Raw genomic sequence first — 61,924 nt, 5'->3', positions numbered from 1 at the left:
GCCATGGAGGATCACAAAACCATCATAGCTTTCATAGTTTTTCTAAACAAGAAAAAAAAAAAAAAAAAAAAAAGACCACATAGTGTGAATAATTTAAATGGCAGCTTAAATACAGTTTTCTACCATACGTTGTATTTTATGAGCAATATGAATATTATAGGATTGATTGATTAAATTATGAGGGGTTTGTTTAGAAACAGAGTCAATCAAAAACCTAACAATTGAAAACAGATCCAGCAGCAGGTACCTCGATGTCCTTTCCGATTTTAGCCCAGTCTTCTGTGGTCATATTAGAGGAGTCCAGCAAAGGGTCGTACTCTAAAATAGTGTAGACTATCCTCTTGTTTTTACTCAGCCTGGAAGAGAGAGAGAGTGGTTTATCTATGAGTTCATGTCGTTATATACAAGCACATTACATTTTTTTTTTTATTATTATTATTATTTATTTATTTATTTTATTTTATTTATTTATTTTTTTTTAAATAGGACAAACCAGCGGTTTAGTTTTTGCAAGCGAAGACATTCACTATAAACACATAAAGGACAAGTGGTTAAATGAATGATTATTATCTTCACTGTGATGAATGATTATTTGTCTTCCTTGTGTTCGTTTAACAAAGTTGGATCAAGTTCTGGTTAAATTTGAGAAGTGAGTTTAAAGAAGGAAAGGGGAACGCTAAAAACCAAACTGACTTTGCGAAGCGAGACAAAGTCTATTTAGCCGAGCCTTCTGTCTCAGCAGTGGGGTGCCAAAACACAGAGGGAGAATTTTGGAAGGGTAAAAGGGAGGGGCATGGTTGGTACTGTTAAAGAGAGCAGCACTTTAAATTGTGCCATTTTTCACTTTCCATAGTAAAGCCTTAATGTTCTGTGGAGCTTTACCACTCTGTATTGTGAATAAAGGCAAAGCTGAGGGACATTATGTGGCTGATGCAATATATCTTGAGGGTTCTTTAGTAAGTCATTCAGGTTTCTTTTTCATTCCGATAACAAGGAAGAGAGCTTTCCATGTATACATATTTATGTCGCCTCTAAGTTGAGTTTAACCCAGGCGTCCCACGGCCCCACCTGCGACACTCTGTATAAAGCAGAACATGGAAGGATTTTTTTTTAATCTCCCTTTTAAAAAAAAAAAAAAAAAGTGGCACATTCCCCTTATAACATGAAGATCGGAGCTGAATGGAACAGCAGGGGGACGACCAAGCGAGCCCCAGTTCACCCAACCAGGGGTCCTACAGACACTCTTCTAATTAGCCTTAAGTCCACACACGACCCAAGAACATATGTTGGTGATAATCTTGAAGCCAAAGTGCCACAAGAAAACACTATTCAAATCACCAATTATTCATCTATCTGGCAGGGTACCCTAAGGTGTTGCAAAGCTACACATTAGCATACCCGTGCTAAGATGCCTCATAGCTTAAGAATAATGAATGTCTGTGTGTATGTGTATGTGTGTCTTAAGAAGTGGAACAAGAGGGTTGAAGGTGGGGTGTGCGAACAGCCTTGTAGCATTGCCTCTCAACATCACATGAATAAAGCTTTTGAATAAATCAATAAACTAATTCCCTCCTTCAACATAGGCTGGAACTGCATACTATCAACATGTATTATACTTGCAATAAGCCTACAGTGAATTCAGTTGATATTAACACTATGCCAACTTAAGGATGAGCAAATATTAAAAAGTAAATCATGCTTACAAATGACAAGAAATTTAATAAAAACATGCTCATGGATTCATGTTAAACATAAATATTATTACTATGTTAGCAAAGGTTTAATATTAGTCAAAGTAAACTGATTGCTAACATTTCAGACATCTACGAAGCAGCTAAGTAGAAGCGAGTAAGGGTACGTTTCTGGTAGAGGCGCCCCCACTATCACTGACAATTAAGAGGCCGTTGATCGGCTGGGGAGGCCTGTCACAAGGGGCTCCACTCTCACTGCTCCACAGCATAAGCACCAGACATCAAGACAACATGGATTAAACAAACAGCAATAGAGTAGATTAGCCTGGCTTTTCTCAGCATGCCAACAGCAGCTTTTCACAAATGAAACCTCGAAGAAACATGAGTCTATCTCAGCTGGGCTACTCTTCTGCCACACGTTAAAGCAGCTGGCTTGTTGGTGACAGAGGTGATATTAGCAAGTGTAGAGTAAGAGACACAAAAATACTTTTACATTACATTACATGTCATTTAGCGGACGCTTTTATCCAAAGCGACTTACAAATAAGTGCTTTCAACCCTGAACAAGTAGTAAGTTCAAGTACATAAGCTTTAAATAAGTAAAACTACAAAGAGCCATATGAAAGTGCAGCTTCAAGAAATATATATAAATTATTATTTTTTTTTAGGTTTATCCAAGGTGTAGTCGGAAGAGATTTGTTTTTAGCCTTTGGCAGAAGATGCGTAGGCTTTCGGGTATCTTGATGTCAATAGGGAGGTCATTCCACCATATAGGAGCCAGGACAGCAAACACAGCTCAGTGCTCCGTTTCCTTCCTGGTATTTGCTCCTATTGCCAAAGGCCACGTTGGCATGCATTTCCCGTCAGGCAAGCGCACCCAAACATTTGGTCTTAAGGACTGCAGAGACATCAAACCACTCTCAAGTACAGTGCAGGCACACACAATGCTACCAGTACTTCAGTACCCATGAAATAGATTGTCAGCATGGGGCGTTGGCCTCCTGTTAAAGCACCAAAAGCAGTTTAGAGTCATTAAAACCACTGAGGACAGTGAGTTACTTACATTCAGTCTCTGCTTTTTCTGTAATGAAATGTATCTTGCACTGTATGAAGACCATAAAACCAACTGTACTCTAGGGTATAGATAAACAGTCATGATAATAAGGTGCAGTGTTTATCGATTCTAACATGATTTTGCCTATACTACATATTATTAACTTCTCTTCACAGTGGTCTGCAACTACTGTATAACAATATGATTTAGGTCTGGTTTAGCGCTCTAGGATGAAAAATGAAGAACACACTGCATGACAATCTCTAAGTTCATTACAGGTGACAAATATTCTGAATTAGCAAATGACAATTACCTTTGTTGTTACTGTACACTGATTTACATGCAAGTAAAGCAAAAGACACTTGCTGCCTCTGTGATCACCACTGACCCTGCATGATGCTCACAATCTTCCAGGTTTGTTTGTTTATATACGATCCTCATTAGCTCCTGCATTGTAGATGCTATTCTTCCTGAGGTCCTTACAACTCACTAGAAAATATGGTAATGCAATAATAAATACACATAACATCATAAACAATAAAAAATAAAAATTGTAAGTCAAAAACTAAATGTACACTATCATTTCATGACACAACTCATATAAAATAACAAAATACACACATAAGACAAGGACAGACACACCAGTGCAGTCATAGGGCATTCCTTACATTTAGGTTAAACACATTTTTAAGACAGGCATATCCATATACTATCGTCACATAACATCTTTCATCCTCTCTGGACACATCTCACAAGTGAACATACATACATACATATATTGTTAAACCTCAACCAATGTTGTTTCTTTGTCTACTCAACTTCTCTAATCAATAGATATGTTTTAACTAAACTTTTAAATCTCCTTTTACTGCTTTCTTGTGTTATTTGTTCAGGTAACACATTCCATTCTTGCATTGCGCTATACATGACCATTCGTTTAACAGTATTTGTCTTTGCTTTGGTAAAGTAAAGTTACCTCTTGTGGCATGTCTCGTCGCATAGTCATGTATATCTAAACTGAAAGGTAAATTATTATACAAAATAGATGGTTTCTTTGTAACAATAATATTCCTAATAAAAAAATTAAAAAAAATCTACATTCGCTGTGACACGGGTTAAAAAAAAGAAAAGAAAAAAAGTTAAATTGTATGCATTTGTGAAACTGACTTTAAACAAAACTGTTTTTTTGCATCTATAAGATGGCCATTATATAAAAAGTCTTAAAGTAATAGATATTACACATACAATGACAACATGAATCATCACACTTCGTAGACAAGGGCATAGGAGTGGGAAGAGCAGAGCGTAGACTATTGTAATTCTGAATAAAGTTATAGCTATGTGCTGACTGAGCAGGGAGGAATTCTGCAGGGTGCACTTACGGCAAGACCAGTGTCTCATCTCCATAGTACTCAAACAGGCCGGTCTCCTGGGCATACTTCTCATCGTGGAAGAAGGGCAACTTGCGTAGGTTCTTCACAAATGCATTGGCTTGTGGGGCAAGCCCTGTGGATTACAGAAATAGAAAAAAAGGGGGTATTGTAACATTTCATAGCTTGCTCTCTGTGGGATTACTGTTAATCAGTAACAGTTAAAGAGAATAGTACAGGGGATTTAAAATCATCTCAACACCAAACAGTCTCATACTGAACCCTAGTGGTACATGGAAGAAATGACACTTGCAGGGACTGAAAGAATTTCTAAGAATCATAACTAAAAGGGGATTACCTTTATTTATTATTCTTATAAACCTTAGAGCACACAGTCTATCAATGGTTCAAAGTAGACTCAGCTCATGTTTCAGGAACAGGGACATAGCCTTGGATTGGTCGTGTGGCAGATTAAAAGACCCTGGCTAGAAACAAACAAATGTGGAGAGACAGCGAGTGTTTTTATTACTGACATCGGCAGTCGAGTGGCACCTCAGTTGAAAGCGTGTGGGAGGTTTTAGAGAGAACACGTCAAGAAGCTGCCGAGCGGCACTATAGTGGCCATCTGTCTGCATTTGAGGAATGCTGCCTCGATTTGCTAATTTACAGGGAAAATTCACAGGAGTGTGGGCATCATGCACACACTCAGCTGACCTGTTGTGACAACAAACCATGCATGGTTTGTTGTCACAACAGTTGTATTCAGGTTAGTCCATTTTAGGAGTTGTGTTGAGCTTACATTTTTTAGGTTTTCATTAATTTTATTTACTTACTTTTATTTATTTACTTCTGCCAAGGAGGTAATGATTTCACCCGTTTTGAAATAAAAAGTAGTGATAGACCGATTTTATTGGCCGGACAATATATTGGGCCGATATTTGTGTTTTTACGTGTATCGGCATCGCTGCTTCGTTCACCGGCATTATTTACAGACCGGCGTCCACAGGCAGCTCTGTGTTGCTGGGGACGCTGCAGTTCACGTGCAAACCATGCACTGGTAGTCTTAAATTACAAATCAAGCACTTTATTTCAAGGGCTACTTTTCAGGTTTAACGTTTTCTTAAATTATTTAAATGTGTTGATAAAGGACATTTTGTGATGACCCGATTATATCTGTCTTATAATATGTCAGCAAGCAATACATCATCAAGGCTGTGTTGTAGATGTTGATGAAAGCCTTTTACCCTTGCACAGTTAACCATATGCAGTGCATCCATCCATATGATGCACATTGCACACATAATTTAGGTGATATGAATGTAAGATGATTGCAGAAGTGACACTGATGTGTGTTTTTGTTTATTATTTTTTTTTAAATGGCAGAGCAGATTCCGAAAACAAATCCAGTGTGGCAGGGTTTACATTTTTATGATGTAAACTGAGGGAGCAAAAGCAGTACCGGCTCCAAATATCAGCTCAAGAAAATCGGCAGCCCGTATCGGCTAAGGCTGATGAAAAAAAAAAAAAAAAAAAGGTATCGGCACTAAAAAAATCCATATCGGTCGATCCCTAATGAAAATTAATCAAAATACACTCTTTACTAACACTTATGTTTATAGTCATTATTTAAAAAAAAAAAACAACTATATAAAATAAAAAAAAACCTATGGGCTGTGGGCTATAATAATAATAATAATCCTGTTTACACATTTTTTGTTACAAACTTGTTTGTTTTACACTTTTTCATGACATCTGAGCAGCAGCGGAGTAGTCTGGCTTGTGTAAAGTGCTGCTATAAAGCCTGACATCTCTCACAGCTACACCAAGCCCTCACCTCCTAGTACTATTAAGAGTGAAAGCCAGGAGATCACTGTGGATGAATGGGTCATAGATAGGACTGTCACTCAGGAGATTGAGATTTGTATCCCGTGAGAAACCTATTTTTAAACTTAGCTGACTTATTATTTTCACAGTTTGGTTAGGTTTAGGCAACAAAACTGGGTGCTAATGGCATTGTCGACTAATGCATCAAATTAATCTAACTAATCAAAGCTACTGCTGACATCTATGCAACAGCAGCTATATGGACTCTTGACACTGTCAACTGTGGCACTCCTGTAGCAGCTTGGGGCATCTAGTGATGGGCGAAATCATAACCACCTTGGTGGAAATATAAATAAAATGAATGAAAAACAAAAAGTAGAGCTTTATAAAAAATCATAAACCAACTTACGACAGATGACCTGTCATGACAAACAAATCATGCAAACAAAACTCCTGAAATTTGCTACAAATTGCCACCCTATTGCCGCTCAGCGGGTGCCCAACAAGTGCCACTCGCCTGCCACTGTCCAGAAACCTGCCACTCACTTTCCACTGCAGTGCCACTTGCTTGTCAATGTCCTGACACCTGGCTGCCACGGTGGTGCCAGTGCCACTCGGAGGATCTCAATTTTGCTGCAAATGTGAAAGACACTATGATGTGTGGACCTACATATCCACAATTAAGTGGGATTCATCTCCAGGCCAATTTAATTTAGATTTAGAGGCAAACCTTCAACAACAATGCCATTTTATTATAGCATTGTCAAAACAACAAATACCTTTAGGTAATACTACAGAGTGAATAAGACAATGTCCAGATGTTGCCCAATGCCCTTATGTCAACATCTAGCTAGTTATTCATTGAGAGAGATCTGGGATGTCGCTCAAGCTAAAAGGAAAGTTGCATCATGAGGGGCAGCTTGTACAGTAACGTTACTGTCTTTAGCATTGCCTCCCTAAAATATTTACAAACTCAATGCATTTTAGCTGGATGTCTAGGTAGAGTCGAACTTTCTTATCCAAGCTAAATGTGCTGGTTCTGATCATCACTGAACTAACTTAGCTTAAGCTTGTAGTTGGCACGACTATTTTAGGATGCACTCGCTTTGCCTCATGCTCGCAGTAACATGAGAACAACATGCAACGCACCTGCTAACAGCAAGTTATCTGTTGTGCTAGCGAGCTTCCACACTGCAGCTAGTTGCCCCAGAGCACAGGGCAGAGAAAAAAAAAGTTCTGTTTAAGCCATAGCTACCATTATCATGAAGAGTCATCCCGATGGTTCCTCCGGTGTTGATAACCAGGACTCGCGCCTCGATATAAGAAGTCACCGGCTCAATGCACTCGATCGAGGTGCAGCTCGATAACATTCTCCTTCGGCATGGATGCAGCGGAATCGTTCTCGCAGGACTAACATCGTTACATTCGGCCAATTTGAGTGTAGGCTGTGATAAAGCCCGGGACAGGCGTGTAATGTGGTTGCTGGAATCCGCCATGATGACTTACAAGTGAGCCCGGTGCTGCCCCTTTAAAAGCGCGTGTTGCTAGTGTTGAAAAAAACCAGTGGTCTTCAAGCTAGTGCTGCAACGTTGAAAGAAGGTACCGTTTCTTCGGGCTTTTATACAGAACTGCAGCTTCCATCGTTATCATGGGATGTATTAAACAGAGGTCGGTACCATCGTTTTGATTGTACACTTGTAGCCTACAGTACTTAAGTCTTCTCTTATCTAGGACCCCTCCTCTCTATTATTTTGCCCTTGAAACGCCGATGGCCAGCGTCCACTCTGACGTCAGTGCTTTGGGGGTGGTTTCGGGTTTCAAAGTTAACAAAGTTGATGGACGGGACGCGATATGGCCAGGCGTCCATGCTTACATGTACAGGTCCTATCCCCTGACCAATCCCCTAACCCTAACCTTAACCACTCGAGGTGAAATGCCTAAACCCAACCAATCGAGCTGCTTCGTAGGGCGGGTCTTGGCGTGGCCATAGTGGGATTCGTAATTTTGCGGACGGGACAGTGTCAATGGCGTCAACTCTGCACTACTGTATGGTTACAATAAAACTGCAGAATATGTTTTTAAGAATTTGTTCTGAATAATATTATATCTGAATAATATGTACTGCATAAGAATACTGCAAATTTTGCATGAAACAGCTAAAATCCTTAAATAAAGTATAGTGTAACCTCACCATACCTATTATATTTACATTAATCACGTACTTACAGTGGTTAAAAGTAACTAAGTACATTTTTTTAAATACCTACAGTTGAGAAATTTTATTAGAACACACCAAAATCAAACATTATGCATCCCCGAAATGTCTACCATAGAAAAATTAATGAACGTGAATTGTTTAGGGAGGGGTTTAATATCCAAAATCTACAGATGTCTAGTAGATGGAAGTACAGAAACATCTGCAGGACGGCTGGAGGCATGGAGAGAGGATCTACAGGAGGCAATCCCAATAGAAAAGTGGGAGGAGGCATGCTCTAAAGCACAATTGAGAACTACTAGTACTCGCCTGAAATTACTACAATACAACCGGTTGATGCGAACGTATATCACTCCGGAAAAACTTAACAGATATAACAGTGCTATACCTGATGTTTGTACTAAGTGTGAAAAGGAAAATTTTCCATTTTCCATTGTATTTGGCAATGTACAGAAATACATATACAATAAAACAGCAACAATATCATTTTCACCAGATCTGGGACCTCTTCATTTGCTATATATTGAGAACAGATTTGTCACATGTGATGGAAGAGCATGGGGACATGTAAACAGTAGCACTTTATAAAATTACAGAAATATGTTTTATTTTTAATTTTCTTCTATATAATGGACCAAAATGGACTAATTTATTGGCCTGATTCCCAACCAAGATTTACAATCACTTGAAAGGGTGGGGTTGGGGGGTAGACATGTTTGTTCAAGACATGTAACTGTATTTCTTTGTATTTCTCTGTTATGTTGTGAAAACAAATAAAAAGAATGTTGATAAAAAAAAGTAACTAAGTATATAACAATACTCTACTTGAGTTTTTAAGGTACTTGTACTTGACCTGAGTATTTTTATTTTATGCTACTTTATGTTTCTACCTCACTACATTTCAAAGGGAAATATTGTACATGTTAACATGTGTGTAGGCCATATTAAAATGACATTAATGCTTCCACTAATTATAATCCAATAATATCAATAGACATTGTTCTAAAATGGGACAGTCTGAATAATGAGTACTTTTACTTTTGTACTTTAAGTATATTGTATTGCTAATACTTTAGTATTTTTTCTTGAGTAATATTTTGAATGCATGACTTTTACTTGTAACAGAGTATTTTTACACTGTGGTACTGCTATTTTTACTTCAGTGAAATATCTCAGTACTTCTTCCACCACTGCTTACGTTTATCTTACACATTTATGTTGTGTAAACTGTACCATACACCATGATATACATTATTTATTTTGTATTTGTTTTTCATGAGTAAGTCCACAGTGTAATGTCGAGCTGTTGCTGAGTTATATTTTATCATTATTATCACTCATGTAGTTATTTCATCAAGAGAATTATGTTTGACAATTATTCCAAAAGTGGAGAACAAAACAATCCCAGGCTACAGCAATACAAATACTCATTACCTACCAAGAGTCTGGGTCTGCCAAGGGTTTCTTCCTAAAAGGGAGTTTTTCCTCGCCACCTTCGCAACAGCCACTCCTAATGCTTGCTTGTGGGGGAACTACTGGAATTGTTGGGGCTTTGTAAATTATAGAGTGTGGTCTAGACCTACTCTATCTGTAAAGTGTCTTGAGATAACTCTTGTTATGATTTGATACTATAAATAAAATTGAATTGAATTATATTTCTGCATTAAAAATGAACTAAATTAAAAATACAAAACTTTTATCAGCAAAATGTACTTATCAAAAGTACTAATTATGCAGAAGGGCCATTTTCAATAGTGTTATATCATATATATATAATTGAACCTGTAACTGATGCTATGACATTTAAGCAATATTTCAGTGCCATATCTGGCTGAGGTTGATCTAATTTATAAACTTTTTAAAACATTTCATTGACTTTGGGGTATAACTCTATAACAGTGTATCATATTTCATAATCTAAAGATATATTTTCTATGTAAAACAATCTGTAGTAATAATTATCAAATATATGGTTGTAGAGAATAAAGTTTATTTCATCCTCTGATGTGGAGTGGAAGTATTAAGTGGCATAAAATGGTACAAGTAGACTATCCCTCAAAATTGTACTTAAGTATATAATACAGTACTTATGTAAATGTACTTAGCTACTTTTCATCAATAGAAATCAATATTAGGATCCTACTATTTTTTATAGGCTATTAATACCATATGGCTAGTGTGTGCACAATCACAAGTCAAAATTTTAAACAGAAATTCATCTAATCAAACTGCATGTTATTAAATTGCTGCATTATAATAATATGGATAACATGACATGTGGAAGGTAATAGGAATTACTGCTGTATGTCTGTTCATCTCTTACCTCCTACAGTTTTACTTGCATTTAAATAAATAAAATAAAAAGCTGTGGTAGATAAAAATTGTGCATGAGTCAAATGTATCAGATTCAGAAATACAACTTGGCTAGGTTCCATTCTCAAGTCAGACAGTTCAGGGGAACACAGTCATGCAGTTTCAAAAGAGCTTGCCCAACAACACCCATCCGGGTTCAACAAGCAGTCACAGAGCTTCAAGATTATCTTCAACAGAACTGGATCTTGTTTTTGTAACATGCACAAACAACTTCTAGTCCGTCTAAGCACCTGTTTGGAGGGAGTTCACATGAAGCTCCAATTTATTTATTGTATTGCAGATATTTTGACCGCACTTGGTTCTTTTTCGAGGCAAGAACAGCTTTACATGCATACATCACCTTGCAGTAAACTATACAGTGGTACAGCACAACATTCAAGAGTCTGATGCTGACAGAGCATCTGCCCGGAAGGGTAAAAACAATCCATCGCATCAAACTGTGGTTTGGGCCATGCAAAGAGTTCAAAAAAGGTTATTGAGGTGTGGTCTGTATAGAACAGAGGAACGCTAGCCAAGCCAACATATAGACTTCATAATGTTAAACATTTTCTCCTCAAAGACACCCCCCATGATATTTTAGAGTGATTTTGTTTTAGAAAATAGTTTTTTAAGGATAGTTTAACATGTTCTTGTGGATATTTGAATGCCTGTATCCTGGGGGATACATTGTCCTTATAAGGGTATTTAATAGGGCTGATACTCACAGATATACTTATGTTTTGAGGCCTGTTCTCTACAGATATTAAATAGGATAAAGGTGTGCAACATTGATTACTTTTTATTTTACTTTCAAATGTGTATTATTGAAGAATTCACCAGTGTACACATGTTTTCAGGGAATTTCTGTCAGCCGTTTCTACAGTACAAGAAACAGCTTCCATTGCCCATAGAATATGTCTGGTGTGGGCCACCACAGGGAAGATGGTAGAATTAAAAAAACAGCACATGAACAGTTTAAAAAGTTATGAAATATGAAATGTATATCCTACATGGGCAATGCATCTTGGGAGATAAAGTTCTGTTTTTTCTAATGGTTGTATGGATAACATGAAATAATGTAGTTAATTCATTGTTTATGAAATGTTTTAAAAGTTGGCATAAGTAACTATAATAAAAAGAATATAATGCAAAATGTCACCCTAAATGGGCGATGTATCTCGGGAGATACAGAGTGTAACTTAGAAAATAAAGATCATATTTTTGAAAAAGACATGAACTATTAGTTAGTTAGTAAATAGCAATTATTAATTTTTCCATCAAATTTATTTTGCTTGCCCCTTTCAGGGTTAAGAGGGAGATTAAATCAGGAAGAGCACGAGGATAAGACAAAGAAAGCAACTTGGGAACAGTAAGATCTTTTGCTGTATTAATTAGATGTTTTTGGTCAGTATGTACACGAGTGGGTGATGTGGAAAAAAAGCCAAACAAAAACTAACTAGCTAACTAACAGAAAGATCTATTTTTGACCAGTTTTTAACCATTCACTCTACTTCTGCTATGCATGGCAACGGTGTGTTATACTTTTCAATACTCAATACTTTCAATATTGTTTTCAAGAAATAACAGAACGCAGAATTCCTTAGAATTCAACCAAGACTTGTAATAAAATCCAATAATATAAATGAATTCTAAGGCATTCTGCGGTCTGTTATTTTTTATTTAAGTATAACACACCGTTGTCATGTTCACTCTGTACCATAGACCATATATACAGTCTATGCCATAAACTGTAATTATTAATTAGTGGTTTATATAGAACAGAGGAACACTAGCCAAGCCAACATAGACTTCATAATGTTCCCAACATTTTCTCTTCAAAGACCAAAGACCTTGAAGTTTCAGGTGGAACAGGGCAAGTCATAACTGGATGCTGGATAATCACCCTTGTGGGCCGTGCCATATCCTCCCACAACCCTGAAAATTGCCCAACGCATCACCGGTTCCTCACTCCTCTCCATCGAGGCCATCCAGCGCAAGCGATGCTTGTGTAAGGTGCGCAGCATCACCAAGGACTGTTCTCACCCCAACCACAAACTGTTCACCCCCCTCCCCTCCGGGAGGCATCTCAGGTCTCTCTGCACCCGTACCAGCAGGTTCAGAGGAAGCTTCTTTCCTGCGGCTGTCACCCTACTGAACTCTAGCTCTGCATCCCGGTGACAATTAACCTATTAACTCCCCCGGACAATTTGCACTACCCTATCCCACCCATACTGTTCTATTTATTTATTTACAAATGTACATACTGTAATTAAACCTATACATAGCCATATTCTATTGCTCTTCATACTACTCATCCTGCACATACACTTATTCTTACTACTCTTATAATGTTACCACACTGCACATAGCTGTAATACTGTACATATCTGTCTATATGGTTCATAGAATATCCATATTTATTGTTTTTCTTATTATATATTCTGCTAATACACTGCATATATCTATATTATTCTTACTACTATTATAATGTCATTGCTACATTGCACATATCTGTACATGTTCATACATTGTTCATATTACATAGCCATATTTATTCTGCTCTTATTACACTGCAATATATTTATTGTCCTGCCTATGCACCACCTGTCTATACTTGTATATCATATTGCACTTTTCTGCTTTTTTTGCACTTCTGGTTGGACACAAACCGCATTTCGTTGTCTTTGTACTACTCTGCACAATGACAATAAAGTTGAATCTAATCTAATATACTGTATATACATATGACGTGATACGTTATTGTCTTAATTTTTTTCATAATAATTCTTACAGTTTTATATTATGATTGATATTGTTTTAAACATTTCATTGTTTTTTTAAATATATTTTATTCATTTTTTATCTTAATAATTGGTCTCTTAATCCATTTATATATTTTTCTCTTATTACTCCTTTACCTTATCTAATGTTTTTCAATCACTGTTCAGCAATTTGAATTGCATTTTGTCATGTTTGAAAGGTGCTATATAATAACTGATTGATTGATTGATTGATTGATTGATTGATTGATGACAAATGAGGAATTAAATACAATCTACACCTCATGCTGCAAAGCACCCTGAATTTACCTGCAAATGTATTGCCACTGGACAAGTGGTGGGGTCCACACATGGTCTTCAGCTGTTCTGCTAAGGTGTCAAATGGCAATACCTCTGTAGGCACTTTAGCAGAATCCAACAGCTGGAGTCTAAGTGTGAACCGATGTAAAGGAACTGCCACCGTACACACATTTAAAGACAGCTTAGGCTTCAGAATTATTTTTTAAATGCCTTTCTCCACATTTCCTCATTGTTCGATGACAAAGAGATATACATTACAGTCTACTCTTCAAGCTGAATAATGTACCAATTATATATTTATGTGATGATGGGAAATTTCCTTGAGAGTTGGTGGAAACCTGTGTCCACTGTAAGGTATTGACATCGGACACAGATTTGACAGCTTAGACTTGAGGCTTGTTTTTGACCCGTTTCTGATATTTGTTTCAATTTCTACTGATTATTAAATGACAAATGAAGTATCACATTGGTACCTATTACATTAGGATACCCAACTTTGGCACTGTGGAGGAATGCTAGTTATTAGGGTTTGCAGATAAAAAGCACAGACATTGAATGCCAGATGTTGCTATTATACATATAAGCATGTCTGTATGCTGCCAGCAGCAAATTTGACATCCCTCGTCAAAACAGACAAAAGGAAATGCACAAAATGATTGGTACATGGGACTGACTGAATTTAGGTAACCTATAACTGCCACAAGGGGGGGATGTTACCCTTTACATACATAGAGAGTCACTAGACATTAAAACATTAACGTTAGATACTGAAAATATTACTAATTGTACTAATGTATTTCCATCAATATGCAATTAAAATGTTTTCATATTTAATGTGGTAATTCAAAAGACACCTAAAAGAAAATAGTAACAGTTTAGAATAAATCAAAACGCTACATTCTAACAATACTTGTTATGTATATGTATAACGTTAATAACTAGCTAGCTAGATCCACGGTGTACAAATAAATAACGTTACATTTTATTTCCTGTCAGTTTGGGTATTTCATTGTTTATGCTAGGAGTCGTGGATACCCCAGACAGTGAGAGCTGTACTAGTAGGCAGCAGCAGCAGCAGCAGCAGCAGCAGCTGAATGAAGTAGAAGAGAGGAAGTGGCGGTTAATGCAGCTCCACACCTTTCCGGTGTAGCAGCACTGCGACCAGCTCGCCTTAAAGGAGAAAGACGAGAGCTGGGTGTATTAATCGAGACAGGAGGGGGAGATAGGAGGTAAAATACTTATATTTCTTAAGTGTTCAACTTAAAAAGGTGTGAGCCAAACGTTGTGTCACTGCCGCACGTAATTTCTATTCAGATATGATTAGTTTGCAAAAGCTAACTACCGTTATCTAGTTAGCTCAAGGCTAGCTTGCTAGTCAACGAGCTAGCTAATGTTAGCTTGCTATGGCTAGCCCTCTTTAGCAGCCATGAGCGGTAACGTTAGCTAGCTTGCTAATTTGGCATGTCTGACCCTCCTCCTAAATCTCTTTTCAGGGGGATAAGAAGTGGAGTTCCATGAGTGGCTACATGTGTTACTGAGTCACCGAGGATTTTGTTTCGAAGACGTCCCTTACAGCACGTTGAAGTTACCCGGCGCGACGCTTGATGGACTAGCCGCAGAAAGCTGCTTTTCTCCTCCGGCAGCGGTGAAGAGAACAAGGGCGCACCCGATGAGGAGGACCGGACACCAGAAGGAACTCACAAGTACCGCGGCTTTTTCGGGGCCTTATATACACACCGTGTCTGCCCTCTACAGTTTTTAATAGCCACGGCCTGTCTCTGTCACGCAGCTTCATGTTGATTTGGGCAACAAAATGAACGTCCTGCAACAGCTGCTGCCAAGTTCTTAGCTAGTCTAACCGTGCCATGTTGTGTATAGGCCCTGAAAACATTGTGATACTCTGAACATAAATGTCCCATCACTTCATAGGACGCACAGACTTTCATGTAAAACGCCTTTAGGTACTGTGTGTTAGGTTTTAACATGAGTGTGCATTTTTGACTTTTCGCCCCACATATGCTCTTCACTGAGTCATGTTTTCACAAGTTAGCCCATAAACGGAAGCTATAGTCAAAGTGAATAATCATCTGCACGGTATCGGACATTTTTCTCGTTAGGAACAAAGTATTTATGCACAATAGTTCAAAATGGGGAAAGTGCTGTCTAAAATATTTGGCAACAAGGAGATGAGAATATTAATGCTTGGACTTGATGCTGCTGGAAAGACAACAATCCTTTACAAACTGAAACTCGGACAGTCTGTCACCACAATCCCCACAGTCGGCTTCAACGTGGAGACTGTCACCTACAAAAATGTCAAGTTCAACGTCTGGGATGTTGGAGGGCAAGATAAGATTCGTCCTCTGTGGCGACACTACTACACAGGCACCCAAGGGTTAATTTTCGTGGTGGATTGCGCGGACAGGGATCGCATCGACGAGGCTAGGCAGGAACTCCACCGCATCATTAATGACCGGGAGATGAGGGATGCCATCATCTTGATTTTCGCCAATAAGCAAGACCTTCCTGATGCCATGAAGCCACACGAAATCCAAGAGAAGCTCGGATTGACCCGCATCAGAGATAGGAATTGGTATGTTCAGCCCTCCTGTGCGACCACAGGTGATGGACTGTATGAGGGCTTGACATGGCTAACCTCAAATTACAAATCTTAATGATTGAGTGCTGACTGTTTTAGGTCAAAACTATAATAACGTTGCAAGTAACAAATAACTTCTCAAAATGAGTATGGTTAAGAAAAAATTGATTATCTCCCTTTTTATTTTAATACTACGTTTACCCATTGACTAATTTATCTTTAACTGGGGTCGCTGGCTTAAATATGCCTGTTCTCTGTAGCAGGCCTATATCACATTCATTGTCTTGGGGCTTGCTTGATGAATATTAAATGAATTGGTCCTAATGTTAAAGCCACAGAGATCACCACCTTTGCCTATTCTTTTCCCTGTTTTGTATGATTTTTCTAATGAAGCTGAAGTTTTTATCTTCATTCTTGGATTAAAACTTGTTTCAGGGTTCTTCAGTCTCTGGTGCATTGAACTTGGATCTTTCTTTTTTTTTTTTTCTTTCTTCTGAGGTGAGATCTTTAAAGTCATGTAGCATACTAGAAGGACTTTGACATTTGTTTTAACACAGTACTGTGATAAAGTATTTCTTCTCAATGGTATTGACTGCTGCAAGGGGGAGGGCGGTGAGGAAAAAAATCACAACCGCTTATATTTCATAGTCATGTCTTGACATCAGAGAAACCAAATTACTACAGACATGTTTTGTTACACCTCCCAGTCCCTTTATGTGGGTCTTGATTGTGCTGAATATTCAACAAATAGGCCTCCAGTAACTCTTAAACATGCTTGTTGGGATGCATTTTTGATTTTGGGTAACACATAGTCAGTTGACTCAATCTTTCCAAAGGAATGTCATTCAGCTCTGAGCTCTCTCAATCTGATACCGCAGTTGATTAGTCTCGGTCTTGGGACATTATATGATAGCCTATATCTGTAGCATGAGTACGAAAGTACAGTAACCCTACATCAGAATCCATCTGTTGTGCAGTCAGAGGGAGCCGTTTACTGGTGAAATGTTGAAGACACCCTGTGGTGCAGCTCTTACTCTTATTTTGACTGGGGAAACCATGTACAGAGCAATGTCATTGTAATGTCTTATTAAAAAAGTGATTTTAAATCTGTTATGTCTGTTTGTTTGGTTTTTCAAGGATTAATGGCAGTTATTGTGACTAGGCCTGTGTAAGTATCTTACTATATAAACAGTGTTTCAAGAATGCTCATATTTCAAAGTAGAAGTCAGTGGCAGTGTTAACATTTCTTTGGGTTTAGTTATATTGGGCAGATTTTTCACAAAGAGTTTATGTCCACCCTTAGACTAAGTTTCTGGCCTCAATTGCCTTGCCAGTAAATGGGGAAAATGTACAAAACAGGAAGTCCAACCGCTGGTCTTTTTGGAACAACAACAGAGCCACATGATAGTTTGCATGAGAGTTGGAGGGGCAGTGGAGATATACAGCTGAATGTGAATTCTTGTTGAATGTTTCATGTTGGTGGCGAGCCATAGTGGAGTTGAAGCTGAGCTGTCAGCTCTAACTTCCTGATTGTGCTTTTGGTTGGGACTAGCATTAAAAAGCGAGTCGCAGTTCTTTTCACTCAGTGAGAATGATGTCTGTTGATTAATGCAGGGATGGTGTTGAGAAAGGGAAATGTAATAGGATAAAAATGTGAGTTATGAGTTGCCTGTGAAGACATACTGGTTGCTAATGAGACCATTTATTGCACTTCTCAAAAGAACGAGTCACTCACAACTAGGGATGCACCGATCCGAATTTTTCAGTCCCAATATCGACGCCTGGGCTTTGTGTATCTGTCGATACCCGATACCAATCTGGTACCGTTGTTGAATTAATAATACACTGTATACCTTCTTTCCACCATGTGGAAGAGACCAAAGGGACCAGACTTTCCTAACTAAACATTACTTTCCTAACTAAGACATAACATAGATGTAATGTATTGAATTCTTATAACAATTTTTCCGTTCCCCGATCCAGCTATTTTGTTAATACTGGGACAGATATCGGATCGGTGCACCCCTACTCATAACCATGTGTTTCACTTTTTTTTCACATAATCATGGGCATAGTGAGTGTGTAATAATGACAATACTACCGCCATTATGTGTATTTATATGACCTTATAAAAGTTTACGTGATCTTTTCACAATCTATGGAGAGTTTTCAACATTCTAGGAAGATGGTGTCTGTATTATTACCCTTTTCTGCTCTGCTAAAATACAGACCTCATTTAATTATTGCTGCTGCTGAATAATCATTTCTGTAAAATATGACTTTGATAGTTGAATTTGTCAGTTCAACTGTTTACTAGTAGACACAGTGAAAGAATGTTTTGAGTTTTTCATTCAAGCTGATTAACGTGTGTTTGCCCTCCTGGCAAAGACAGGATTAATGGTGACAAATGGTCTGACTACTGTGTTTCGGGCTACAGAAGATTAGTTAGTGTTATTCTGCAGATTTTAGTATTTTTCCACTCAGCATACTGAAGGGCACTGTTTCCTGTGTTACACATCCACATAAAAACCGGCACTATGTAAGCTGTTCAAAAAGCACAGAGTTTCAGCACACTGTCTTCAAGCATACAAGGAAAGTATTTGCAGCATTCACTGACAATCAGACACTGTATCCTACATGTGTCTGCAGCCACAAGTGTTTGACTGTATAATCACGGTGGCACTGGCTGTCTGGAATATCATCTGGTGCTTAGCAAGTTGCTGTAGAGGCCTCAGGATGTTTGCTTTAGCACCACAGAGGTTTCCGTCACACAGGTCAGGTGACGTAGACAGATATGGCTCCACTGCCACAGAAGATCTTCAGCACAACCCACACACCTCTCGCAGCTGTGATTTAAATGCTCGATTACAAAAAAAAAAGGGTCTGTAATTGAAATGATCAGCCACAAACAAAGCAAGTCGAGAACGTATCCAAGCTTCTGAGGGTATTTGTAAATACTTGTTTTCAGTGACGGCTTGGTCAAGGGCCTCCATTAGATGCTGATGGCAGTTTAATTGGGCTGTAATGGCCACTTTGGTTCCCACCAGTTCATTACAACCATATGATCCTCACAGCTTTATTGGTAAGACTGGGGCCCCTGGGGCAAGGACAGAGACTGTAAGCAATGTTTTATGACCTCTCCTCTGTAAAGATGAGACCCCCTGGCCCTTCTGTCAACTCCCTCTGTGCTCGGCTGGAATTCCTTACACTTCCTGAGAGGAAAGGTCATAGAAGAAAGCTCATTAATAGGAGCTCCTTGAAATAGGTCTCATTCTTCATGCTTAAGAAGTCTTAGACTGTTCAGCTTTTGGAAAAGTGGGGTTGAATATGATTGTGTTCACTACAGCACAGCAACATGTTCATTTAGCATCTCACAAACCAAAAGCTTACTTCATATTCATAACTCATTGATGTCATCATTTACAATGCAAAATGGCAAATTACCTAAAATACTTCCACTGGTTTGCACAAGAATGTCTATGACAGATGTGTCTTAGATGGCCAAAATGCCTGTTTGTTGGGGTGGGTACTATGACAACAACGTGATGGGATGTCTGCCAGTGTGGCCTGGTTTTTTTTTTGGTATCACATAGGTGGCTAACTGTGCTGCAAGTTTCCAGTTAGTTCCTCTATTCGACATAGAAAGAGGAAAGGGTGGGAAGAAATCGAAAGAGAGACTCCACTCTCTGTGAGCAAAATTCTGCAATATAGAAACACACCTTATTCCCCTTTGTTACGATGGCAGCTCGTCATACTCACCCTTCATTAGTCAACTTGACAAAGATTTAAAACAGCATCAGGAAAAACTGTGGTGAGTGGTATTACAGCTGGTCATTACATGCCTACAAACCTAGCCTGAGTAATGATTGTGGTTTTAAGGGGTGTGGTGTGTCTTCCTCACTTGTCTTCACTTCCCTTTTAACTACAGCTGCATGGTAACATTTGCGCAGGTAGCACGAATGTAATAGTCCTTTCTGACTGGGGGTTGTGAATATAGTCATCACTGGTTTAATATTGGCCTACAGTTCAACAGCCAGCCACACCCAGCTGGATAATCACTGTAGGGTTTGAAATGCCTGCAGATATAGATATTCTTGTGCACATTGGTGAACACTTTTATTAAAGCGATTTATTTATCTGCCAAATGGTAGGATGGAACACCTACTCCAAGCCATAGCTTACACAGCTTAGTTCAAGGACAGTAAAAAACGCCTTTTTGGTTATTAAACTTATCTCTGTCCTCTGCACCTTCAGTAACCCTTTTCAAATGAGCTGTTGAACAATAAACTCACACAGAGCTCAGTGTAAAACATGTACGGAAGTGGCTGAAAGTTGTTTCAGATTTCCTGCTGAGGTTATTGCTCTTGAATGCCACACTACATGCAAACCCCTATTTCCTTTTTACACAGATGCACTCCTTTCTGTTTATATTGTTGGTGTGACTTAAGTTTGTTTTGACTGCAAGTGTGTCGGTGCAGGATTTACTCATAAACAGTCTAAAAAAATGTGCTATGGTTTTTATAGGGGTTATGCTGTGGTATAGGTCAGCTAAATAAGTTTGAGAATGTGAGACTGTGAAGTCCAAGGTGCACTCTGGGCATTGGTCCAAAATGCATTCCATTCATATCTGCAACTGAAGGTTACTTGCTGTGGTGAAATTACAAATTCAGAGAACCAGAATATTATTATGAAAGGCTGGATGTCCACATGACATAACCAATTTGTTTTTTAATGGATAAAGTGCTCATACAAGCATTAACTACATAATTTGAGCCACTAACCATACAGTTTTGTTGGTACAGTCTCACTGGCCTATAATCATGTTGGTTATTCCACTTTAAAAAACCATCCAATCTAAGTCCCATTACATATTTTTTAAGCCTCAAGGCTTCTATTTATATTCCATTATGTGAAAACCTAAAATGTGTCCACATGGTTCCTCTTGAGAATTGCAGGATGTTTGCCTCAGCTGTGCGAGAGTGTGAACTAGTTTGTCCCTGGACTCATATGCTGTGTTTTTCCAGCTGTAACACAGAGAGTAAAGAGGATCATAGCTGAGTGTTGCCTTTATTAAGATGTAAGCAATGCTACAGGACAAGGGGGGGTGGGGGTGGCATTATAGATGGTGCTGCAGCTTGAGGTGTCTTGTGTCTCTTGGCTGCGAGGAACAAAAAACTTAGTGCATTTGTTTCTAAAGCAAAATGAAACCAATTGGAGGTTTTTGAGATTCAACTTATTCATACAGTATGCAGCAGAGCACTGGCCTATGCCATGTGGCATCTGTAATTTGGCTTTACATAACCTCCTCAACACTCACAGAAACACTGAAGGGTGACTTTAACATCAAAGTATACAGTAAGGTAGACAGGAGTCCTTCACCCAGCAGCAGTATCCACCAGCCACATGTAATCACTCACAGCCTCCACACGCTGACTGACAAAATGATGATCCATGCAAAGCAACCTCAAAGGCCTCCCTCAGCAGCTTGCTACCACACTGTTGCGCTCCATGACTGACTACATTTGTATATCTGACAGGATCACTGTAATTACAGAGGAGACAATGTTTTGAGTGACAGCGTCTCTGGTTTTGACAACACCAGCATTGTGCTTTGGAGAAAATCTCACATCTAAGGCAAGTCAGTCCAGATTCAGACTACTGAGAAGTAATGACTCAGGGAAACGCTACACACACATGCTGCACCCTCTCTTCTGCTATTCTCTCCTCGGTGCTGGGCCACCACACATCCTAATGATGACAAATACATCATTGCACTAGAATGCCGGAGGGACAGCAGCCAGTCACAGGCAGTCAAGCCTCAGCATAACGTAAAGTGGTCTTTCAAGCAAGGGATCAATACACTATTACGGATGCCACATTTGAGCCACACTAAACCTATATTTATAGAACCCAAATATATATATATATATATATATATATATATATATATGTATATATAATATTCTATATATATATATATATATATATATATATGTATACACAATATTCTCACAGTACTGAATTTGTGTCCTCCCTCAACTGCAGCACAGCTGTCGTAATAGCATCCCCGCCCTCCTCATGTTCCTCTGCAGGGGGAGGTTTGAGTCAGCATTGTGTTTCTATAAGCTAGTTGTCCCGTTGGGCTTTGCTTCACTGGCACCTTTCCACCTCTTGCTTTAAAATCCACTGAAAAAAGAGTGCGTTGTTGCATCTCATTATTGGAGATGGGGACAGAGCTGCAAAACAACACTAATCAAATACTCTATTTTAGAATGGAGCTCTAGCCTGTTGTCTGTCTGCGCAGCATAAAGTTCAGTGGGGCCCGTTTGTTATGTGAAAGAGAGAAAGATGATCTGTGTGTGTGGAAAGGGAGATAGTGGAGGTGGAGGGTACCTTTGCAGGATGAGAGGAGTCACACATTTATGCAGCCTTCTTCTATTTTTAATCAGCCCAGATTGATGTCTATTCTTGAGCCACTCCCTAATAGTTAGTGAGAAAATGAGTCTTCCTTTCTGGAACAGTGTCTCTTGGCTCCAGGCAGCGTGAGGATGGTGACACAAAGGATCTTCTGTGTCACTTGGCTGTGATGCAGCAGAGTGGTGCACATCACACAGGCTGCACGGAGTCAGACTCTTGTCCACCCATATGGTTTGGAGGGGCGCTGCATTGCTCCCTAATGTTTTATTGTTTTAAAAGGAGCGGGTGGGGTGATATGCAGATGCTTCTCACTATGTTTCGTGTGTAGAAAGTGCAGACTGGCCTGGGGTTGAATTGCACATTAAATCTCAAAGACAACAGTAAGACTAATCACACACAAAAAAAGACAAAACAGCCACAACAAATTCAATCATCATGCCATAATTGATAAACTGTATGTAAATAATAAGCCTGTGTTAAAGCAGTGCACTATGTTGCCTATGCAGCTATTTATGAGGACTTGAATTGTGTTGTTCATACTGCAGGTATTCCACACAGGTAAAAGTTATTTCTACTAATAGCACCATCTGTTGGCAGAAAATGCCCCCATTCTGTCTCGGTGCATGCAGCATGTATGCTACTGTTCAGTAATGATTTTTTTATGGTCACCGGAATCAACTGTAATGTGTATATGATAACAGATTAGAGACACCACTGCTTCACTGTGGGCTGTCCTCATTTACTCTGAGCCTCCTGTATTCCCCTGTAGTGCTAGCCTAATTAGCCAACCACAAGAAGACTATACCTACCCTATTTTAATTATTTTTTGGTTAACATTTAAGGAAGAGAGAGCACCAGAGAGACTGGAAAATAGATTTCTAAATGATTTGACTGGGAGAGAGCTATGGGTGGGCTTGGGCAGGAGGATGAAATGGTGACACAGAATAGAGGAGCTCCCCTCTAATCTTCCCAATAACCCCTCTGGGTCCTGTCCCCGCCACACAGGGGGACATGGACTTAATACCAGCTGTGAGTCAAATTAATTAGTTGAACATATCCTGGTCAAAGCCAAAGGATACCTCAATAGTAGGCTGGCTCTGATTGTAGCAGTCCAGCTGCCCCAGGCAGAAATGAGAGGGCAGTGAAGGGCCACAGGGAGTGATTGTCTTAAATGAACCACTGTAGTAATTTTAGTAACTGTAAAAAAGAAGAAAAAAAGGCCATTAATCTCAATCTATCCCTCTTGTGATAGGTCATATCATCGACCAAGGCCGTCCAGGGTCCCAGGGGTCAGATTGTTAAACTATGATTCAACCCAACCACACAGTCTGTCTCTCTCCATCCTCATACACAGTTTTCACAATCACAGTTGGGATATTGGTTAATAATCTATTAGTTGGGACAGGAAGGGTTGTATTTGTTTGTATTTCAGATGAGAAAACTGTCCACAATGTTGTATTTAAATGATGATTTGGCGTTAAATCTACACAAAGCTAATGCATCTACTTAAAGTTGGATTATGAAGGTACTTGTTTCTGTTTAAATAAAAAAATCTAATCGAGAAATATTCACGAAGATGAGGCACAATGCCATCACAGATATTCCTGCTGTCCAGTTTCAGCAGATGTTAAGCAAGGTTAGCTTTGGAATCCTGGATCCCTATAGAGAAATATTAGGATGGGCATGAGGAGCATCTTATTAATGCATAATCAAACTTGGCTCCCATTGCATTCTTCTACAAAGTGATTTCAGTATCTAATGGGACCTTTAGTGTCAACCCCGACCCATCAACTTCACCATTAATATATTTATTTGGTCTGAGCATTGGAGGCCACCCTGCTCATTACACTACAGCGCCACTGTGTAAACAAAGAGCATCATGAAAGGCTGTGAGGGGCCCCTGCATGCCTGTGGGAGTACGGGGCGTACTTCATTGTTTATGCTTGTAAAAGAGCCATAATCTTCCAGCTAATCTAGGGCTTGGGGTGGAATTCCCCTCGCATTGAGGGCAAAAGCTTTCAGGAGAACGTTGGCTACGTTGGCCTCAGGTTTAAAATATATATCAATACACATAAACATATGGATTGAGGAATTTTATTCATGATTTATTTTCCCACCTCTCCCAATAAGTTCTATTAATGTAGTAACAACATTGTCTTCACAACTTAAGTTGTGAAAACATTAGTTATGTGAGAACAAGCTCGGCCCTCATGATTAATAATCTAATTGCAGTTTTATTGCACAGACTAAACATTTACACACATTAAAAAACTTTTTTTGGGGACTTTGAGCAACAATTGCCCCCTAGTGTTTCAAATGCGCAATGTCTGAATTGACATACCTCATTCACAATTGGAAGAAATCCTGTAAATTATGATGAAAACCACTCTGACAGCAATTCATGGCCTTTTGTAGCTGCTCATTTCTGGGGGGGCGGGAGTTTAACAATTTCAATCTAACATGTAAAAATCTATGTATGTTTAATCATGCACAGCAGAACAAAGGGCAGTGCTTATAAGCAAAAGTAGTCAGTCTCATGTTTGTAGTTTCAGCCCCATCCCTCTGGAACACCCTACCTGCAGACATTTAAAAAAAACTCCTGAAACACCACCTGCTCACCACAGCTTACAACCTCCTTTAGCTTAGCCACGGTAATTCTATAAAGTGTCCTTGGGTTTCATGAAAGGTGCTGTATACATAAGTTATTATTATTATTATTATTATTATTAAACTCTGGAGTTTAACTCTGTAACTGTGTTTTGCACAAAAAATAATAAAAATAAATTACAAACATTTGCAAGACTAATCCTAAATTTCAAACATCCAAAAGAACACAAAAAAACCCTTCCTGGTCTATTTGTGACCCCTCTATCTTAAATAACTAATTTTATTAAAGATGACCACAGTCTGTCATGCCTGTACTTGCACATGTCATCTACCTTCGCAGCCCTACAATTACCCAGACCATGGTTTTATAGTGTATGAAAAAAAAATATTTTGTAACAATGGTTTCGCTTTTCAATGTTTTTTTAATCACTATATATCAGGCCAGTGTTTCTTCATTAGAAACATGTTTTTCTTAAAAAACTGTTAAAAAGAGTGCAGAAATAAAGATCCATTGAATATTATACACATGCCAGACTTAAATCTCATCTCCATGTGACCACACAAACTCAGACTTTTCTCCGGATGTGCAGGATGCGGATGTCTGGACTACTAAACTCTGGATCTTGCTTGTCTGAAGGGATCTCCTCACAGTTGAAGTTTTGTTGCAGCAACTAAAAGGTAACACAAAACACCACAATAACTCACTGAGAGGTAATGTAAAATATCTCAGCTTCTTTATATGCATTTACATATTTATTAGCATTTAAAAATGGAACACACAGTTGGTCTCTCACCTCAAAAAACTGCATTTCCACTTTTGGGTTGATGCCCTCTGTGCGTTGCTCATAGCAGCAAATAATGCAGGTCTCTGGTCCAGAGAGCAGCTTCAAGCTCTCCACCAGTGGAACAATAGACTGTGTGGAAATAAATCATAAGTCACAAAGAGAAATACAGTGCTACACTTCGTTTTTATTTTGTTTTGCAATGATGGTGATACATGCACAATTTTGCAAAGGGTCATGTTTAAATTGAATAGCCTAAGTAGAAAACTATATTAAAGTACCTGCTCATAATAGATGCAATCTGCCATGAGGACATAATGTGGGGGAGGCTGGAAGTCGGACACATCTTCACCCCTTAGTAGTAGAGGAGACATCAAAAAGTTAGCATTTGGAAATGTCTTGCAATATGTTGAGCATGCAGCTTGGATGATTGAAATCCAAAAAACGAAACATAAGTACAAACCATTTCAGTACCTTGGCAGTAACGGATCCACTACTGATAAGTGCCTGGTTTTCCCGGATGTTCACCATCAGGAGCGTCTGTAAATCCTCAAGGTCTGTCACAGTAACTAGAGCTCTATGGGATTTAATAACGTTACACGTCAATGAAAACTATGTTTTGGCCTTCTATAGGTTATTAATTAAAAAGGATATCAAGGCTGTTTCCACTCGCTGCAAAGCAAGGGAGTACACGCAGCTTAGCTAGTCGTTAAACTGCAACACGTTGGTGATATATGTATATTAACGTTACTATTTAAACGACAGAGTGACACGCACAAACTAAGCAGTTATCTATCTCACCCCAGTGTTGCTGCCATCAGACCAACAACTCCTGTCCCAGCTCCTAACTCCACAACGCTCCTGCCAGCCCAGACGTTCACTCCTGAGGACGGGTCATAAAATTGTTTTGTCTCTAAATATTTTGCCAGAACGATAGCTGCATCCCAGACAACGCAGCCAACGTCTCCTAAGTAGCACTGCTTCACCTTCAAGGTACACCCGTCATTTTTCTCAATTTCTCTCACAAAATAATCAACCCCATCGGCGCCAGCCGCCATGTTGGCTGCGGCAGGAACAAGTAGAACACTTCCGGTCTGATTTTTCCAGTAGAGCGTAACCTCCACAAGTCAGGGCTTGCTACAAGCTAGAGCTCTACAATTAAGTAAAAGGTACTTTCATTAATGGTCTCACTCTTCGTTTTGGTTACACAATTTGAAGAAAGTGAAAAACACAGTTTTAGATGTAAATTGATTAAATAATTAATTCATTATTTAATAGGCCTTCAACATCATAAAAAAAAGGAAAAAAAAGAAGACGTGACTATTAATATGAGATTCCTAAGGCTAACGCATTTCCTAGTCTGATGTTGAATTATTGAGGCGTTTAGCTATTTTTGTAAAGTGTATACTATCCATGGAGGGCCTAGACACGGCTAGTTGGATATTGCGGCTCCAAGATTGGGAAAATGAAATTTTACTATGGCTTTGAACAACACAGCACACTGCATCCCTGTGTGTAGCCTACTTAAGGTAAGGGGGTAACCTAACGTTACATCATAGTAGACTGTAAAATTAATATTAACAGTCATATAAACAGTGCATTAATGCACCAATAAACAAAATCTGAAAATATGTGCTAAATAAATGTCAGTAATGTAAATCAATCAGTTGTTTTTTTTTACTTGTTTTATATTTCTATTGACAACATAAAACAATATTTGTATATGGATAAATATTGTCTTGGTTTGAAAGTGTGACGTTACTGACATGCGCAGATGCTAGTTGCTAGTATCTGCATGATCTCCCGCGCGCTCCGGGGGCTTCGCGCGCAGATTTGGCAAGTACATTCGGTGTGGCGGTTTCAGTAGCTAGCTACCGGTAGGACTTCCACATAGGTGCCTTTTTGTTGTTACTAACCTATTCTCCGAATGTTACAGATGTATTAATGAGTTTGGTCTTATACGTCCATTAACCTGCCTTTGCGAGGTTTTAAAATGTTTTGTAGCAGCACAGAGGAGGTAGGTGACACCCCAGAATGTGGACAAACATGGGGGGTGTCCCCGATGGACATAAGCGGACTAAATGAAACTACCTCGTACGCTCCCGCATCAACTTCCTCCGGTTCATCCCATCAAAGTTTAGATGAAGGCAGTACGAGCTTTAACCATGGACCATCGCTCCCCCGAGTGGCCTCAGGTGATGTTATGGATAGCCAAAGTAGTTTAAGCTAACACTAGCATCTTTTACTTTCATAACAACGGCACACAAAACGAGAATAGAGACAGTAAGATATAATAATGGCATTTCTGATATTGTTTTTTTTTTTAAATGTGTAGAAGGACAATGGGGCCACATTTGTAAGACTGAAAACCTTGTCTCTGGGCAGTATCAACATAAATATGACACACACCCTCTCCTCTTATTTTATCTTGACACAGGTCAGTTCCATCACAGCCTCAGGTTAGGCAGGAACAATTCAACACTCTTTGCATCTACCTCGGATAGCTCTTCCCACCGCAGCCGTGGAGGAACACCGAAACAAAGGAGGACCCCGGGGTCTGCTGTGGCTACTGGCACACACCCAGCACGGACACCAGTGACTGATCACACTGGTACTTCAGCCCTAGACAATGTTTGACCATGTCAATACGGACGAAGCCATGCTTCTTATTCTGATTTCTGTGTTTTTGCAGCAACAAGTTGCTCCTCTGCGACCACAACCTCTGGTGCATCTGTGATTGTGGCAGTAGTTGAAGGGCGTGGTTTGGCCAGGGGAGAGATTGGCATGGCCAGTCTCAACTTGAAATATCCAGAGCTTATACTCTCGCAGTTTGCAGACACTGGGACCTATGCCAAGGTAACCCATGCATTGTCAAAAGCTATAACCTACATGCTTGATTGACACTCAGCAGAGACTCTAAAATAGAGGAAACTCCTGTCTCAGTCATATGTTACTGTTCTGAAGGTCATAACCAAGATTCACATCTTGGTGCCACTGGAAATACTGATGCCAGACACAGCCAGTGAGAAGGGAAAAGGGACAAAGCTGTTCAACCTCATCAAGGAAAACTTTCCGGTACCAATGCAGAATATAAATGTTATGAGTAAAAATGCCTACTTTTCAAAGAATAAAGTAAATCGCTCATTCACTTGCTCACTGTACGTTACCACTGCACTGCTGTGAACTGTGTATTGTGCGTCCCCCTATTGACATGTTGTGTTCCTGTAATATTTGCAATTTATTATGTTTTTTTTTGTCAGGGAGTAGCTTTCACTGCTATCCAAAGAAAGTATTTTAATGAAAGGAAAGGACTGGAGTACATTCAGCAGCTGTGTGCTCCAGAATTTGCCACCGTCCTCATGGAAGTACAAGCTAAGTACGCCACTGGGTACAATATGGTATAGAAATAGAGGTACTGTAACACTACTGTTGACCAAATGTCATTATTTGTTCAGGTATTACTGCCTAGCAGCAGCAGCTGCTTTGCTGAAATATTTAGAGTTCATCCAGAACTCCGTCTATGCTGCCAAGTCTCTCAAAGTGAGCTTTAAAGGGAGTGAACAGACAGCAATGATTGACTCAGCATCTGCCACTAATTTGGAGTTGGTGGTCAATAATAGAGACCACAGGTAAGAGGGCAAGACAATGACAGCACCATCTTTGTATGTGTAGTGCATTTATAATAATGTACAGTAAGTGTTCAGTCTGTCTGTCTCTGCTTATCTTTTTATAGGAGTGAGCATACCCTTTTAGGAGTACTTAATCACACCAAAACGCCTGGTGGTGCTAGAAGGTTGCGCTCCAATATTCTGGAGCCTCTGGTTGATGTGGACACCATCAACATACGCTTGGACACCATACGAGAGTTGCTGCAAGATGAGGAGCTCTTTTTTGGCTTGAAGAATGGTCAGGAATAAGCACAACCTTTTTTTAAGCATACATTCAATAATGTGCTTACTGAAAATGAGAGCATGACACAGAATCTTCTTTTTTACTCTTTAGCCATAGGTCATTTCCTTGACATTGACCAGCTGCTCTCTGTTCTTGTCCAGATCCCAAAGCAGGAAACAGTATGTACAGTACCTTCAGTACTCATGATTGTATAAGATGATTTTATTGCATTGGAATGTCTGGCATGGAGTGAATTCATGTGCGTGTGTGTGTAAGTGTATGTATGTCTGTGTGTGTGTGTGTGTGTGTGTTTGTTTTGAAATGCTTTACTAACTAAATGTCCCCAAATTGCTGTATTTCTACAGGTTCAGGTGGCTGAAGCAAAAATTACACACGTCATTCAGCTGAAACACACATTGGACCTGGTGCCACGGTTAAGGGTCTGTAAAATGTGTTCAAAATCATCCTGTAGCCATGGATAGAATTAGAAACAAAATGTTACTCCACAAAAGCAAAAGCATTTTACTGATTGTTATTTAGTTAGAATGCAAATAGTAAGTCCTTTAAGCATTATACTTTATGAACAGATGGTGTTAAAGAACTGCAAGACAACTCTGCTCAAGGCATACTACACCTCACTGGAAGACAACAGGTACCAAGCCTAGTGCCTATGTCAGATATACATTTACTATCATGTACTGTCTACTGACTTCTTCCACTGTATATATTTGTGTCCACCTCAGGTTTGACATGATCCTAGAGCAGATCAAGACTGTAATTAATGATGACACTACCTACCTGAAGGGGAGCCTGAACATGCGCACCCAGAAGTGTTATGCTGTCCGCCCAAATATCAACGAGTTCCTCGACATTGCACGCAGAGCTTACACTGAGATCGTAGACGACATTGCAGGTGTGTATTCTGTCAGTTAATATCTTTTGTTTGCAATATTTGTATAAAGTATTTATACAACAAAGCTTGTTAAATGGCATTGTATTGCACAGGACTAGTGAACCAGATGGGGGAGAGATACGGTTTCCCAATGCGTACCAGTTTCAGCACAGCTCGAGGTTTCTTCATCCAGATGAAGCTTGAAGGAGTGGTCTTGCCTGAAGGGAAACTCCCCTCTGAGTTTATCAAGGTAAAGTCCACTAAAGGCAGGCATGGTGAAAACACTGAGAGCTAACGGACTAACTAAAAACAGAAAAAATTTGCTCAGCTGTGAGTGAAGAATGGGGGCAATAAAATTTGAATCATTGAATTAACAAAAAAGCTGGGTTTCAACATCTGCCACTGCAGGTCACCAAGCACAAGAACAACTATGGCTTCACTTTGCTGACCTGATGAAGATGAATGACCGCTGTGATGAGGCCCTGAGGGAGATCTTTCACATGTCCTATGTGTAAGGAGATCATGATCCTGTGACTTACAAATGTGCACAGTAATGTATTGTAGGCACTTAATTACACTGTCCTGAATATTGAAATAGACGGAAGGATTTGTACAAGGGCTGTCCTCAACTAAAGGATTCCTTAGCTAAGTAATCATAGAATTCCCTTGAGTAATTAGTTAATTGAAGCTGTCAAATTGATTTGACAGCTTCAAAGATGAATATGATAATGCAGAAATGTGGCGAAGTTCAAGTTTATCTTTCAATTTTGTTTTGACACCACAAATGGGACTATTAGATGGGGTTATTGTACTGTAATGGCTTTTAATTCCCAGATAAAAGGCCCCTTAGCTGACAAAGACCTTAACCACCAATTAGTCAACTCAGTCATTAAAAGGGGGAGCTGCAAGTTTTTATATTTCTCTATCTAAGCAAGTTTTTATCTTATTACCCGCTGATTCAATTGATTGTGTTCTACTTTTCGTCCTCTGGTGGGTGCTGTTTGTTAGCTAATTTTCCTCCAGTGCTATGCCCCTGCAGCATCTAACCTGTGTCCATACAGGGTGATATGTCAACTGCTCAGCACTATCCACGAGCACATTCACTGCCTTTACAAGCTCTCTGATGCCGTATCCATGCTCGACATGTTGCTGTCACTGGCCAATGCTTGCACCATCTCAGACTATGGTAAGTATGATCACTGTTTATTTCTACTCTCGAGTCAGTCAAACTGTAAAATGAACCTTAAAGAAGTCTGATCTGTTGTCTGAGGGAGGGCTGTGTGCACACAAGGGAGCACCCTGCTTCACTGAGCTTGGCAGCTCTGCTGGCCTCAGCTTTTTTTTTTTTTGGGGTTGTGGGCAACACCAGCCACGTGGGTGGTGAGCGCTGCCCATCAGCTGTCTAAAAGTGTATCTCCATAGACGTTTGCTGACTGCCTGCCCCCCCCTCTATCCCAGCCAGCTTGTACTCAGATTACCCTTGTTACATAAGCGTGCACTGCTGCGCTGTATTTACTGAGACAAATCTCCTCAGCAGAGGGGCTGGCTGGCTGTAACCATTTAACACACCTCTCACAGAAATCCGCTTTTATTATATTGTGACACACCTTTCAGTGTAACACCGTAAGAATTCAATTCTATAGATGAAATCATACACCTAATAACTGAGTCACAGTTTACTGGCTATATAGGTTTGTAACAAAATTGCCAAATACTAACTTGTACAGTGTTGCTGTATTTTAATGCATTTTGATCATTCCATGGAAATGCATGACAGAGTTATTATATAAACAGAATACAAACAAATAGAGGTATTTTTGATTGTTGCTTCTTTTCTGCTGTGTCTGCCAGTGCGCCCAGAGTTCACAGACACACTGGCCATCAAGCAGGGTCGTCACCCCATTCTGGAGAGAATAGTTGGACAGCAGCCTATATCGAACAATAGCTACATCTCCGAGGGCAGCAACTTTGTCATCATCACTGGACCCAACATGAGCGGCAAATCCACCTACCTCAAACAGGTGGCGCTGTGTCAGATCATGGCTCAGATAGGTCAGCAGCGGCAAACCTTTTAGCCTCACGTGAATTTGGAATGCTAAGTGCTAGGCATTGATTTGTCTCGATTTTTGAGTAACGCCTTTGCATTATTATTGCAGGTTCTTTTGTCCCTGCTGAGTATGCCTCTTTTCGTGTCGCTGATCAGGTTTTCACCAGAATTGGTGTGGATGATGATTTTGAAACTAATTCTTCCACCTTCATGTTGGAAATGAAGGAGGTATTTTTGTGTTCTCTTTTAGCATTAGGGCTGCTCATGTTCTTTAGTAACATATATGAGGAAAATAAATCGTGAAATTATGATTGACTGCATTTTTACTCCCCAAAGATCTCTTACATAATTCACAACGTAAGTGACAGGTCCCTGATCATCATAGACGAGTTGGGACGCGGTACCAGTGCTGAGGAGGGCATTGGCATCTGTCACTCAGTTTGTGAGTTCCTCCTTAGCCACAAGGTAGAGTATGCACTTATACAGTCCTGCACTGACACTCCTTTCTGTGAAATGAAAACCAGATAAATTAGATTCCTACTAGATAAATTATTTATAATTCCACTTGTTATTATCTGTTGTGGTACACCTCTTAAGTCAACAGTAAAGCTGTAAAGTCAGTACGTGTATAGTGTTTGTTTTCCAGTGTTTTCAATTTTAAGGTGTGTGCCGTTTCCCTGCTGTTTGCAGGCGTTCACCCTGTTTGCCACACACTTTATGGAGCTGTGCCAACTCGAGTCTCTTTATCCCAATGTGGAGAACCAGCACATGGAGGTTCAGCACACACGCAGTGGTGACACTGGCACAGAGAGTGTGGTGTATACATACCTGCTGAATCGAGGATGCTCTGAAGAAAGACACTATGGTAGAGACAGTGCAATCTTAGTACAATCCTGTTGAAGTTGATCGTGAAAATTGTAACATATTGTTTTTGCTCTTCTAGGTCTGAGAGCAGCAGAAATGACTGCACTTCCTTCAGACATAATCCAAGAGGCAAAGATAATTGCCTCCAAAGTTAGCCAGCAGCTTTTGGTATGGTTCAGATCAGCTTTTGCCTATTTGTCCTACAATTTCTGGTGCCTCAACCTGTTCTGTGGGCCTTTTATTTACAGTACATTTTAGCGTGTGCTTTTATAGCATGTCCATTTGTGAAACAGGAAAACTGGCTTTAACGTACAAGAAACCAATATTTGACCCTGAGTGAGTCTAATGCTGTACCGTGGCCTCTCGTGACAGATATCCCCCATAAATAATTCTGCTTTATATCAGAGAAGTGCTGAGTAAAGAGACACAATCCATGGTGTTGTTTATTATTGCTCTAGGCCAAACATCACAGTGATCCGGAAACACAGAGGCAAAGAGCTGTGTACCACCTGGCCACCCGCCTCCTGCAGACTGCTAGGAACTCCAGACTGGACCCTGACAGCTTGCGTATGTATCTGAAGGGCCTGAAGAAGCAGTATGAGGCAGAGCTGCAGTCAGCAGGGCAGCCAGCATCCATTGATACAGAGGAGGAATGACTGATTCAGCCTGAGGCAGTGATAAACTTACAAAATGAAAGATCAGTGTCATTTGTGCATATTGTGTTTAGTTTGACCATTTTGATATTAAATTGATTTCTTTGAATTCCAGTGTTCATGGGTTTCTTTTTGGCCACAATAGAATAGTAGAATAGTTCATTTTGAAAATATTGTTGAAAAATATAGCAAAATATATGTTAAATACTAGAAGAAATACTGTCCTTATACCATCATTAAAGAAGTGTGGTTAGGTCGCAAGATACCAGAGATAGAAGAAATTAGATAAGAGAAGTGGTTAGTTCACTAAATACCACAGATATGCTGGAGGTCCCATCCCATATAATATTGCGCTTTTTGTACTCTTATTTTATCTTATCTTATTTAATGGACTTTGGGGAAGTGCAATGACCACTCCCCTCTTTGCTTTTGTCTATAGAAAGATTTACGAATCAAGACTGTCTCGAAAAGGCGGGGCTATCTCTTGCTCTGCCCTGCGTAGTAACGGCTCCGGCCGGTGTGCCTGGAGTCACAAAACAAGCGTTCCCCAGCAGCCCGACTATGACCCGCCCCCGCGAACCAGAAACAGCAGATAGTCTGACGGATAGCGCAGAAGAAAGCCAAGCTGGAGCTGCCCTGGGAAGTCAAGAGTCTGCCAGAGTCAACGCAGAACTACGCCATTTCACTACTGGCTAAGGGAACAACAAACTGAAGCTACAGGTATGCTGTGTTTAGCGGTTTTCGGCGATATCATGTTTATTTATTGTGAAAAAAGCCGCTCATCCCGGTCTTAGCGCAGCTACACTCTTTACCCAGGCCTGGGAACGGCCCTTAGGACTTAAACGGAAGAATGAAGCAGCAGACCGGGTCAGAGATTTCAGGAGAGGCTGGGTCACTAGCAAGACCAGGCCCCCGTATTGGGGGGCAGATTTCCACGCCTCCACACAGGCTGAGAGTGTGGGAAAAAAAAAAATAAACTTGAGTGTTCCTGTTAACATTTTTGCTGGTCAGTTCTATCGCTGAAGACTTCCTCTGTTCTATTACCGTGATTGGATTGGTCGGCTAACGTTAGTAACGTTACCTGGCTCACGTTAGTTGGCTAGCTTTTACGTTAGCTAGCTCATTCATAATGCTGAGCTTTAGCCACTCCGATACGAACTTGAGTTGCGACAAGCCTCTTCCTGTATGGATATAACTATTGAAGCAACTACTTGTAGACCTGTCCATGTCACTATTGAACCTCCACTGTTTTAAATAAACATTTTTTGCTAGTCATTTCGGCGAAGTGAGCATTTCGTCGACATGTGTCCCTCTTTCGGTTTTATTATAAAGTGTCGTGTGACTTCAGGAGCGAGCTGGGCTAACTTAGCAAGGAAGATTAACGCTATAGATAGATCAGTTCTGCTATTTCTGTGATAAGAGACTGTCCACATGCAGCCTTTTCTTGTTGTAAGAACAGCTGCCATTACGCATCTTGGTTCAGTAGTGTGCACAAGGCCGACATTAGACATGACTGAGCATGCTGGGACATGGTACTCAACCATAGTGAACTGTCCTTGTTAAATTTTGAGGAAGCTTGCTTGACATCAAAGTCGAGGTGTTGGTACTTCACACTTGTGTTGGCAATCCTTCTACATCTGCAATAAAGTGGTCACTCAATATATGACTAACTGCCTTGTTGACTTCTAGATATATTTAGTTTTGTTTGTTTAACCAACTTTAACGCTAAATAAACTCTAAACCAGTGGTTCTCAACCTTTTTTTGTGCCAGCGCCCCCCTATCCATTATCCAGGTCCCTAACGCCCCCCATCAAATATTATGTAGGCTAATTGCCCCGAATATTAATGATTACTCCTTTAAAAAACACCTGAAGACTCATCTTTTTAGACAAGCATTTTTAGCCATATAGCTGTGTTGTCTTTGCTCTGTTTTTGTTTTACTGTAAAGCACTTTGTGACTCCTTTTGTCTGTGAAAGGTGCTATATAAATAAAGTTTACTTACTTACTCCCTGATATAGGCCTAGGCCTATTATTGTTGTTACTATTGTTATCAAAAATAATTAAAAAAATCTAATAATTGAATGACAAACACATGTATTAGTTTCCCAGGTATCAGAAAAGCCATGTAAATAGAAATTTTATATATTTACAGGTTTTAAAAAAAAAAAGGCAACCATTTGACATTCAAATTAAAAACCAGCAGCCAATCAGAACGACTAGATATGTAACATTCAAACTATAATTACGTATTATCAAAAGACCTGCTGCATGTCCCTGGTGTGAACCTCAACACCTTCAGTAGATGACTATAATTTGAATGTCCTTTTTTGTTTGTGAAGTGACCTTGGGTGTCACGAAAGGCGCTTTAAATAAAATGAATTATTATTATTATTATTATTATTATTACAAACACTAACAGTAGCCAATCAGAAACAGCTTAGCAATTTAACATTCAGATCTATTTTTCATTCAAATTTAAATGTTCCAACGGAAAACAAGCTGGCACTTATCAAGGGGTAAAAGCAGAAGAAACACACACACACACACACACACACACACACACACACACACACACACACACACACACACAGAACAGTATTTTGGTGATGACAAACGACTTGAAGAACGACACCTACTGCCGAATGGAAATAAGTTTACAACCTTTTGAAAGTTAGTGAGAGCCCTTTTTTGATGCTTTGAATAGTCTAGGTTAGAATAGTCTAGGGTAGAAGAGTCTAGGTGTGCTATCGCCTGTCTTACGAGTAAATAGCAGAAAAAAACGTTTGGAGAAACGCAACCCCACATCGCGCTGTGTTTTCTATCGCTTCCATAAGAGTTTTAAAACACCAAACACAAGCCCTGAACTGGCCGGGAGTTTGGGGAACAGCTAAATGTTTGCCAAACAACAAAGCACAGTCTATATATCTCGCACGTCGCTTTTCTTTCTCTCTCGTGAAATTAAGCTGCCTTCAGGTTCAGTAGGAAACGTTGTGTTCTACAAACGATCTGACGAAAAACTGTTACTGTGAAATATAAAGTTGTGCTACATTAGGTGGAGGTGGCGGGGGGGTAAAGAATAGAACAGGACGTCGCGGCGATTGCTTTTATTTATTTTATTTTTTTTAAATCTGAACGCAGCTTCACGTGGTACAGAGCTCATTTAAGATGATGCTCTGACGTCCCGTTTCCCTGAAGGCAGCACGGAGCTGCGCCAAACAAAGCTGACAGAAGCACAGAAGAGAAGGGTTATGATAACTGTCTCGTCCAGTCACAGTGCTGTAAACTGGCAGCTTTTAATGATACAGACTTCCGATTTTTTTTAGTAGTTTAAGCGTAAACATGTATTGTTATTGTGAATCTTTGGTTTAAACTAGCTTTCAAACAAACTCCCCCCAGGGCACCTCAACGCCCCCCTTTCCAAAATATTGCTCCAACGCCCCCCATCATCTTCTGAACGCCCCCTGGGGGGCGGTGCCGCCCCCGTTGAGAAACACTGCTCTAAAACTAAGAACTTTTCTGGAGATCCTTGGAAATCCTTCAAGCAACCCATTGGTCCCACTTTGACAAACGTTCGCATAGAGTCCATAAAGGTATTCCTGTTTTGTGGCATGGTGTCAGTTCTTTGTCAATTTCCTTGAGGTCTTTAAGCTGTTGTAGGGTGTGTTGGTTGTACTTGATTCAATATGTACCAAGCTCAGGGAAGAGCATACCATTCCAGAGGAACAATACTTATGTTTGTTTTCCCACTATAATCAAAAGCCCTACTGTGTACTTTGCTACTTTCTGTTTAGTTTATTACCGGAATACTGATAATGGTAAATGATCAGTGTGTCGTCCTTAGAGCTTAACTATTCAGACATAACCATCTCTCAATTGTCTTAAACTAGATTACTTTTAACCCTAGTTCTTATTCTGATTTAGGATTACACTTGTCTGTATGTAAATGTATACTAGAGAAATTGTTTACTCAGTTTCTGTGCTTTCCTGGACCTTTTTTTTTATTTTATTTTTTAAACATGCTTTCTTAGTGAATTGCTGTCATCTTAAAGATATAAAATGTAGAGTTCTGCATGGCCTAGTTTCAAGTACTGTCTGCGCTGCTTTTTGGGCCTGATAGTTATCAGGAGTTCCCTCTCTGTCGATTCCTGCCAAATCAGGAGGCCTGGCCAGCGAAGTGGCTAGATTCCGAGGAGCCAACAGCCCGAGAGGGCTTTGTCCTCCTGGCTCATTTTGATGCTGGGAGAAGGCTCAGGCTGCACTAGGAAACTTATGCACCTTCCACTCTGAAGCCTGGGGCTGAAAGAAAGAAAACAGGCTTCAAACTTTTACACCACTTACTCCACCCATACTTAATATGATCAGATGGCAATGTTGCTTCAAGTTTAATTTCACAGCTTCATTTGGTCTGACATGGGCGTTTCCTGGAACATACAATGGACATGAGTTAGAATTTCCTGATTTGGTAGCCACTGAGTAAGTAAGTTACCTTTATTCACCAATGCTGTACATGTACAGTAGTATATCATTTACTATGGCTTCTTTATGTCTTCGGTTTTATTTTTTATAAAACTTTGATCTAGTTGGTTTATGACTAGGTTTCAGACATAATCTCTAGGCCACTGAAAGGCTTGTTTGGTCTTGGCATGTTGCTTATTAGCCTAAGTGTGTGGTTTCTGTTTTGTCCTTGTAATATGACACATTTTCTAATGAGGTCACAGGTAAGAAAACTATAGAGCAGATGGGAACAGATATAAAAAAACAAACAAAACGAAAACTCAAGTCTAATATTTTTATCATGGCATAGGTTTTTGACTGCTGGTTTCAACTGTGCTCTCTAAACAAACTGCTATTTTTTTCTGCTCAGTTACATATTTTCTATGAGTTTGCCCCCAGCTGTAACCTTTCTGGAGTGTGGAGGAATGCACCAGTAAGCCTATCGAATGGGATCGTCAAAATCAAAGCACTACAGAAAATGTTATATAAAAGTTTTTTTTAGTCAATGCACAGAGGAAAAGCATTGGTGCTTAAAAGGCTAAATATTTTTTTCAGAAAAAGGTATTTCAAATATTAAACATAACAGAACTGTTACATTTTTGTGTGTGTTGTGGAAGATATAATGGCCGGTTTTTGAGGTGTGAGTGAAAAACGGGGTCAACATTACACTATAAGACTAAGCCTGCCATTCCTCAGGAAGCACTGCAGTGGAAAGTTATTCTTAAATGTATTATCATGGGTAATCTGCTTAATCCAAATTACTAAAGAGGTCTGCTCTACGGTGCTGACTCCTACGCTATATTACTACCACAGATCCTGGGTATATGATGGGATTGTGCAACACTTCAGGTCACTCACTGTCTGTGCAACTCTGTATTGACAACACAATACTGCTGTGGTCACCCAGGGCTTAACTTGTCTCCGTTTTTCACAACCGTGCTTTTATTTTTGCAATAAGTGCATGCACAAGGCATTGCTGTGTCTAAGTTTGTATGATGCTCTCCAGATGCATTCATGTTTGGAAAGAGTTCTATGTATTTGATCAAAATTGTTATTTTGCACTATTATTGACTTTGCCTCTGAACAAAATTGCAGCACCACCCAGGCGATATGGAGAAAATCAAATGTGATATTTTTGACCAAATACATCGATGGCGCTATTGAAGGGTTAACTATTGGTGCTTTCACAAAATATTTACACAATGAGAGTTTTGATTAAATAATCACCAATAATGTGGATACCACGACTAGGTGGGTAAAGGCAGATAATAAAACAGTAGGCTTAAGTAAATCCAGAAAATTACATCACTTCACTGTAATGCAGCCTTTAAAACCAGAGGCCTGTACTATGAAGCAAGATTTGGCGTTAGCGAGGTAACTTTAGGTTCAACCCAGGGTTTTGGGTATCACGACGGTGGATCACTTGTTACCGGGTTAAATCGCTGTGGTAACTTATGCTGAACACCTAACCTGCTCGGGAGCAGGTTATGTTGGAGATTAGAGATCAACAGTTGTAAAAGCACCGCCTACCGACCAATCAATACGCGATTTGATAACGGAGTCACTTTTCTTAGAAGATCCAGTTTATGCGGGACCACGATTGTTAGATTAGGTGAAGCCGGGTAACTGAAATAAATCCAGGGCATGTTGATCTTGATTCGTAGTACAGGCCTCAGGAAAAGACAACACACGTCATATTATGATATCCAATGTAAGACGATATCTAGCCTCATATATCGATGTCGATATAATATCGATATATTGCCCTAGCACCACCTCTGTGATTTTCACATCGAACATGGTATGAGAAACTGCAAGCTCCCTGCTTAAAATGTTGGCATTGTTTGAATGTGTCTTACACTAATCACATTACTTGGCTAAGTAACCACATGTATTGACATATACAGCAACTTCATTTTTTTTTTTTTTTATGCCAAGACAATATGACGACAATGCTTACAATTGGTTGGTTAATAATAGTGGCTTCTAGTGAGCAATAAGATGCCTTGTGTGTCAAATTATTACAGCTTTATCTGCACTGATTCCACCCCAGGAGACGACACACAATTCCTAAGAATATCTTTAGCAGATGCTAAACTGAAGTCTCACACTCAGGGCCTCTTGACTCTTGACTGCAATGGAAGAAGAACCTCCTCTCCCTTGGCTTAAAGCAGGCAGGGGTCAAACTGCAGCTGCAGCAGACCTCAGCGGGTGACACTTGCATGTGGGTGTATTTTTGCCTCTTGCAAATCCATCCTGATATGAGTTTAGAATACCACCGTGTCGTCTTTGTGGGGGCTGAAGGAGGGAAGTGACTAAAAGAGACAGTGAGCCATCTTCTTTTTTAGCCTAGTTGTCTTTCTGATGTTCTTGGTCTATTTTGCCCACCTTTTAAACCAATGTGAGTGAACTTTTCTATCTGGCTCCTACCAAGCTGTGTTTCAAGTGCATACCCCATATTGTCTGTGTACCTATGTAAAGGTGGGGATGATGTTAAGCTGTGTAGCTGGGGTATTGTTATCTAATTCGAATCATAGCGCTTTGAGAGGAAAGGGGATTATTAAGTCCTCTCACTCACACCCTCTCAACACTATTGATGTACCAACACCTCCACCTCCCATATCTCATACTTGTACCAGTTCACACATCGCAGGCTAGCTCTCATGGATGACCTGCAAAGAGATATGAATATACAGCAAGACTTGTATTGGATTGATATGAGCAGTAACAAAGCTACAGATTCATGTACATAATATCGTTGAGTTCTTATGTTATTGTGATCTCTGGATTTGAGCAGCCTTTGCTAGTTGCATTTGTTGGTAGAAAGCTATTACCCTAATGTCATGCATTCAGTATGTGGAAAATATTGGCAGATGCAGACCATGATGTTTAACAGTGTTTACTGTGTGCCAAGTAGCCTAAATTAAAGTGTTATTTTTTTTTTTCATTCTCCTTCTCTTCAGAATGGCGGTGGATATCTACGACTCGCAGTACCTGCTCATCCTGGCCCCTTCCCTAGTCATCGCCCTCATGTTCCTCTTCTTCTGGCTCTTCATGAAGGAAACCTCCTACGATGAGGTGCTGGCCAGGCAGAAACGCGACCTCAAGCTACCACCATCTAAGCCTGACACCCGTAAGAAGAATGAAAAAAAGAAGAGCAAGAAGAAGGAGAGTGTCAGCGGAGGTGGAGGGGAGTCAGAAGAGGAGCTTCGGGATTTTGATGTGGCTGATGGTGCCAACAGCTCCACTTTGGAGGTAGAAGAGGAACCTGCACTAGTGGCTACTCCAGATCCTGCTCCTCCAACAACTATTCCCTATGTGCCTGTTTTGGTGTCACCTGAGGCTCCTGCTGGTCTGAGGGAGAGAAAGAAGAAGGAGAAAAAGGCTGCCAAGGCCGCCGCAGCTGCTGCTGCCGCAGCTGCTGCTGCCGCTACTACTCCTTCTTCTGAGGAGCCAGAAGTAAACGGCTCAAAGCCGGTCAACCGCAAGACAGAGCCATTCCTGGCTGCAGGAAAACAGTTCAGCCCTCCAACTCCCCAGCTTGAGGTTCAGGTACAGGTCCAAGCCGCTCAGGCTCCTGTTCAGGCTCCGACGCCTCCACAGATTTCTGGAAAGAAAAAGGAGAAGAAGAAACAAAAAGCAGAGCCAGGTGAGTAGCCAAGAGTACAGTTTAAAGTGGGGTTGTCACTTAGATTCTCGTGGAAAAATGGAAATGGCTAAACCTTTTGTTCAATAAATTCCTCCTAAGTTACAGTGGATGACCAGCAGCCAGAGGTTAAGGCTGAGCAGGCTCCAGCTCCAGTCAAGAAGGAAGCTCCCATTGTGGCGGAAACCAAAGTTCTGGACGGTGCAACCCCAAGTGCTACCAGTGGCAGGAAGAAGAACTCTGCCAAGAGGCAGAAGACTGAGCATGGTAATAGTGATACAATGGTCCCACATGCTAAATTATATCTAAATTATCAATATCAGGACATGCGCTCAAGCTTAAACTTCTCGCCTTGTAATCAACCAGTTTTTCCTCAAATCCAGTAGATGAAGCCCATGTGCTGGCTGACTCAGCAGCTTCTGCGAACCACCAGGCAGGCCATAACGATGATGTACATTCCAAAGGGAGTGGCAAGAAACAGAAGAATGAGACTGACAAAGGTAAGAGGGGGCAAAAAACAAGTCTGATCCAGTATTTCATTCTTTGTTGTTGTCCCTGCCATTTAATAACACGCTAAATTGCATGGCCTTGTGTGTCTTAAACAGAGAACACGGAGGTGAAGCTGAAGGAGCTGCTGTCGGGTCTGTCCAGCCTGGCTCTGTCCGAGGCCGAGGCTGTCAGTGTGATAGCTCTCCTCGGGGAGAAGAGCCCTAATGCTTTGGATGCTTGGCACAAAGTGAGAGATTCATAAATGATACATTTGAATTGGGTGTTGTGACAAGTGACATTTCACACTATTTGCATTTGGCAGGAGACCTGGTATTTGTAGTTGGGACTTGTATGCCTGCTTTCTTGATGTTATGTGTTTCACCACCAGTCTGCGGCTAGGCCTGACCCAGCTGCACAGGAACGAGAGAGACTTCTTACAACTCTGCAGGAGGAGGCTTCCATTGCCAAGGACAAAGTGAAACAGCTTAGTCAGGTCTGGAATCCCATGTTCTTCTTAATGAAGTACATAATATGATAAATTATTTATTTTAGAGTAATTCATTTGTTTCATAACCGCTTCATATGCCCTCTTCTGTGCTTTAGGAACTTCAAGTTGAGAAGCAAAAGACAGGCCGGGTGGAGGCCATGATGAGAGAGCAACGTGGAGCCATGGAGAAAGAACTGGGTAGCATGCAGGGCAAAGCACAAGGCAGCTACCAGGAGCTCCAGACCATGCAGATAAAGGTGATTTGATTCTTTTTGCAGAAGTATGGACATTAAATCACTTTTCCTATTTTGTGGTTGTATTATCAGTTATTACAGTATATTAGACAACCCTCTATATCATCAATACTGTGGGGGGAAGCAGAATTAAAAAAATGTAAAGGAACCCAGACCTTTTTGCATTCCCTTAAGGCTGCATGCAGACTGAATCATCTTGTTTATGTGTAGTTTCAGCAGGTAAGGGAGCAGCTGGAAAGCCAGATCACTCGACTGCAGCAGGAGAACGGCATCCTGAGGGACGCAGTCAGCTCTGCCACCAACCAGATGGAGAGCAAGTCAGTGTTACACTACAATAGATAATAGATGCTCACTAGAGCTTCGTGCATGTCTCATCTGCTCGTCTTGGTGAAACTATCATAGTGATCCAATTCATTTAAGAATTTCAGCTCATTGTCTTTGCATTTTAGCTCAGACTTGTCATCTTAAAATTATTCTTTATTTCTTCTGCCTGTGTTGCTCACTCAAGAGATCCATCTGGATGCACAGTTGCACAAGGTGAAATACCCCCATTTTCACATCACTCATTTGTGTGCATGTGTTCCTTGATAGGAATTCTGCAGAGCTGAACAAGCTGCGTTCTGAGTATGCCGGCCTGATGAAAGAGCTGGCGGACAACAACAGCAAGCTGCAGCAGGAGGAGCACCAGAGGAAGTCACTAGAGGTCAACTATAAGCAGAACGTGTCCCAGCTGGAGGTACGCTAATCCAGATGCACAATGTGTTGCTATGTAGGCTGTGCTTCAGTTTCCCCAGGTGAGACAAAAATGAACTGGGCTGTACAAAACCTGGGCCATGCTGCACAGCCTCAAATCTGGTTAACAGTAGTGGTAGCATTACCAAGGAGGTTGAAGTGGGTGTGCGAAATACAACTTGGGTTGGGAGGATTGTGTTGGCTGTGGAAGCTGGAATGTTTGAGGCTTTGTGCTGTGTATGAACAACCCTTTCCTGCGAGACACCCAGATCAGCCCTTCCTGTCTTTTCATTGACTGTGATTAAAGATGGAAATTTTAGTTGCTGGCTTGAAACAGAATAGTCTTGGCAAAGAACCTGAGAGCCATGGCAAGAGTTGAGATTTCGATGACAAAAATCAGATTTTCTTTGTTGCACAGACTAGAAAAATCAATTAAAGTGCCGTCTACAAGATGTTTTGTAATTTGGACCAGCCGTTAACTTAGTTTAGAACATCCAGAGCTGTGCTTGAGTTCTTGAGGAAAAAGAGGCTTGTATAAATTGGCCTTAATGCAAATCAACCTCTGTCATTGACCCTACAGTAATGATATTGACCGTGAGAGTAAAGAAGATTGATGGATGTCATTTGTTAGTGTAGTGTGGCAGTACAGCACTTGTTTTCTATCATAATGTGTGGGAGAAACGTGTTCACCAAATTGGATATATGTCTCCATCCCCAGGCCCAACTGCAGGATGCTCAGCGACGTTGGGAGGAAGTGCAGAAGTTCCTCCACAGTGTTAATGCTGAGAGAGAGAAACTTCAGGCCTCAAAGCAAGGTGATAAAATACGTTGCACTAAACATTCGATCCTTTTAACTTGTTGCTTCTACTACATTAAAGACAAAATTACATCCAGCAACTGATTGTCTGTCTTTGTATTTGTGGGTGCAGAGCTTCACAGCCAGCTGTTGGCAGTGGAGACCGAGATGAACAACAAGAGCAAGGAGATCCAGACCCTACACAGCAGCCTGACTGAAGCAATGGTTTCCAAGGAGCTGCTGGAGCAGAGAGTGATGGAGCTTATGGAGATGTCCCAGCACAGTATGCCTGATGACTCAATGCAAGCCCGGGTTCAGGTGAGCCGCTACAACATCCCATTTTAGTACTCTGAAGCGTTGATTGCATATTGAGATGCACAGGGAATTTCTCTGTGAAGCAGAGCAAAACACTTGTATACACTAATACAGTCTGTTTAACAGGACCTTATGAATGAAAACAAAGGTCTTCAGGTCCATAGCGAGACCCTGCAAGTCCAGAATGAGACCCTGCATGCCCAGATCTCATCACAGGTATATTGGACCATCTTATTTACCTATGTTTAGTAGGAAAATATGCTCACATGCCTATCTGTATGTATGTAGGATAATAACATAGATTTTCTTCTAATTTAGGTCACCCATGTCTCTCACATTGAGGAGCTACAGAAGCTGTGAGAAACAATTTTGACCTTTTCAGACATAGTGACTGCATTACAGGTGATGCTGTTTAACCATTTCTCATGCACTATCCCAACTCTTCCCCTGTGCTGTTTAGATTGGCTGATAAGGAGTTGCAGAGAAAGAGCCTGGAGGATTCTTTAAATGCGGAGAGAAGCAGTGGGGCCAGTAGGGAAACTAACATGCAGGTATATTTGCAAGAGCACTTCATCTACAGCTTCTTATACTAACATTGCATTAGTTTATTAGTCTGCTGGAATTTGGCCAACATGTTCTGTACCTCTCATTGTGTTCAGAGGGAATATAAATTGAAGACCATGTATACCACCCTGCCAGAAAAAGGGTTGACATTTGCAGATATTTTGTGTTCGGATGTCAAACAGATATCATTTATTTCACGGTTTTATAAACCTAAGACAGAATTATGAGTGCTATGTCATTGCTCAAACTATTGCACAGTCTGTCAAATCCTGTATCATCTTGGCATAAGAAGTCTCTCTTTCCTGTGTTTCCTCTGTAGGCCTTGCACAATGAGAACATGTCACTGAAGGTAGAGATTCAGAATCTGCAGGCACAGATTTCTGATCAGGTTAGCCATGTACCTTGACTGTTTCAAGTGTTCAAAGTTTAAAAAGCCCCTATGGGTTTGTGTGTTTTTCCTCTTTGACACACCCTCTCTATTTGACTCTCCCCATGCAGACTGCCTCCAAACTGGCTTTGGACCAGTTCGAAAAAAGGTGTGTGTGAAAACTGGAACATATTTTAAATGTCATCTGGTTAGGCTTGTTACTCTGTCCATTAAACTAATAAGCCATAATGAATAACGACTGATGTTTTATAAAACATTGCTCCCTACCCAGTGTCCGGGAGAAGGAGGACAACATGAAAACCGTAGAGGACCTTCTGGAGAAGGGCCTGATTGAGGTGGCCAACAAGGAGGAAGAGCTCAAGGTGTTTTTCTCTTTTGTTGCCTCACACACATTTGACTGACGTCAGCATGCTTTAAGTGACTCTGCATTTCACTGCTTGCCTTGTAATCACAATCCCTAATTGGACAGAAAATCTTTAAGTAATTTCTCTCCCTGATGCAGGCTATAAGAAAAGAAAACGAGGCACTAAAACAAGAAATAGAGACCCTTCAGAGAAAGACAGCAGAACAGGTGAGTTGTATAAAATCTTTACTAAGGCTGCAACCACACTACAACGTTTTTTTTTTTTTTTTTTAAACAAATCCATACTTTTTCGCTAAAAACATTTTTGAAAACACAGCTGACCCCGTTTTGGTTTGAAAACTTCAGGGTTGCGTTGTAATCAGTTCCACCTCCGTGGACCGACCGTGGTCAGAAAGCACAGGGGAGACACTTTGTTTCTCTCACTATGCCTCTAGTCGGTACTCGCTCAAAAGCTAATCCCAGTCACACTCTCATTCACTGTACACACACTCCCCATGCGCACACACATGCCGGCCCTGCTATTCTCTTAAAGAGATCGACGCAGACACCAGCGCCAAGTATACGTGTTAATATGTATGAAGATTAGTTCTGCTACAGAGCTAAAACGCTTGTGTGGACGAAGATCATTTTTCTTTCAAAATGCTGTTTAGTAGCTTAGTAGTGTGTTCTCAATCTGTATTGATTCCTTTTTTAAATTGTCTTTTACCCTTATCACAGGCATCATCAGAGTCGATAGTGGAAGAACTTCACAGCAAGTAAGATCAATCGTTGACTTTGGTATTTTACGATTATGGCAATGTAACAGTACCGTAGTCTTATGATCGCCCAACCCCATCCACAACAAACTACTTTAGTTTCTGTAACACCAGTCAGTGAGTGGCGGCAACTTTGCCAACTTGCTGAGATACAGCGCAACTGATATGAGTCGTAATTACATGTTCTGAAACCAAAGGCCACTTCTTACTCTACTGTAAGCATTTAAAAACGAGTTCCTCCTGGCACTCTAGGCCACTCCTGAGACACACCCCTGATAGTTATAGTTCTCCGCTGGCACAAGAGGCCCTTTATTGTTAAATGTCCTCTTGTCACGGATATCATTATATATGTACATTATCAGCAGATTCTGTGTGATGTCAAACTATTCTCTATGATGAACCATTGTTTGACTTTTGCTTTATAGGATCCAAGAGAAAGATGTGAAGTTAAAATCATTGGAGGAGAGTCTACAGACGGCACAAGACAGCAGCTCTACCAGAGAGAAGACCATTGAGGTGTGGGCTTTTCTGTTTCAATGAAATACTGTGTTTGCAAATTCCATGTGCTCTACCTTATATTGTTCATGTTGTACTTTGAGCTCTTGTCTAAAGCAGTTTTTGTCTCGCAGGTTCTGGAGCAGCAGTTGGCTGCCCTGCAGGTAGAGGTAGAGCAGCTGAGACAGAAGGAGACATCAGAAGAGCTGACCAAATTTGGTACCCAGATCCAAGAACTCCAGGCTCAGTAAGTTAATCCTCACGCTTCAACATGTCGTCGTCCAACATTGCCTTCACAAATCAGACTAATGGTGAGCGCATCTGACCCACAGGCTAGCAGCAAAGGACCATGAGATCCAGATGCTGCAGGCTGAGCTGGAGGCAAGGACTAAGGAGCTGAGTGAGAAGGTGGAGCAGATACACCAACAGGTGAGGAACTATCTCAAAGAATTGCCCAAGTGCAAGTGTGACACATTCTATGGTTTGAATCAGGAAGATTTGTCTAGCTGTAAAAGATTTGACCAAGTAAGCATAGTAGAGCAAACAGGCCAACGACTCAGACAAAATGGTCATGTTTGAATTGTTCTTAAATTTAAAATTTATTTTTGTTGTTGCGAGGGTCATAACAGATAAAATTCTCATTCAGTCCTATTTTTGATGTATTCTTTTTTTTTCCCCTCCTTAAATAGCAGTCTCACACAGCAGTGCCAAGCCCAGAGCTTCTTACAGCGTGAGTAGTGTTGCATTCCATATGATAACATACACATTTTCTACACATACATTTTCAACTTTAAAGGACCCGTAACTATGTAATAATTCAAAATGAGTGGTTATGTTGTCTATTAGGTTGTCAGAGAAGGAGAAGCAGGTCTCAGATCTCCAGGGTGAGCTGGCTGAGCTGAGGGAATCCCTGGAGCTTCATAGGAAGAAGAACAACGTAGGTTTCCTACAGTGTTGTCCCGAACTGTATACCACCAGTGACTGCTCTGGTCTAGCCCTGCGAGACATCATCCCCTCCCCTTGTGTTGTTCCCCGAAACACTCCCCTCACACTGGAGTTGCACACAGCATACATCCATACTTCCCGTTGTCCACTGCCGCTTAGTCCCACTTGTTTTGCTTTGTGCTTTATTTAGCTACGGTTGTGTTTTCAACTTGATTGTACACATCAGTACAGATGTCTAATTTGTAGGGCTGCCACCTCTTAGTCGATTAGTCGACTAATCGGTCGTTTTGGTCTTAGTCGACTAAGATTTCTTTAGTTGATTAGTCATTTTTTATGCTTATTCATGCTTAATTACTTATTTCCAAGAAACTTCTGAGCACATTTATGGTAAACACAAGATTTAAAGTGGTGCTTTTACAGGATTAATTGTGGAGAAACTCAGTTTTACAGATGGTTAATTAACTACTTTTATATTGTGCTTTTCTAGTCTTAACCACCTCTCAAAGCGCACAGCTCTGTCAATTAAATCAAATAATCGATTAGTTGACAAAATCCTATACTGTAAGTGTTAGTCGACTAAGAATTTCTTTAGTCGAGGACAGCCCTACTAATTTGATTTGGATTGCTTAAGCTGAGTGTTTCATAACCGGGCTTCCAGCCTACTCCTGTTATGCTCGCAATTGGCCATGACTGTTTCAGCAAGCTTGTCTGTGCTTGTGGGTGATTCAGAGCGTTAGAAACTCTCCTACCTTTTTTTTTTTTTTTTTTTTTTTTGCATATTTGTGGCCTTTTTGTTTTCAAATTTTTGTATCTAACTTATATATATATCCAGACATTATTACCTTAATTTGAATAGACTAGTAGTTAAAATACTAGCAGAACTTGAAGTATCAGCAGAACATTGTTACAATACATATCTTGCATACTGTGTATGTTGCTTTTACCCACACAAGGTGCGAGTCTGACTCTTGAGGCTATTTGTTCATACTTATTTTTAGCGGTTGGAGCATGGGTGAAAAACAGTGTAGCAATTTTAAAATGAGAAATGCGTTCGGTTTGTTCTGTTACTCTACCAGTCTTTATTTGAGGGTCACTGAATGCAAATTTCCTGAGGCTGAACTGAAAGTAGTATTTCTCTGGAACTGACCAAAACAGGAGCTTCGGGAGAAAAACTGGAGTGCAATGGAAGCTCTGTCAGCTACCGAGGCCATGCTTCAAGGGAAACTCAGCAAAGCTGTCAAGGTTCGACACCCCACCTCAGTCTCCTTCACTCTAGTTCCAATCTGATGCATCCCCCAAAAATGCTGTTTTTTTGCCATAATTGACCCAGTGAGATTTATTTTTCGCCATCATCCATTACAAAGCTGCATACTCATTTACCTCACTCTCGCCCTCCCCCTCTGTTTGGCTTCAAGTTTTCAATTGGCCTTTTGTTAAGCTGTTGATCTTTGCTACTTCCCTTGGGAATCTCAGACTTTATTAACTTAACATATATTGGTTTCATTAGCGGATACATTTTTGCATTAAGCTCTGAAATATATAGAAGATTTCTCCTTGCCCAAAGCTCAGGCTGATTCTTGGAAATGAGTGCGCAGTGACCTAGAAAGTGTTTCACTAGAGGTCATTAGGTTGAGATTCATGGTAATCATTTCTGCCGCTTCCTGTCTGTCATGTCACTTCTAGCATGCCCCCCCCCTATTCTGCTTTGTGACATCCATACTGTCAATGTCACCAGTTTTTCGGTCAATGACAATCTATGTAATTCACTTTGATTTTAATGCATTCTTTTTAAAGGAAGTGTGATCATTTAAAATGTTGAATGACTATGCAACAGTGGCCTTATGATTCTCAATGCTCTGTACTCCTGACTGAAAGATCTTTGTGTAACTAAATGTAAAGCAAAATCAACAGCATATGTCTTGTAGCTGCAGGTCCATTTAGTGTAGACATAGAGTTGGCTACCAGATAGCTGGTCTATTAACAGTTATAGTAAGCATATATGTCTGCCCTCCTCGCTTTACATCAGGGTAGGGTACATGCTGAACCGTCGACACAGCAGCTGCTCTTCAGCCATCTGAGTACAGTAGAAACCACCTTCTTAGAGCTGAGCCAGGGAGTTCCTTGGCAGCTGTTGTGTACTGTCAGTGCACACTAGTTGTATTTAACTCTATACACTTGTTTCAGAGTTGCCTTGTGACACGGTGTGTTAATGTGAATAGTGGTTAGAGTGCCAGCTGGCTAGTGCTTGGCATACGCTCTCCCTTCAGGCCCTCAGAGTGACAGTGCATGATGCTAGCCTATTGTGGGAGGACTGATAGCTACCTTTTTTATTTATTTAAGAGTTTCAAGGTACTTTGTACAATTCATGAAAGCATGTTGATGTATGTGTGGTTGCAGGAGGACTGAAGATGTGATGTGCTCTGAATGTGAGGTGGCTGACAGTCGGTGTAGGTGTGGCTTGTTGAAAGATGCTGATGTTTTCTTAGGGTAAATGGAAGGAGTAGTGAGACAGCGTTTATCCTGATCCTCTAGATTTAGAATTACAAAGATTATGTTAAGTCAATCATTCCTGTAACATTGATTGGAGCAGCTTGATGCATGACTTGATGAATGGTTTAAAACAGCCTTATGGAAATTAGAATAAGGAAGAAGGGAAGGTGGTGGTCATATCTGCTCTGATGACCACTGGACTTTGTCTTCGAAGTGACTGAACTAAGTGAACAGCCGGTGCTCAATCTCCTCTCCTCTCTTTTTGTCTCTTTGCCCGCTCCGGTCGCCTTGTAGGAGAACCAGACAGCACTGGCAATGTGTCAGGCTGAGTGTCGAGATGTTCTGCACAGACTTCTGCCCCATGTGCCTCTGCCCAATGAGCAGGTATGGATAATATTGGATTTTTACCTCCATGCAAATTGTGTTTGAAAACCAGTCTTACTTCGTTGCACGTACTCCTCCTGTGTCGTGATTTTTCTCTTTACTCTTCATCTCCTCTTTCTAATAGAACCATCAGGAGTGGCTCCACAGATTTGAGGGGGCAGTAGCTGAAAGCTCAGCTGCACAATCCACCCCTGCATCAGGGGACCCTAAGGTAAATAAAGTGGAAGTAAAGTAAATTTGAACATCTTTCCTCTTAAACTGAAGATATTTTTAGCAAGAAATACTTTCTACTTTTCTCTCTCTCACACTCACAATCTCTCGCTCACTCACTCGCTCGCTCACTCACTCACTCACTCACTCAAACTAGGGACTGGCCGAGAAGCTGAAAGAAGCCGAGGAAGCTCAAAGGATTCTACAGAAAGACTGTGAGACATACAAGAAGGTGTTGGCAGAGACGGTGAGATGAGGTTTTAACATTTGTGCTTCCGTAGTGGTGTCTCTTGCCAAACTGAGCTGTCATTCCTGCTGCATCCACAGGAGGGCATCCTGCAGCGCCTCCAGAACAGCGTGGAGCAGGAGGAGTCTCGCTGGAGGGTGAAGCTGGAGCTATCGCAGGGAGAGCTCCGAGAGGTGTGTTCAGGTTTAGCTGGAAACAACTCCTAGAAAATATTAAATCTATATTATTGCACCATGTGTGGTTTTCATTGCATAATTCTTCGGTCTCTTCCCTTAGATGAGCCTGAAAGTCACAGCTCTGGAGCAAGATGTTGAGAGACTAACTGATGGAGCAGAGTTGGAAAATGTCAGTCCAGTGGAAACGCACATCTCAAACTAACACTGTGACTTAATGTAGTTCAAACATTCTGCCATTTTAACTTGTGTTTGTCTCGGTCACAAGTATATTTTGAACCTCTGTTGTGCTCTGTAGCTTAGAAGAGGAAAGGAGCACTTGGAGTCTGAGTTGGAGAGGGCGGAGCGTGAGAGTGCCACCTATGTAACAGAGGTCAGAGAGGTGAGCTGGAATTTTACTCCTTCACCCAGTCACGTCATAGTATTCATCCTCATGTGGCAAAAGTACCAGCTCTGTTTTAAATTTCATGTCCATGGCATGTTTTAATGTTTTTGTGACATCCTGTTTATTTGGGGCATATGAAGTCCACACCACACATTAAATAGTCCATATTCAGCTCTAGCAATGACTCTACTTGACTTACCAAACTAACTTATAGACTGCTTTTGGTAATTTACAGTCATACACAATAGGATCCTGTGGTTTATTTATCACGACATGACTCTGCTTAATAGTAAGGGCATTCCCTTTTTTGTAGAAGTCTTATGGCCTGATCAGCTCATATCACTGCGTAGATGGACTGTGCTCGTAGGGCTGTCCTGGACTGACTCTCAAAGACTCCCATTAAACACATCATCTCAAAACTCAATTTCAGCTCAAAGATCTGTTGACTGAATTGCAGACCAGACTTGATGGCTCATATACAGAGGCTATCAGACAGAATGAGGAGCTGAATTTGGTAAGCGTTGCTCACCCTCAAGCTAGAACCTCAGTGACGTGCTAACTCTTAACTTCAAGAATATATTCTCAGATTTTAGGAGCCAGGAAATGTCACTCCTGTAAAGTAGCAAAAACTAGAGGTGCATAATGATGACTCATGTTCACACTCTGTGATACTTACAAGACTAACTCTTTGTTTTCATTCTACACTGGCACTAAATTCATCTCATTTAGCCTTTTCAGGCATCTAACAAATGGCCTGCTAGTCAATTTGCCTTCCTTCTGCGGAGTCCAAAAATATCGAATGTGCTCCATTTTGTCCATCTTCAGCTATGATTTTACTCTACACCTTGAACTGCACCTCTTCAGCCTTCTTACAAACCATGTCTGTCTCATGGCCTTTGTCTTGCCATGTCGCTGGACACTTTACTGTGGTCTTTGTGTAGCGTTAAATCATTAGTTTTTTGATAATATATTTGCTGTGTTCAGACCAACAAAAGCACTATGAAAAATGTAGCTTCCTGATTTAATTACGATGAGGACTTGAACAACAAAAAACAACACCGGACCATCAAACTTCTGTTGCAACGCATTGCTACATTGTCCACCAACAATGCATTTGGCCCATACGTACAAGTGCATAACCTTGGTTACTTAAGGTGAATGATGTAATTTAACTTCTTGTCTTGCAATCAAAATGACAGTGAGAACTTTCCAGAGTTGTAAAATCCTCTTTCAAGGTATCGTAAACCGCTATCGTGGCCTCTGATAAACCTTGAAACATGAATGTATTACTCAAACTAGTCTTCTCGGAATTCATCTTCTCACCAGTACCTGTAGCAACATGCCCACACCAACGCAGCCCCTTGCACTCTTTTACTTAGTGCTATTCTTGGATTGAACATGGCCTATGTAGTACAAGCAAAAACTGTTAGATCTGTGCAAATCTTGAACACTTTTTTTATATGTGCATTTAATGTAGGCAATGTTTGCAGGAGGCTCTCAAATGCTCTGTGTACATGTAATGTAAAATTATGAATGGGATTCACATGTGAATGGAACGCTATAATGTGCTATGGAGCGTGTGCTAAGTGTCTGTTTTGATTGCAGCTGAAAACCCAGCTCACGGAGACTCTGTCCAAGCTGGAGACCGAAGAGAACGAGAGGCAAAAGGTGGCTGGTGACCTATATACGGTAAGAATATTTGTTTATATTTTCATCACACTGCTGATGTGTATCCATCTCCAGGACACATTGTTAACATGTGGAACTTTCTGGTCCTTAATCTAGGCCCAGCAGTCTCTTGATCTGATCCAAGGGGAGCTCTCAAAAGTGACTGACAACAGTGATGACCTGATAGAGAATAGCAGTCTGTCGTCACAGAGAGTAAGAGTCTGGGGCAGTATGGGTGCTGTAACAGTTGGTGTTCTATGTCTTTGCATGTATGGTAATTAAGTGGTTACATTGAGCTCTAAATCAGCCATTCTGTCTCTGACAGGAAGAGATTGACAGAAAGGAGAAAATGACTGCAGGACTGAACCAAACAGTCAGAGAACTGCAGCAGCTGCTACAAGGCGTCAGCCGGCAACTCGCCAAGAGAAAGGAAGGGGTAAGGCCTGTTACTGTGCTGTTCTTACAGCCCAATAAAACATTATAGTATCATAGTCTTTCCACTCGCATTTGTGTATTTGAATGTGGAGTCTGAACATTCTGCTTTCCTCCAGGAGGCTGACAAAGATCTGCCCAAGGTATAGTGAGAGGAGAACAGCCCCCGCCCCCTCCCCCATGCAGCCACCCTGACTGCACTACAGAGACCACCTTTGAACTTCGGTCTCATCACTACCACCGTCACACCATACTGTCACACCAAGCCACACCCTTTCCCCAACCCCCGTCGCCTCACCTGTACTGTAGGCAGCCTCCAACTGACTCTGGCCCAGTCTCACTGTTGGCAGCAAGAGAGCAGGCAGAGGTTACTGTTAATTCCAAACACTCCAGATACTGTACCAAATCACACTACACCAATCCCACCACATTCCTCTTTATCAGCAGCATCGCCAGTTAATTTTTATTCTAAACTTAAAAATGACATCCAGCATAATTTAAACTGCGTGGCAACCATTCCTCTGTTTAAAACACCTGTATTTTTCAATGAAATCCTTTTTGAATACTACAGTAGTTTTTGTTGTTTGTCAAGAGAGGACCGTGATACAAATTTCCAACTTGGTGACACAAACTTTGGGTTTTTAGACCTTTTTTTCTTAACTTAATAAAGATATGTATAGTTTAAATGTACCAGTTAGGACCTGCTGAAATACACTGTTGTTGATCTGTTTGCCTCCTGACCAGTAAACTATCACAAACTGTACATTCATGAATTCATAGCTCCATGCATACCTTGGTTCAGTATTGGGTGGGAGAAGGGAGATTTTTAAAGGGGTCTTCAGCATATCCAAAGGGCCACTATGTGACTGTAACTATGGAGATGCATGGACATATTGTAGTCAAGTCTGTACTCCAGCTCCAGAGAGAAGGGAGTCTGACCCTGGCTGTGGAAAGAGAAGGCCAGGTCAACAGTGTAAAGGTTTTTAATCCTGCAACTACTCTAGGAGTAAGCGTCCCATATCATCTATAATCAACACTCGCTATATTGTTGCTAAGTTCATTAACACTGAAGATTTTGTTCTTTTTGTAACAGGCGATGTTAATAAAAGGGATGCTTGATAAATCTGTCCAGTTTCATGAGTTGAATCTTTTTCTTCCACTGCACTTCTTTCTCCCTACCACTGTGGGGCAGCATGCAACCTAAGTTGACATTTCAAACTGATTTGATTCACAGTCTTGAAAAACCTGAATATGCACAGGGAAATTACAAAGCTTCTGCTCATAAAGCCTTTGCTGGCAGGTATAGCTCTTGCTTGGCAAAGTATTCATCCGACTTCCCTGTACACGATAAACATGTTTGTCATGTACTGGTGATATTTTAGGTAAGTGGTTTGTAGAGAAGGTAATTTACTGTGCAGCTTAAATCATGGAACATCCGGGGTGTGACTGGTTTCCCGTGATGGTAACATACTATCTAATCCCTCAGAACAAGAAATTGTTTTCTCACCACCTGCATGAGGTCATACAAAATATTTCCCATCAGTAAGAAGATGTGAAAGGAAGTGAGAATTTAACTGGTAGCTTAAACAATCAAAAGCTTACCAAGGACAATGTCTGACGGGGGGATCACTTGTTAATGCTGTGAGTGGCTGAGTGTGAAAGTGTATTGTGAACTCAGATGTGCCATGGGTGTGATTATTTTCTTTTTTTATTTAAATTTTTTTTCTTTGTAATGCTTTAGATTTAGCCTCCACCTCTACCAGCTTTCTATTTTTATTATTTAAATAAAAATAGCATAATAACATAAATCAGGTTCTGCGGGACTGGACCTGACTTGACTTTGGGTATCTGCACTGTACAGCTCTCATCTTTGCATGTTATACAGCCTTTAAAACAACAGGAGTGTTGTGCTGGCTGGGGGGGGGTGTTGGGGTCAGGTCAGTGGCGCGAGCAACATGGGATCAGCACATTCCTCACATTCTCCCACACTGTCATGCTGCAGTCAGCTGATTGGAGATCTGGCTTTTACCTCCATGGAAACCTCGCGACGAAACAGGCATTAGTGTATCTTCAACATACACGTCATTAACTGGATAACAAAGGGAGTGCCTTTCACAACCTGCTGCTTTAAATGTCCTTTAAAATGAACAAGCTCTTTGCATTACACGTCATTGTATGATAATCTCGTATGATAATCTCTAAATTTGACAAATGTATGATGATTCTACAGTTTAGTCACTTATCTCGTATGATGTGTCTCACAGTTCTTGGAAAAGCCTGTCATCTTGTGTGGGTAAATGACAAAAAAAGGTTTACATTTGTGGGAAAAACCAGCAATAAATCTGCCTGAGGTTCGTCACACTTGCGGATAGCCTCATGACTTCCATAGAAGGTCTGAAGTGCCAAAGAGCAGTTAATAGGGGCTTTGTCTTTCCTATGTCATCATAGCTCACACTGATGAGCTCAATTGCGCAATTTAGCTTGTTGCGGTAGGGCTCTGCTCTGCATGCTTCTTGCCTGGTAACATTAAACTCCTCCTCCTAAGCAGATTTGCACTTGCACTACACCAGCACAACTTCAGCAAAGCAGCCCACTCCCTGCATCTGCTCTCCATCAGTGTGGTATGTGCTAGAGAGCCTTTGATCCCCCCCCCCCCAACACTACTGTGTGTGTGTGTGCTCGCGCATGTGGGAGGGTGAGTCAGACAGACATAGAAAAGACTGTAGTGCTCGTTTACACAGACAATGCCCAATGGATGAAGGCAAGCGGAAAGAGACAGTGACACAAAAGAGCAGTAAACATTCATTATACCCACAGTTTTAAGTCCAGCCCCTAGGCCTGTAGTTAAAGGCCTAATGCAGCTTGATCCTTGCCCACAACTGCTGAAGTTCACTCCACTGTACTATTAATTCCTTGCCCACAACTGCTGAAGTTCACTCCACTGTACTATTAATGGACAAGTATGTGCAGCTATGAACGGAACCAACAAATGTCATGGATTAATCTGAGTTGGAATGGAATGGAATAACCCGTCAATGTATCTTATAGTACTGCAGAGTTTAAGTACATATGGGTGGGGAGGCAAGTACCTTCATGGGACCCAGTGACCCCCTACTACCTTTTGTTTTTGTGCCAAGTGTTATTGCACTTTGAAACTAAACACCAGTTCAAACAGAAGGTCATTATTGCAGAGGCAATAGAACCACTGAAGGAGCCTGAAGCAGTAAGGGCACCTCCAGCCATGCAGGTTCTTGTGAAAACAAGACAGAGGCAGTAAAATGTTGATGAGATTGCCAGACAAAAGTGGAGTGGCACATTCATCAGAAAGGCGTGAGAACAACATGTGGGATATTGGGTTGAGAGGTTCGTGGTTCCTCACATAAGGTGTGGACATTTGGTTACATTAGTCTGTGAGTCATTCTCAAAAGGAGCAATTAAGCAAATAGGCCATGATGTTATTATTAGATTAATTGGTATCTTCTCACATGGAGCCAGGTGACTAATAAGATATTACAAAAAGAAATAAGCATATACCTGAAGGCTGATAACCAAGAAAAGGAAAGATGTTAATAGAAAGCGAGACAACGAAATAAAAGGATCAAAATAAGCAAAGGTAATGTGAAAATAAAACTCCCATGCATGCAGATAAATAGCCACGTAGGTTATTTAGGATTACATTACATTAGGATTAGGTTTCATAAACAATTGCATGCATTAGCCAACTGCAATAAAGTCATAATCAAAAAAAGTTCTTAAAACGGCCCAGGGGCTCACCAATAAAATAAGCAAACCTGATTTCACCATTCTTTCACTCTTTGCATGTGAACAGTCAGGATATGTACCAGGATGATTATTTTCACCATGTGTTTCCCACTATTACTACCCCACCTTCTGCCCCACTTAGTCCTGTGTAACTTTATACAAAAGCAGTCATTTGTAATAAAATGGTATGATCCTTAATACATTTGTGCTGAAAACGAAGTAAGTTGTATGATATATTAAAAGGATGTTATGACAAAAACGTGCATAAACCCTTATTCTCGTTAGACATGGGAAACTGGAAACTTTACAAACATATCATGAAAAGTATGATCCCTTTAAGAATTCCCAGATTGTACTCTTTGTTTACATAACACAGGGTGCAATCCATGAAACATGTGAGGTGGCAAAAGTAGGACGTTTCACTCCCAAGTACGATAACGTTGTTTACCCAACAATAAATTAAACGCAAAATACTTTCCTCTAGTGTAATTAATAACTTGTAAAAGTAGACATAGCACACTTAGATCAAAAAAAACTATTTTAAACAAATATTTGGTATGGAGTCCCCCTACACAAAGTAAAGAAAAATGGAATGGTACATTCCGGCCCTGCTCCTCGCTGTTTTTCTATCTGCTTCAGAGCGGATTCAACCGCCAAGTAAGTTACATTTTGCAATGTCATGCTAAAGAAGTTTACGATCAGTTTATTTATAGAAAACTGGATTGGCGTGGGCACAGAGACATAAGCCGCTGGATATATGATCTGAAATGAGATCCTGTCGTGCTTTTTGAAGGTAATTCCCGGTGATTTTTGAGCCGCTGTTATTACTGTATAACGTTAGCTAATGTTACACAGTGAAGCCAGAAGCCTCATGTTTTCGTCAAGCCAAGAGGAGCACTGCGCCCCGTCCAAAGACCCAGTGAAATACGGGGAGCTGGTGGTGCTAGGGTGAGTTTTACCTTGCTGATATATATTTTGGGATAACTTTACTTTACAGACTCCTCTACGTTGACGTTATAAGGCCAGTATTTCTAAAGGAAGTTTTACAAGAGGGCACTCACTTATAGCTTAGCTCATTTAGCGACGTGAGTGTACGTTTAGAAAATAAGGTGTGTAACGTCACTTTAGTAATGTGCCTTTTATTTTAGACAAACATCGACTTGTACACAGCTAAGTTAACTTTCTAGAAATAGTCAAGAATAACGTTGAGCCCAGTTTGGATTCACGCACTCACGTTACTCAACTAATCAGACACGTGCACAATCAGAAATGTGTACATTTTCGTGTGGAGTTGGAGTTGCAGTGTTTTCATTCTCTGACAATTGGGGAATTGACAACATTTCCGCTACATCAACCAACCAATGTCCACACAATATAAAAGTTCAGGACATCTGTAGAAACCCGGGTCCATGAACCCCAGACTCTGACCGGGGCGCTCCTACCTTAACAGTCGGATTCATGGGGTTTAAGGAATTCGGATGTGGTGATGGTCCCCTCCCCCATCCCCCAAGGTTCTAATAAATTTTCAAAACAATCTGTAGCTCAGACCGCACAACTTTACATCTTTTAAAACACAACGTTTTCTGTAGTCACGCGCATGCACTACAAGGACAAGGTTTATTTCCAAGATGCTAAAATTGGCCTACATATTATTGTTGCAGTTCAATAGTTTGAAATCACACACCTTGCTTATCCCAACGCACAGCTGATTTCTTTACATTCACTAATGTCTGCTGTCCACATGGTCAGGTAGGGGACCTTAACCGTTTCCAGGCTCTTGGACCACTAATGACTGACATCAGGAGTGGGGAGTATGGATAAAATCCTTTATCACAATACCCAATTGTATATCACAATATCCATGGAAATCGTGTTGGTATTGGTAAAAGTTTGTTGATGAAATTAATACACAGGATCTATCTGTTCTTAGCCACTCCAACAAATTAAAACACTTGGAATCAATGACTGTTTAGCATTTTATGAGAAATAATCACTTAAACCATCAATCACGCTTATCAGATTAATTTCCATTGATTGACTAATCAATCAATTATCATTACATCAGATGGATGCTCAGTTGTTGGTTTAAAAACAAAATGTAAAAAAAACATGTTAATTTTTTTCAAAAATAATGTTTTAATAGTTTTGGCATTGATACTGAAACTATAATATTGGCACTAGTATTGCAAACATTTAAAACAATACCCAGCCCTAATCCGCAATGTTAAAAAAAAACAGGCCAGTTATAGTGGCATTAGCATATGTGTCTCATCCTGCCACTGACTAAAAACTGCTGTGGCTTTTTCTTGTCAGAACTATTTTAAAACCACTGCTGTGTTCTTTCTGGATTTGTTGAGGAGAAACTGCAGCCACTTATCATTCTGAACAATCATCTTTTATATTGATAAACTGTCAAGGGCAACAGCTGACACAGATTATGGAAAACACTTGCTGTGTCATCAGTGATTGGAGTTTGGCCAGTACTGCAAACTATTTAAAACTAGCACTTTTAGGTGTTTGTGCTGTGGAAATTACATGTACTGTATATGGCTTTTGTTTGAAGCCCTTGAAATGATATGCCTATAAAGGTTATATATGCAGAGCATGGTAGAGTGTGGTTTTGTCCCTTGCCCTCCACCCATACACTCACAGCCATGCTGTTATTATATGGGACAACAAGTGCTGACTGCTTATTACCCCAGGCTGAACATGTGGCATGTTTGAAGCTGATACTTTTGTTCTCTCTCCTGACATAAAGACACATATTTGAATCAGATGTGACGGGTGTATAATCACTGCCATGACATCACATCCCACTGATAAAACTGATGGTAGACAAGATAGCTGACAGCATGGAACAAAGCTTGTTTGAGCAGCAGTTCCCTCAGTGGTTTGCTGCCATGACCGTGGTGGCTCTTATTACTTGCATGGCTGCCCCCCATCTCTGTCTGGGCAGATTGGCTTGGTGCTGGTCAGTGAGGGGTGGGGTGGCTGCGTGGGTATCCTGGAAATGAAAGGATGGATTGATCAGGACTCAGCCTTTGCCTCTCCTCAGCTTCCTCTGTCCATTGTGGCTGGGAGACTAGGCCTATTGATTGAACTTTGTACAT

General features: G+C 40.6%; 6 protein-coding genes across 17 annotated transcripts in view; 4 read left to right on the top strand and 2 right to left on the bottom strand.

Moving 5' to 3' along the window:
- The window catches only part of aspg (asparaginase homolog (S. cerevisiae)), a 21,645-nt gene extending 13,839 nt beyond the window's left edge, over positions 1 to 7,806 (bottom strand). For 2 of the 4 annotated variants that reach the window (XM_028566385.1, XM_028566387.1), the window contains exons 1-5: positions 7,195 to 7,806; positions 4,128 to 4,251; positions 2,657 to 2,692; positions 248 to 356; positions 1 to 42 (exon numbers count right to left, since the gene is read on the bottom strand). The exon at positions 1 to 42 is cut by the window's left edge and continues 84 nt beyond it. In XM_028566385.1, coding sequence (XP_028422186.1) covers positions 1 to 42; positions 248 to 356; positions 2,657 to 2,692; positions 4,128 to 4,251; positions 7,195 to 7,435 — 552 coding nt within the window. In that variant the 5' untranslated portion in view covers positions 7,436 to 7,806. Of the gene's footprint in view, positions 43 to 247; positions 357 to 2,656; positions 2,693 to 3,133; positions 3,235 to 4,127; positions 4,252 to 7,194 lie in introns of those variants that run through there. The other 2 variants (XM_028566386.1, XM_028566388.1) reach the window with 2 other exon arrangements.
- Positions 7,807 to 14,590: 6,784 nt separating this feature from the next.
- Positions 14,591 to 17,295, top strand: arf6b (ADP-ribosylation factor 6b). Its single transcript, XM_028566209.1, has 2 exons — positions 14,591 to 14,815; positions 15,080 to 17,295. Exon 2 carries the CDS (start codon positions 15,734 to 15,736, stop codon positions 16,259 to 16,261), a length of 528 nt encoding a protein of 175 aa, XP_028422010.1. The 5' UTR covers positions 14,591 to 14,815; positions 15,080 to 15,733; the 3' UTR covers positions 16,262 to 17,295.
- Positions 17,296 to 25,611: 8,316 nt separating this feature from the next.
- vcpkmt (valosin containing protein lysine (K) methyltransferase) lies at positions 25,612 to 27,123 on the bottom strand. Its single transcript, XM_028566008.1, has 5 exons — positions 26,793 to 27,123; positions 26,455 to 26,568; positions 26,273 to 26,345; positions 26,004 to 26,123; positions 25,612 to 25,880 (listed from the first exon to the last, which is right to left on the bottom strand). Exons 1-5 carry the CDS (start codon positions 27,047 to 27,049, stop codon positions 25,776 to 25,778), a joined length of 669 nt encoding a protein of 222 aa, XP_028421809.1. The 5' UTR covers positions 27,050 to 27,123; the 3' UTR covers positions 25,612 to 25,775.
- Positions 27,124 to 27,774: 651 nt separating this feature from the next.
- msh4 (mutS homolog 4) lies at positions 27,775 to 34,447 on the top strand. Its single transcript, XM_028566007.1, is given in 21 exon segments — positions 27,775 to 28,186; positions 28,429 to 28,602; positions 28,684 to 28,847; positions 28,956 to 29,066; positions 29,252 to 29,367; positions 29,447 to 29,620; positions 29,725 to 29,897; positions 29,994 to 30,061; positions 30,248 to 30,322; positions 30,470 to 30,534; positions 30,626 to 30,795; positions 30,888 to 31,024; positions 31,183 to 31,213; positions 31,216 to 31,285; positions 31,836 to 31,960; positions 32,626 to 32,826; positions 32,931 to 33,049; positions 33,158 to 33,286; positions 33,512 to 33,686; positions 33,765 to 33,853; positions 34,144 to 34,447. Coding segments are annotated over 21 exon segments (2,766 nt in total). The 5' UTR covers positions 27,775 to 27,984; the 3' UTR covers positions 34,342 to 34,447.
- Positions 34,448 to 34,903: 456 nt separating this feature from the next.
- Positions 34,904 to 56,179, top strand: ktn1 (kinectin 1). 7 transcript variants are annotated; one of them, XM_028565644.1, is made up of 36 exons: positions 34,904 to 35,058; positions 41,797 to 42,482; positions 42,588 to 42,746; positions 42,863 to 42,979; positions 43,085 to 43,215; positions 43,357 to 43,461; positions 43,572 to 43,712; positions 43,920 to 44,026; positions 44,301 to 44,445; positions 45,160 to 45,256; positions 45,371 to 45,555; positions 45,679 to 45,768; positions 45,871 to 45,908; positions 46,013 to 46,103; positions 46,436 to 46,504; positions 46,615 to 46,652; positions 46,776 to 46,866; positions 47,007 to 47,075; positions 47,586 to 47,623; positions 48,049 to 48,139; positions 48,253 to 48,365; positions 48,451 to 48,547; positions 48,808 to 48,848; positions 48,965 to 49,055; positions 50,219 to 50,305; positions 51,848 to 51,937; positions 52,062 to 52,148; positions 52,305 to 52,394; positions 52,475 to 52,567; positions 52,671 to 52,739; positions 52,866 to 52,949; positions 53,383 to 53,466; positions 54,558 to 54,641; positions 54,738 to 54,833; positions 54,946 to 55,056; positions 55,172 to 56,179. In XM_028565644.1, exons 2-36 carry the CDS (start codon positions 41,798 to 41,800, stop codon positions 55,199 to 55,201), a joined length of 3,834 nt encoding a protein of 1,277 aa, XP_028421445.1. In that variant the 5' UTR covers positions 34,904 to 35,058; position 41,797; the 3' UTR covers positions 55,202 to 56,179. The 7 variants fall into 7 exon arrangements, with proteins under 7 accessions (XP_028421445.1, XP_028421443.1, XP_028421444.1 ...); XM_028565642.1 differs by having other exon boundaries at positions 42,582 to 42,746; positions 42,866 to 42,979; XM_028565643.1 differs by having other exon boundaries at positions 42,582 to 42,746; positions 48,811 to 48,848.
- Positions 56,180 to 59,438: 3,259 nt separating this feature from the next.
- The window catches only part of peli2 (pellino E3 ubiquitin protein ligase family member 2), an 11,431-nt gene continuing 8,945 nt past the window's right edge, over positions 59,439 to 61,924 (top strand). Inside the window, exon 1 of one of the 3 annotated variants that reach the window (XM_028566516.1) lies at positions 59,439 to 59,762. In XM_028566516.1, coding sequence (XP_028422317.1) covers positions 59,659 to 59,762 — 104 coding nt within the window. In that variant the 5' untranslated portion in view covers positions 59,439 to 59,658. Of the gene's footprint in view, positions 59,763 to 60,514; positions 60,626 to 61,924 lie in introns of those variants that run through there. The other 2 variants (XM_028566518.1, XM_028566517.1) reach the window with 2 other exon arrangements.

The sequence above is a fragment of the Perca flavescens genome, chromosome 20, assembly GCF_004354835.1.
Source record: "Perca flavescens isolate YP-PL-M2 chromosome 20, PFLA_1.0, whole genome shotgun sequence".
Classification (NCBI taxonomy): Eukaryota; Metazoa; Chordata; class Actinopteri; order Perciformes; family Percidae; genus Perca; species Perca flavescens.
The sequence above is the reverse complement of the archived record's forward strand: the minus strand, read 5'-3'. Positions and strand labels throughout refer to the sequence as shown.

Bases quoted from the DNA above. Each gene is read 5' to 3' on its own strand.
- arf6b (XM_028566209.1), top strand. From the start codon at position 15,734: ATGGGGAAAGTGCTGTCTAAAATATTTGGCAACAAGGAGATGAGAATA.
- ktn1 (XM_028565641.1), top strand. From the start codon at position 41,798: ATGGCGGTGGATATCTACGACTCGCAGTACCTGCTCATCCTGGCCCCT. The intron at 44,446-45,159 runs GTACGCTAATCC...CTCCATCCCCAG, and splicing joins AGAACGTGTCCCAGCTGGAG to GCCCAACTGCAGGATGCTCA. The intron at 46,505-46,614 runs GTTAGCCATGTA...CTCCCCATGCAG, and splicing joins AGGCACAGATTTCTGATCAG to ACTGCCTCCAAACTGGCTTT.
- vcpkmt (XM_028566008.1), bottom strand. From the start codon at position 27,049: ATGGCGGCTGGCGCCGATGGGGTTGATTATTTTGTGAGAGAAATTGAG. The intron at 26,569-26,792 runs GTGAGATAGATA...TAAATCCCATAG, and splicing joins CTGATGGCAGCAACACTGGG to AGCTCTAGTTACTGTGACAG. The intron at 26,346-26,454 runs GTTTGTACTTAT...TCTACTACTAAG, and splicing joins ACTGCCAAGGTACTGAAATG to GGGTGAAGATGTGTCCGACT.